This window comes from Poecilia reticulata, chromosome 12 (genome assembly GCF_904066995.2).
Source record: "Poecilia reticulata chromosome 12, P_reticulata-male-v2, whole genome shotgun sequence".
NCBI classification, from domain to species: Eukaryota; Metazoa; Chordata; class Actinopteri; order Cyprinodontiformes; family Poeciliidae; genus Poecilia; species Poecilia reticulata.
In genome coordinates this window covers 22,596,714-22,667,567 of record NC_088841.1, presented here as the reverse complement: position 1 = coordinate 22,667,567, position 70,854 = coordinate 22,596,714, and the positions used below count along the sequence as shown (strand labels likewise).

General features: G+C 39.7%; 3 protein-coding genes and 2 long non-coding RNA genes across 8 annotated transcripts; 4 read left to right on the top strand and 1 right to left on the bottom strand.

The window, feature by feature from the left end:
- The first annotated feature begins 19,645 nt into the window (after nt 1–19,645).
- Nucleotides 19,646–20,639, top strand: LOC103473969 (uncharacterized). The gene is made up of 2 exons (XR_535094.3): nt 19,646–20,035; nt 20,437–20,639. It is a non-coding gene; the product is annotated as an uncharacterized LOC103473969 (long non-coding RNA).
- A 7,716-nt stretch (nt 20,640–28,355) lies between these two features.
- Nucleotides 28,356–41,772, top strand: LOC103473970 (stomatin-like). Of its 2 annotated transcripts, XM_008424666.3 has the most exons (8): nt 28,356–28,528; nt 31,650–31,682; nt 31,929–32,038; nt 34,658–34,730; nt 35,419–35,501; nt 36,219–36,422; nt 37,876–38,010; nt 38,724–41,772. In XM_008424666.3, the coding sequence occupies exons 1-8, from the start codon at nt 28,474–28,476 to the stop codon at nt 38,910–38,912; spliced, it is 882 nt and encodes a 293-aa protein (XP_008422888.1). In that variant the 5' UTR covers nt 28,356–28,473; the 3' UTR covers nt 38,913–41,772. The 2 variants fall into 2 exon arrangements, with proteins under 2 accessions (XP_008422888.1, XP_008422889.1); XM_008424667.3 differs by lacking the exon at nt 31,650–31,682 and having other exon boundaries at nt 28,357–28,528.
- Nucleotides 41,773–41,869: 97 nt separating this feature from the next.
- On the top strand, nt 41,870–51,211 carry LOC103474002 (stomatin-like). 2 transcript variants are annotated; one of them, XM_017307919.2, is made up of 7 exons: nt 41,870–42,233; nt 43,557–43,666; nt 44,333–44,405; nt 45,271–45,353; nt 45,565–45,768; nt 46,617–46,751; nt 49,467–51,210. In XM_017307919.2, the coding sequence occupies exons 1-7, from the start codon at nt 42,140–42,142 to the stop codon at nt 49,653–49,655; spliced, it is 888 nt and encodes a 295-aa protein (XP_017163408.1). In that variant the 5' UTR covers nt 41,870–42,139; the 3' UTR covers nt 49,656–51,210. The 2 variants fall into 2 exon arrangements, with proteins under 2 accessions (XP_017163408.1, XP_081469265.1); XM_081613139.1 differs by lacking the exon at nt 46,617–46,751 and having other exon boundaries at nt 49,467–51,211.
- Nucleotides 51,212–51,378: 167 nt separating this feature from the next.
- gsna (gelsolin a) lies at nt 51,379–69,655 on the bottom strand. Of its 2 annotated transcripts, XM_081613136.1 has the most exons (17): nt 69,459–69,655; nt 64,085–64,285; nt 61,956–62,110; nt 61,626–61,787; nt 61,351–61,500; nt 61,184–61,273; nt 60,246–60,378; nt 59,868–60,172; nt 58,927–59,060; nt 58,575–58,665; nt 58,396–58,422; nt 55,335–55,505; nt 53,473–53,650; nt 52,914–53,035; nt 52,712–52,789; nt 52,566–52,626; nt 51,379–51,938 (listed from the first exon to the last, which is right to left on the bottom strand). In XM_081613136.1, the coding sequence occupies exons 2-17, from the start codon at nt 64,278–64,280 to the stop codon at nt 51,769–51,771; spliced, it is 2,223 nt and encodes a 740-aa protein (XP_081469262.1). In that variant the 5' UTR covers nt 64,281–64,285; nt 69,459–69,655; the 3' UTR covers nt 51,379–51,768. The 2 variants fall into 2 exon arrangements, with proteins under 2 accessions (XP_081469262.1, XP_081469263.1); XM_081613137.1 differs by lacking the exon at nt 58,396–58,422 and having other exon boundaries at nt 69,459–69,653.
- LOC145553980 (uncharacterized) lies at nt 64,285–70,370 on the top strand. The gene is made up of 2 exons (XR_014090040.1): nt 64,285–64,381; nt 66,655–70,370. It is a non-coding gene; the product is annotated as an uncharacterized LOC145553980 (long non-coding RNA).
- Nucleotides 70,371–70,854: the final 484 nt, after the last annotated feature.

Below are 70,854 nucleotides of genomic sequence, written 5' to 3'. Positions count from 1 at the left end.
TACGTTCAGATCTGACGGATATTAATATGCAAAACAGGGAGGATGCTGAACAAAATGCTGATAATTAAGCGAAGATGTTCGGGTTGAATCGCGCTTAAGAGCGTGCACGTGGGACCCAGCACATGGTAGGCCATATGTCTCTGCGCAGTTAGCTCTATCCTTTGGGGTGAAGGGGGGGTTGGGGCCTGTTTCCACTCAGGCGCAGTACAAATGAAGCCTGGGAGACTTGAACTGTAGTCTCGCCATGTTTTATAGAGTCATCAGAGAGGAAAACTGCAGTTCTTGCTCCGTTTTGTCAAACTTGTAAGTTCAGACGCACAGGTCACAGGCGATCTCCTCATTCTGGCCTCACCGGTGTCACTTTCATGATAAGCCGCGGTGTTTCCACAAAGCTGGAATACCAGGTCCCTTTCCCACCTGCTCCTCTGCCTCCTCTTCCCTCGGCTGATCTCTCCTTCCATCCCAGAGGGGAGTGAGGGAAGCGGGAGGATTTTCCGGGATGCGGGGCGACAGGCTCTCTGCGCCATCCACTTACACAAACGGCAGGATCAGCGCTCCACACAAGAATAATTAGAAGATAATGGGTAGTAATGCGGCCGATCTGTCCGATTATCTCCTGGCACCGACCGGCACAGCGCCATCTGGTGCCAGATCTCAGGGCAGCGGCTGCTCTGCCACATGAAAGAAGGTGGGCTTAGACTTTAATCTCGCACCCCGTTCTGTTATTGACTGTCTGTGTTCACAACTGAGCGAGTGTGTGTCAGTCTGGCCCTGCGAGATGGTTGATACACATCACAGGGAGGGAAAAAATGTGAGATTGCATTTATATTACATGTGCGGGTGACAGCCGGTGTTGCCGAGCGTCTTGGTGATCGACAGTGAAGCAGAGTGTTGCCGAGAGGGTGGTGTGAGTTTCTGCACAGCTCCTTTTGCACGGACAAGTGTCTGTCACGCCGGGGGGCTCCATCTTTCAGCTTAACTCCATCCTCACCAGCCTCTCTCCCACAACTCTGCGCCAATTCATATGACAGTGGATTGTGTGGCCAGTGTGGCCCGAGGTTTAGCGCTTAAAGCGCTTGTGTGCTTTGTGTTTACAGACGCTTTAAGTTCCCAGCAGAATTCAAAGCCCCTACCACCCGCACCTTTTGCACAAACGCGCGGCCTAATTTCGTAATGCCCCCCGTTTTATCTGTGATGCTGAGCACAGGCACGCAGCCCTATCAAATTATCCCATCACGTATTCAGCAGACGCCTGAGCCTGAGCGTAGGAGAAGTTGTGGAGCAAAAAGCTTTGAGTTGTTCAGCAGTATTTGTGTCTGATGTAGATCTACAAGCCTCAAGTGACTAGAGCTAAAGCAGACAAAATCTCATCAGTGTTTGTGGCTGTAATAATTGATTGTTCACCAGAAAGTCTTCATCGCACAAACTCCAAGCAGTTCATTCCAGCTTGAATGGATCATCAGATGTTTGAATTTCGTCAGTTTTACATTATTTCTTACTTTCTTTGAGTCTAGTAAGCTCTGTAGAACACCAAAATGGATTAGACAATAGCTTTTACACCAGTCCTAGAAAGGTTGATTATATTTTTACTATACAGTAGAACCAAGTGTTTACATACACAAAACATTTTTTCTTAATATCGTTAAATCAAACTTAGTCTTTTTTACGTCACTTACTTTCCGTTTGGTGAATTTACAAATAATCAGTCCATGTTGCATATCTTTGTCGGATCACAGGGGCTCGGTTGCAAGAATATAAGGAGGAAAAATTGTTTTAGTCAATTTAAAAAGATAAACTTTCTTTAAATCTATAAGTTTATGTTAAAGGTGGCCTATTATGCTTCATTGTACAGGTTAGGATTTGTCTATGGTCTATACAGAGCATATTGATTACATTTTTTCACAATGTCATTGTTGGATATCAGATTTCAGTCTGTTTTTGAGCTGCTGTTTTAGGGCCTCTTATCACTTTAAATCCAAATAAATTGCTACTTACCCAAGTGCCTTCAAATCAATGTTTACACACGCACGTGAAAATGCCTGCAAACAAATGCTGAATTATCTTTGAAAAGCAAAAGTGGAGCCTCCTGCACAGCCAACAAGAATGCAGCAAGTGGTTTCTGGATGGTAAGTCAACAAAACATTTGTCTTTTCCAGCAGCCTTTGTACAGCGGTTTAAACCAGCTGATCAAACATGCTGGAGCTGCGCTCAGCTGGGGTTCCTAGGTAAGGGACTGGGCTTCAGTGGTGTTGCTAGGCAACAGGCAGTCCCTTCTGATTTGCACTGTTACATTCTGAAGGTTTTTTGAAATGGCTCTCTTACCAAAAACTTCTTACCCAAAAAATGATTAAATGTTTTATTTTTATTTTTTCTCCAAAAGCAACATAAATCACAGATTACAGTTTGTAAATTTCATGAACCAAAAAAATAATAATACAATTGTTTAAATACTGAATCTTAACACTAATGAGCTGGTAAATATAAAGACATAAAGCATGATGCAAAAGTTTTGGACAGTACTGAAATATATTTAGCTTCATTAAACTTACTGCCAGGAGCAATATTTGTCTTTAATGTAACATTGAACCTCCCAGCTAAACCCAGCCAGTAACTTATTTCTTTGATCCAGAGTTATATTGATGCTTGTTCCTGGGTGGGAGCCTTAGATTTATGCATCCAAACACCAAAGCTGGTCAGACAGACACTTGTTCCCTCCTCTATCTTCTCTGTGTAACAATGGGCTGAAACTTCTTCAACAGAGAGCGATATGGAGCTGGACATTTGTTCTGTCTGCTAGCTGAACGCCTTGGATCCGGAAAGCAGCGGACTGTCATTCCAGTCAGATAAGACGTGGGAAAGTTCTGCGCTGTACTCCCCTAGGGAACGGGACGCCACAATCTGCCAGTCCAGAACTGGACAAGAACAGATGTACTGGAGAGAACATGAAATGTCAAACTTATGTTTTTATCTCTTTTCTTCATAGAAATCGCACAAAGTCTGGTTAACTTTTAGACCTTAATACAATAAAAAACAAAACTGATGAAGATCCCTGCATACATTATAAATTAAATAGATTTTGTAACTTTCATAAATAAAATGTTATTTACATATTTGTTGAAACTGTCACTGTGTCATGACAGTATAACGAGACAGTTAATCTGTAAAAAAAAAAAATCGAGCTCCTCTGCCTTCTCCCAGAGAGCTCACTAGTAAGCTCCCAGTGCTCACTAGACACAACCAATCAGAGCCAGAAGAGGGGTTTGGGGTCAAACTTGTGTTTAAAACCATAAAACAAAATTAACTTTGTTGTTTTGGGATTGTACTGCTAATGCTAATATAGCAATGACATAGTAAATCATACCCAGATTCTAGTTTGCATGCTAAAACAACTCAAACGTATCTTACATTAGCTTACATTGTGGCACTTAGTCATGGTAATGTTGATTATTTTTTAATAGTGGCTAACTATTCTTCAGCGATAACACTAACTTTCTGTAATGGCTAACTATGCTTCAGCTCTAACGCTAACTTCTTGTAGTGGTTAGCTATGTTTCAGCACTAATGCTGACTTCCTGTAGTAGCTAACTGTTTCTAATTATGCTTCAGCATTAATATCAATGTGCTGTAGTGTAGGCTAACTGTGTTTCAATACCATTTGTTACAGTGCTTCATTTTATTACCATCTTCATTCTGCTTGTGTAAATTTCATGTTGAGTTAAGGTAATAGGTCCTGAACCCATCACAAGTTTGTGTGGGGATTGGATCGTGGGTTACATTTGATCCAAAGTACACATAATTAACCTTATTTATATAAATAGATTGTCTCTATGAACAGATAGTCATACTTTGTGCCTACATATTTGTTTTTGTTTGTACAGTCAGGACTGTTTATTACTCCAACTACACCTAGCTTGCCCTTTATCCATCTTCCCCCAGCTTTCCTCACCCTCCCATTGTACCCCTAATTTGCTCTCCATACACAACCTTTGCTGTTTATTGAGATGCTAACTCTCTTTATGAGCACCTAATCCCAGGGCAGGGCTGGTAATTTATGAAGCATTTACATGAAGAAGCCTTGCTAATTGGAAGCATGTGTCTGCGTAAGCCCCGCACATGAGTAGGATATCTCCCCTTTGTAAAGTAACATGATCGCCTAAAGTGAAAAATTTCTCCATGACTCTGCAGTCAGGGAGGAAGTCTCTTTTTTTTTGTTTCTTTGCAGCCTATTGGCTCCATCAGCAGAAAAATGAGCCATCAGAGAGGCTGTCTCTCAAGTCTTGACCCCCACTCTGCCATGTCCAGGCTGAGGTCAGAGGCCCAGTAGGCAGGTCCTTACCAACCGTCCAGGAGAGCGGAAACCTTTTTCATGTCGGTTAACACCTCCGTCCTCCATTTACCACAATCCTACCATCCATTGCAATGTTTTTTTCACTCCAAACTACCTCAAAACACCCCCAATCCTCATTTACATCAGGTCGTTTGTTACGACTTTATGATTATATATGGGGCTTTGTCTGGTTGTGCATGTACCTTCGCCACTCCCAGCTGGTCCCCATTAATAACCGGGCCCCGGTTTAGACAGAGCGGGAGAGACGGAGGAGCTTGTTAGCGTCAGAGCCGAAGCGCTGGGGCTCAGCATGTGAGAGTGGAGAGGGCCGACAGGACAGGAGGGAGACGTACAGTACACACACAAAAATCACATCCAACATGCCGATGTGGACACCTGGAGGATGCTTTAGCTGTCCAACTGCAAACTTAAAGTACACGATATGATGTTGGGTATTTGTCCCCAAAACTCCACGAAGCCATTACGGTGTGTTGCTGTGGAGGTCGATGTGTAAATGTGCCAGTCTGCCTGTGTTTGGGGCATGTCTGTGTGCAGGCATAATGAGGCTGACTGGACGGAGACGGGCTCCATTGTGGGTCCCAAACGGCGGCAGAAGCCCCCTGAAAATCTGCGTCCCCTGATCTACACAGCAGGAGTCGGTGGGGAATAAAGGCGTGGAAATGGGATTTATTTAGCACGCCTCATCAAAAGGGAATTAGCAGGGTTTGGGGAGGGAAGACGGGGGCTCTGTTTAGAGCTAGGATGAATGGCAGGATCATCTCTGTAATCCCACCACCCCCTTCCTCTCCTTATGCCCCCAAGAAGAAGAAGAAGAGAATCACCCACGTTAGCTCTTAGAGTGCCTTCTGTGGCGGAAACCTCAAAGAGAGAGAATCACCTGGATCCTTCCCTTCCCGGAAACATGGCCGCGGAGTTGTCAGACTCGATCGCGGCGCAGGCTGACGGTGGGGATCTGGCACGCAAACATGCAACAAACAACGCGCGAGCGTGTAAACTAAAGCAAACAAAGCCTTCTCTCCGCTCCTCCAAAGGCGGGATCCCTCCCACCTGCCACCCTGCGCCGCTGATGAAACATACAGTAACAGAGAGCAGCCATTAAACGCAGCAGCGACTGGCGCGGTTCGGAGAGCGGAAGGTGGAGGTGTGAGGGGCTTGTTTTGGCTGTCAGTCACCCAAACACACACAGCCTTGTTCATTACCATCCCTGCTTGTGTTTCGTACCTGTCCTCCGCTCCAAACATGGCGGCGTGAGCGGGGTTCTGTTACCTGAGAAAAAGATGACAGGCTAAATGATGCAAATCTCTGTCAATGAGGCGATAAACCCAAGTTTTGCTCCAATCTCATCAACAGTCCTCCTGGTATTTCTATAATCACATTTGGACTGGAGGGGTGGGGGTTGTGGGTAATTGGCAGGGAGCTCTATCCCCAGGAGTTGGGCAAAACAAGGTGTAACTATCCATCCTTTAAAATGTCACACAAACCATACAACAAGGTGTTTATTGCTTCTCATTGGCTAATTTATCCCATCTAAACCAAGCCACAGAGGCTTAAATGAGGCTAAAGCCAACACATTTAGACAAATGAAGTTTTAATTGTGCTAAAATATGCAGCAGTATTAATCTACATTTTCTGCTCCCCTGGGTTCACCTTGCTCCCTATTTCCCTCCTCCTCTTCGCCTCAGCAGAAGGGCTGATATAATAGGCTTGGCCGGAATAAGCAATGCAGCCGTGCCCACATATATATATATCTATCTCATCGCCTGGGTAATTCCAGCTCCAGTTTATGTGTTCCTGCAGGCTGCGTCGGGCCTCAGCAGACCCATAGCTCCTTTATGTAACACCCAGAGGAATCTGCCCCCTGCACAGGTACAGGCCTCGGAGAAACAAACACCATCAGTAACCTGTCTGCTGCTCACCCCTCCTCCTGCTCCTCCAATCCATCCATCGTCTCTTTTCTCTTCTCTTTCCATCTCCGCTCCCTGCAACCTAATCATCGCCGGCCCCCATTCTCATGATTTATCGTGCCGCGCGCTGCTGAGAACCAATAGATCAGGCTTGCGGCAGGGGGCCCGAGGAGGCAGGAAGGCAGGGAGAGGATGGGGAAGGAAAAACCCACCTATGATGAAGTGCTCCGTGACGCAGAAGAAAAGCAACGGCAACATCGCCGCTCCCTGCCGGTGTCTTGACATCCTCCTGAGCACATTCCTGTTTCTTCTTTTACTCCATCTTTCTCCAGCGTCCTCCTCTTCTGAATTCTTTATGAATAGCCTCTTAACTTGGTGAGGGACTAAACATCAACATAATTATAATTTCTACAATTAGCTTCGATTGGCTGAAAGTGGAGCAGGGTGTGTTGTATGTATGCTTGTAATATAACTGCAGGTGTGCTGTGTGAAACCCTCTCTAAGGGTGCATTCACTCCAGTCCTGTTTAGTCCGGTTCAATTGAACTATAGTTTGTTTACCTAGAAAGTCTGGTTTGTTTGGGAAGGTGTGAATGTGCAATTAAACTCTGATAAAAACCAAAAAAGTGAACTCTCCTTGGCCTACAAACCTCTGTTTCGATTTGACTGAAGTGAACTCTGGTGCGGTTTGAATGCGTATATGAACGCCAAGCGGACCGGAGACTGCTCCAAAAACAGGAAGCGGATTATAGAGCAGGGCATTCTGGGTAAATACAACCAAAACAAACACGAGAGTCTGGTGCTAGCAGGAGAAACAGCTCATGGTCTTTTGCCAAAGACAAAAGTGAAATCCTACAACTGCTAAAATCTCCATTTTTGTTTACATTTTTTGAAGAATGAAATTGCGCCCAGTGTCGTCTTTGGAGATTTTTGTCTCATTTCCTTCGGTGGTTCTTGGTGCAGCGCCATCACAAGCAAAGGGGGAACAGGTTTTTCAAGGGGTTTGGATGGTTTGACTCAGTGCAGTGTGAAAGGAATCTGCACAAGCTGAAAGTGTTGGAAAGACCCCAATTAAACCAAGTCTACTGGACTCCCAGGTGTGAAAACACCCTTAGATTCATTCTTCCTGCTTTCCAGAAGTCAATTCTTCGATCTAAACATGTCCTTTGACACCACAGAGTAAACAGTAAGGTGCTTGTCTCAGTTTTGGTGGACAATCATGTCTTGGTAGATTGGCATTTGGTAGATATTATTCAAAACCAGTTGGTTAGTTTTGATTTGTTTTAAGGACAACAGATTTGTATTTGAAAAATTGTTCAAATTTGTCTTTGTCTACCAGATAAATCACAATAAAAGACATTGTTGTTTGAGGCTTTAATGTGACGAAATGTGAAAAAAAGCTTTTCATGGCAATAGCTGTATTTTTATTTAATCTGCTGCTGTTTATTGTTGTAAATGATCAACTAACAAGAAAATCCTGACTTTTAGGGTAGCACAGGTACCCTCAACCACTTGACCTCCCGGCCACCTGGTCTGTGCGTCACACAGCGGACACATGGCGTCCGTCCTCAGAGACTACACTTCATTACAAACATAGATTGGATTATGTCTTCCAAAACAGACCGACCGTGTCCAATCACTCAGCCGCTCCTTTAAATAAAGAATATTCACCTTATGTCTGGACGGGTGGAAGGTTGACGCTCACTCAGTCGGAGACCGGGCCTCCTGGGGACCGGTACATGGAGCTGGAACAGAGGGGCATGAAAAGAAAGAGAGCGCGGGGGGGGCGAGAAAGAAAAAGAAATGTCTTTTAAATGACATCCCCATTGTGAGCCAAAGCAGGACGATAGCACTTTGCAAAACTGCTAACAATGAGCGCAGGAGAAAATCCCGTATCCTACGGGGGCCCGGCAGCATGCCCGCCATTACCATAGTCATTTAAATACAGTAATCTCATTTTCTGCCTCAGCCGAGGGGGCATGCTAAATTTCCCAGTGTGAAAGGGGGAGGAGGGGGGAGCAGTGCACATCGTTGACGACCGGTGGGATTAGTGACTTTACCCAAATTAGGGGAGTGTGTGCGTGAGTTTGTAGCCTTACAGCAGCAGCACAGGCAGAAAATCTACATTTCTCCCTACATTTAGTCTTCTGTACAATACTAAATCTTAACTTTGACAACTTTCTGCTAGTAATAAAAAGAAATTGTGACTTGAAAGAATTGCAGGATTCACCATTTACAGTATTATTGCCACATTTCAAACCACAAAATGCATCCAAATTACTTCACTCAGTTTAGTTAAGTTCAGTTCATAAAGCCACCTGGAGAAACCCAGCCGACTGCATCCGGACGGTGATCCAGCAGATAACTGAATATCTCAGCTAAATCTTTCACATGAAAAAATCAAAAAATGCTTCAAAACATTTTTCAACATGGCCACCATGGTTAACATGGAAAATTATTTTTTGCAATAAAATCAGCAATTAACTGAATGTGTTTGGTGTCCAAACATAGCCTGCATATTTTGAACTTTATACATTTTCTTGCTCTTGTTTCCTTTTTCTGGTGGACATTTTCCAAAATGGCCGCCCCGGTCGTAACGGAGAATATGTGTTTGCACTAAAATCGGCAGTAGTTATTGCCAGTGTTGGGCACCACTAACCAAAAAGTTACGTTTTACTAACTGCTAATTTACTAAATAAGGATGCTAGCTATGTTTCTGCTGAACACATAAAAATTTGCAGAAGCTAATGCTAACCATTAAGACAACTGTCTCTCTTCATCTCCTTCCAGTTGACTGGTGTGAGAAAACGCCAGTTGTCAACTGGTGTTGACAACTGGTGTTGACAACTTTGCAAACAGCAAAGTCCACAGTTTCTGATTTTTCTACATATTATGACTTAAAAGCTGTACGAACAGGATAACCAAAGTCAGAAACATCCAATGTTTATGTCAGTATTTGGTTTAAAAGGCTCTAACATGGCGACCATCTTGAAAAATGGTGGTCATCCTGAAAGTCAAGTGGCTAATGGGAAATATGAAAAACACAAATTTTTAATCCTGTTTCCACACTTTGAAGATTTTTACAGTAATGTGCTGCACTAATAATCAAGCATGTGGCGACAGTGGAGAAGAACAACCCTGTTCTAACAAGAAAAAACCTCCAGCAGAACCAGAGTCTGTGCAACTTTGAAGATACAGAAAACTCTGAGTACACAGAGTTAATTGGCAATATTTTCCAGAACATAACTGGATCTAAAAATTAAAATATTTTCACCGTTAGTTTTACTAACTAAACAAATGATTTCAACTGGAATGGGTTTCTTAACTGTTCTGGACTCTTTCCTTCAGTCCATAGTGGCTTTAAATGCATGTTTTGGGTCGTTCATGTGTTGCAGGGTCCAGTTCTGCTTCGGTTTCCTGCTTTTACTTTTTTACAGACGGCTCAGCTTTTCACCGGTGTTGTATATTGATTATTTCTGAAAAAAGAGAGACCCCAGAGCAGACATAAAATATTGACGGTTCAGTTTAGCTTGGACCTGGACACAGTCCAGAACCACCGAATTAATAAGCAACGGTCGGCTGGAAACTGAACTCTGGATGTTCTTAGTGTAAAAAGAGGAACATATATAAAGCTTTTTTTTACCACACTGCCCTGCAAACTGGAAAAACAACGTTCTTCACTGGTAACAGCCAAACAGTTGGATCTGAATATTTAAATAAAATAGAAATATTATTTTGCGTTTGACGTCAGAAACTGTCCAAGATGTTTAGATTTCCTCTCTGCATTTCAAACAAGTAGAGCATCTTTGCCTGTTTTCTACTCCTTAAGATCAATAACCATATTAACACCGTTATGATGTAAGCTAATTAAATATTACCCTAAATACGGGGCGAAATGTTGGTAAACTCTTTGAAACAACAGAATTGGATAAATAATTTAACAATTTAACATAAAACTGAAAACTGGGTCTATACTGGGTTTTACTGGAGGAAAATAATCCAAAACGTGAAAAAATCAGCAAAGAAGAGGAGAAATGGACACACAATCAAAAACCAGTAGAAAGACACAGAGCCGGCCCAAGAAATATGTGGGTTATGAAGCTGTGCAGGATCCTCACACCACCAAGGGGCCCTCAGGAGCACAAGCTTATTTTATATTTATACTAGATGTATTAAATGTCATTAATAATAAAAACTAAATGTTATTTCACATGAAAAACAATTTCTATATTATTTTTTATAGTTTTTACATAAATAATTCATTAATTTCCTGCTGCCACTACAAGGAAATGTAAGAAATTAAAGCTTGTTGACTTAAAGTTTAGTATTTATCAGCGGATGTTGCTTTCAAATAATTAAAATAATATGGCATATTTAAATACCTCTGTATTTCCAAATACAAATTAATTAAAACATATTTGCTTGTTTGCTACTTTTGTAAAGTTAAAATTAATAATCATAATAAGCTAATTAGAAATTACACTTAAAACAAGGGGAAAAAAGGAAAAACAAAAGGGAAAAAAGGAAGGAAAAGGGGGAAAAAAAGAACAAAATATTTATTTAATGGTATTAAATTAACTTTAATAATGGAAAATTTGATGCTGTTGCATATGGAAAAACATTTTTTATTTTTATGGTTCTTACAAAAATAATTGGTTAATGTGCTCCTCATGTTGGCTACTGGGGAAATGTAAGATATCAAACTTCTTAGCTTTTTTACTACAAATTTACTATTTATCAGCTGATGTTACTTTCAAACAGTTAAAATAATATGGCGCATTTAAAAACCTCGGCATTTCAAAATACAAATATGTGTCTTCACTCCTGTGAGGCTAAAATCAATAGCCATAATAATGCCAGCATGATGTAAGTTAATAAAAATGACGTTAGCGATAGCAGGTTAGGAATGTTAAAGTATCTACTGACATGTTGGTATGAGGGGGCCTCAAATAAAAATCAGCTCAGGGCCCCGAAAAGGCTTGGGCCGGCCCTGCAGAGACGGTACATTTTGCTGTTTTTCAGGTGTTTGTGCATGAACACCTGCCTTTATTGCAGGTTCTGAGGTAAATTTGGTCGCTACGAGAGTGGGAGGGGGGTGGCGGCAGCTATGGGGGTATCATACCAGATCGAACAACAAAAAAGGGAGCGAGGGAGAAAAAGCCGTTTCCACACAAGCTGTTTTCATTCTTCTCTGCTTCCGGTCCAGTGGAACAGTTGATGAAGTTTAAATGAAGCAGAATTAGGAGATCAAGCGGACACGGAGCCGGTGTTGATGGCATCTGCGTGCCCCTCCCCAGGAGGATCGAACCGCGGACAGCTGACCTGGATGAAATCGAGAGAAACAGCAGCACGAGGGGAAGCGGGGAAGGGGAGGCGACGCTGGGCGAGATAAGGGGATGAAGTATCCCCTAAATGTGATAATCTCCAATCACCTCTAACATCGGTTCTGTCAAGGCCCGGGTTAATGAGCTCAGAGCCGATCAGGCGTTGCGCCACCCCCTGATTCCGCATTTCTCAGCCTTGCAGTTGCTCTCATCATCATTGTTGTTCTTTTGATTTAATCCCTCTCACTTCAGCTGATTTGAGCAAAGCGGGATGGAGGGGAGAGGAGGGGAAAGCCTATTACCCAGGCTCCTCTGCTCTCAACTATCTAAATGCTAACGACGTGAGGGGGCGAGCGGGAGAGGGGGAGAGAAAGTGACGCGGCGAGGAAGACGTAGAGGGGAAATGGAGAGGAGAACGTGTTGGCAAGAAGGGGGGCTAATCTCCAGGAGCAGTTTGGTAATTCTGAAAGCAGGTTACAGAGGAGGAGAAAGTGTGCTGACCTTCCATCCCTCGGGTCACAGCGGCTGAGCTCTGCTCCTTACTTTCACTTCAGTGCTTCAGACACCCAGAGCCACATCTTCTGCCGTCTACCGACAGCGTTAATTTGTTTTACCAGCTGATTTTATTGACAAAAACCACAGAGGGGAGTAGATGTTATGGATCCGGTTCAGTTTGACTGGTTGGAAAAGAAAAGGGCTAAAAGCTTGAACTCTTTAATGTTGATTTTGCACCCACAGAATCTCCAGGATCAGCTGGTTAAGATTTGCCCAGCAGAGGATAGTGAGGGAAACTGAACATTGTTCTACTAGACCCGAGTTTTACAGTATATCAATATTATTTTATTTGCACGGAGCATAAAGTGATGCTGTACTTCCTCTCCCCCACCTGTTTCTACTGCTTCAAAACAGAAAATGAGCAATTCACATAAATTAAAGTACAGTTTATTTATGTAGCACCAATTAATAATAATGTAATCTCAGGGCACGTTACAAAACAAGTTCATTTTAATTAAATCTTCCAATTAATCTTTAATCAGCACCTTAACCTTAGCAGCTAACTACGATTCAGCACTGATGCTAACTTCCTGTTTTGGCTAACCATGCTTCAGCACTAATGCTAACTTCAGAGTGGCTAACCATGCTTCAGCACTAATGCTAACTTCAGAGTGGCTAACCATGCTTCAGCACTTTTGCAAAGTCCCTGCTATGGCTAAAAAAAAAAAAAACGCTATGGCTAACTATGTCTTAGTGCAAATGCTAACTTCTTGTTTTGGCTAACTATGTGTCAGCAGCAATGCTAACTTCCTGCAGTGACCATGTCTAATATTTAGTGCGAAACTGTGGGGTTTTTTCGACATTAGCGGAATATTGACAAAGTTTTGTGGACATTTGTAACGCTAATGCAGCTACTGTTGGGCTAACTGGCCTCATATTGTCCTAAGATGTGGTTGAAGATGAGCATGTACAGGTGATGGATGGATAAATGCTCTTAATCTTAATGGTTTTGTTGTTTTACTCGAGGTAATATTACCCTGAGAATCCCCAGCTGTATACCATTTTCTTTTTTGAAAAACTTGACTGGATTTCATTTGATTTGAAATCTACAAGCTCTAATTGATCTGCACGCTCCCACAGAAAGATCCCATGTTTCCCCCTCTTGTTTAATTTCACTTTCTTTTTGTGAACTTTGCAATTACTCCGCGATAGGTGGCGAGGCACCAATTATTTGCCTTACAAGTTTACACGGCAGCTCTTCTAATTTACGCGGCTGCAACACAAGGGAGCGCCGCGCCGCGCCACCGTTTCAACTGTAACAATCACATGGAGTTGTTTTCCACTCGCCTCGGCGCTGGGATGCTTGAGAACAATGAGGGGGGAGTTTGCTCTGGCTGCCGGAGCGCTGTCGCTGATTCTGTGCATAACAACTCTACCCCTGGTTCAAAAAAAAAAAGGAAAGGAAAATCCCATTTGATTTCATATTGGCCAATGAAACAGTGGAGGGTGAGAGGCGAGTGAACAATCAATCTTTGTAATGTGATCCACGGATTGAGCACGGTGAGTAAATGTTTGCACAGGCATCCAGTCAAACGAATCCTGCAGAAAAAGGAATCCATCCAGGGTAGGCCTCTCTCTTTATCCCTCTCCTGCCCGACAGCAGCGGGGTTTCAACCACATTATATTCCAGCGCTCTGTGCATTTTTCATATAGGCTCGCCTTTTATGTTTTATGTACGCCAGCTCAGGGGAGAACAGCTGTGTGGGCGCTGCTGCATCCTCTAAGTTTAGAGGTAGAAGGAGAGGGGTTTTTTTTTTTACGGGAGAAGTGGAGCGGAATGCCAACATGGCAGGGAGTGCGGATACCTGCGAACAAACGGGGAGAAGCTGCAGACCGAGGCCCTGCTTCAGCTATTACATTACCATAATACACGGAAACAACACCTCGCACGCTGTTGCTGCTGTAATTTGAAAACAGATCGACAGGATTTACAAGTTCTCGGCTTATCGGCGCCGTGACCTCCCTGACCCCCCGCGTCTTCCCCTCCGTTAAATTTTCAGAGTGAAATCCCCATTTTTGGAGGCTTATTGGCGGGATAATCCCGTATTACGGGTACAACGCGAATTGATTTTCTGTCAAGTTGCATTTGAGTTTGTTGAAATGGACCAAAATCAAAACGGGAGCGAGAAGAAGTCAGCAAAGTACGGAGCGGGTTTTATAATTGACCCCACTTGCTGCGCCATGTCTGTAATCCCTGCAGAGATTGAACCAGATTAAATTAGTTTTGTGGCGTCTCCACGAAATTTACAATCAGGATGTAACTGTGTGTTAATCCTGCTTCAGTTTTTCTGTTGACTGTCAGAAAAGTGACGGTCGCAGCTTTCTGTGCAAACACAACAAGTTTATGAATTATTTTTATTTCACAAAATCATTTTATTGAACAATAAGCAAGTTATTTATTTTTAAAACTCCAAAATTCCACTTTGTATTAAACTATAAACTTTACAGTTGTTTTTGAATAAAATAATAAATGTACAATATTTTTTCAAGAATAAATTCTAGATAACTTACCCATTTAATCATTTTTATTAATAAATAAAAAACAACCTTTGAGCAGGCATTAGATATACATTTTTCTGTGTTACACATATTTAATTTACTAATTTGTAATATTCTAAAATCAAAAGTTGTTTTTAGTAGCTGTAAGCGGAAAATCAACATAATTAACAGAATAAAACGTTATGTAATTAATCTTTCACTCAGGTTACAGAAATAAATTAACTTTTTCATAATATTAAAATTTATACTACTGCACATGCTCTCAGATTAATAAATTATAAACACATTTATAGAATAAAATTATTTGAGTGTATAATCTAAATATTGAAATTTCAATAAATTGCACTAAATGACTAAATATCAAATGTTCTCATCAATAAAATGTGAAAATCGTGGCTCCTAAAGCTCTGAACATCCTTTTTAAAGTGTTTATACATTTGACATGTTTATTTTGTAAGAAAAGAGAAACAAAAAAGTGTTTTAAAGTAAAACAATTTTTTAAAAAAAGTTGGAATAAAGTAGTTGCATGAGTTTGTTTATTAAAGTCTATTTTTAGTTTCAGCATCCGGTCTGGCTGTAAAGATTTTCCTCCATGTGAGGAACAAACTTCCCTCCGTGTGACGCAGGATGTTTTACCTTCTCTTAATCTCCACGCTTGTCAAACCCAGCAGACCTGAGTTCACAGAGCAGATGGTGAACATGGCTGCTGCTGTACGGGGGGACACACTGCCACCCAGTGTCCCGAGCCCCAAAGCGGGAACACTTCAGGTCCAATCATGTCTGTCCACCAAAACAATGTAGGGGAGAAGAATAACGTTCAAAGACGTAGGGGGTAAAACACTATCGGTGTGTTTTTAATGGATTATTTTGTTTCTTTAAAACTTTTAGGATCATAATCTGGGGAGCCGGCAGCAATAAAACCCAACAACAGCAGCAGGTTTATGGATATGGAGTGTAAACTCTGCTCTGAGTTTCCAACATCACAACTTTGTTGAGCGTGTTCAGACTATTCTACACTGCAAAAAAGCACAATTTTACCAAGTGTTTCTGTCCATGTTCTGGTGCAAATATCTTAGTTCACTTGACAAGACAAAACAAACTAAAGAAAAAACTTTTCAGCAAGAAATTGAGCTTGTTGTTAGCCAGTAATTCCTTAATATGGATTTAAAAAAATATTAGTTTCACCAGCAGATTATTTAACGTAGAATGCACTGTAAAACACAAAATCTTACACAGTATTTTACTCTTGTTTCTACTGCAAATATCTTATTACACTTGAAATAAGACAAAACAAACTAAAAAAATACTTTTCAGCAAGAAATTGAGGCTTGTTTTGAGAAAACAAATCCTTAATATTGATGAAGAAGTTCTAGTTCCACTGGCAAATTGTTCCACCTATAATATGGGATAAATGTCATATTATAAGTGAAATAATCTACCAATGGAACTAGAACTGGGTTGCTAGGCAACGGGCTGGGCTTGGTTGGGGTTGCTAGGTAACGGCGCAGCGGAACATACTACCAACTTTTTCATCAATATTAAGGAATTATTAACATAAAACAAGTCATTTTTCAGCATCTTTCTTGCTCGAAAATCACTTGTAAGTTAGTTTGGCCTTATTTCAAGTTTACTAAACTATTTGCTCTAGAAACTAGACAAAAAAATATTTGGTAAGATTTAGTTTTTTGGAGTGTGTGGGTAAAATATCTTGTTATAAATAAAATAATCTGCCGGTGGAGCTAAGCTTTTTCATCAATATTAAATTGTGGACTTTAATCAAGCTCTTATATCTTGCTGAATGGTTATAAGTTACAAGAAAAGTAAGAGTTTGTTGTTTTTAAGTGTAGTGACTCTTTTTCTCAAAAACAATAAATCTTATCAACTTTATATGGTTTTCTGAAGGTGTCGCCTTGATCCTGTTTACCATCGTCCAGTCAGGAATTAGGTCAACGTTTACTTCAAAACATGGTTTTACACGGCAGTAGGATTTAGTTGGAGTCTTTGGGAAAACATTTACGCAAGGAAGCTCTACAGATTGGTTACTTTCTTTAATTTTAGACCAAAGTAACGATTCCTGTGATCTTCATGTTGGACCCAGATAAAGCAGCAGTCAAAATGACTGCCTGCTAACCACTAAACTGACCTGAGTAGGCTCTCTGTGAAGACGTGTGCAGAAGCTCCAGCTGTTAATTGATTCTTTTGTTCGCCCGGATCCCCATCGCCATGAGGCCGAACCTCCATTATCGGGCTAGAAAAGGGCGGATGAAGCAGGCGGAGCATGAAGACAGATAGTTAGGGATGAGGAAAGATAACGAGGAGGACAAACCACCCTGCAGGATTAGCAAAGAGGGTGGATAATAGGGAGCAAGTGCGACAGCAGACACAGTCGCCCCCATCAAGCAGGAGTGAAAAGATTGAAAATGAGCAAATCATATGCTGTAACTTATCCCTCCCAGCTCACCAGAGACCAAAACGGGCTTTGATTTGAGACGCGGGGCGGCCGAACCTCCAGGTAGCTGCAGGGAGACGGGTGTATCGCTTCACACTCTGGAGGATTTGCTCCTGCACCCAACTGGCTGCAGTGGTCACCAGTGCCGTCCACTGGTTCCCAGCATGGTGCTCCGTCAGTGTGCTGTGACTAATCCAGCAGAGGTCCCACATTTTTTCTCACCCTAATTAAAAGAGGATTAGACGGGAAGCAGCTCCAGCCATTTCTGCTCCTTTGATTTCTTACGCATGTTTAATGGACTTTTCTGGATTTCCCAAATGATACTGTTGTTAGGCCTGTCGCAGTGAGCAATAAATCAATTAATCGCATGATAAATAAAAACGAGCTCAATGGTTCCCATTTGCATGATTTATTTTTTCTTTCTACCAAAACCTGGATGACAAACGTCTTCAGTCTGGTGATTTGGTCTCAAACAGCCATTTTTTTGAAGGACAGTTTTGTTAACAGAGAATTCATGATTCATTTTATTAGTTCTTTTGTTAATTTTGGATATTTAAAATGTCTTTCAGTTCCAGTGTTCAATATTCACTAAAATTTAAAGTTTCTTGGTATTTAAGAATGTGTTCTTGCATTATTTTACTTGAAAATGGTCTCAAATCAACAATATTAGCATTTATCGCTATAACTTCAGGGACAATTCATCGTTCAGCAAAGTTTGTTATTAATTAATCTCATTTATCAATCTGATGGGAATCATTTTAGGGTGTTAAACTCATTTTTATTTTTAAATATACTGATAAAACTACCCATTAACCTGTTAAAATATAAACTGTTTTGCATCCAATGAGTAATTCTTGAAGTTGAATAATATTTAACATTGTTTTTACATTGTAATTTGGCAGTATATAGAACATTTCAGCAACAAGGCAGTTCAAAATGCTTTAAATCATAAAAACATCACAGAGATTCATCATCAAAAACATCATAAAATAATCACTATCTATTTATTTGCTCTTGTAGAGTCTAGAGGGCCACATAAGAACTTGTGGCGGGCCGGATTTGGCCCCCGGCCCTCAAGTTTGACAAAGGAAACTAAAACTAAAAAGACCACAAGTTTAATTTTTAAGTGCAATGACTTTTTATTCTCCACAGAAAATTTGCCAAAAAAAATCACCATATCTTACTGTAAATATAATTATTATGCAAAACTATTAAAATAGCTGGTGATGCTCGATGAAGTAGAAATAAATTGATACAAAATGAAGCAACAAAATGAAGCAGCTGGACTTTAATTTATGTCTGAAAGCATTTGTGGTTTTATTCATAAATATTGACCTATTTTTGCTGCATTTTTTTGATAATTCTAGCTGATCGTCACCTGAAAGTTTTTCAACCCGACATGATTGAATGCAAAAGAAAAAAAAAAACATACGAAACACCTCCTTAATTTTGAAAAAACATCTTTACAAAGACAAACAAAGAATGTGAAATAAAGTATGACATTTGTATTGGCTTGTACAATAAATACATTGGTACTAAAACAAACAGAAAGCAGATATTACAATAAATTAAAAACATTTAATGATCTACAACATTCATATGTGTTTACAGATTTTTTATGTTTACTTTTGGACATAGTGGATAAATATAATTTTATTTCTTTATCAAAACGGTGAAAATTATTAAAATTTACATTTGTGAATATGAAATTCGCCAAATATAAAAATTTGATTAATTACCAGTTTTCTACTTGCGTCCATAGTCTTTCAATTAAAGCCAATAATATGTTAATATCTTAGTGAAAATTTACTAAAATTACAAATTAAAACTTTGTGCGGTGTTTACTCTGTGATCTACACAAGGGGGCGCCCTTTCCCCTTTGACTTAACATTGAGCTGCAACATCCCTGTTTAAACTCAACCGCATAAGACTCTAACATTTTTTCTTTTTGTGAACTTTCTTTTTCTTTTATTTTTTAACAGAAAAATAATATCTTTGCCAAAAAGTATTAGATGCAAAAGTAGATTTTGCACTTTTATCTTAATTTTAGGGTAACTAGAACCACATTGACCTCCTCTTACTCAAAAGTAAATTTTGCAGCCAAATAAAAAAAAATCAACTCAAAAATTTAGAAACTGTAAACTTGTCTTATACTAGATGCATATGAAAAAAAATTAGATTTGTTTTTTAAAAAATCTGATTTTTTTTGTTTGTTTATTGAGAAGACAAACTAAAGAAAAGACACAAAAGTTCTTTTCAAAAATGATGAAAATTTGTAGCCCCAAATGCTTTTAACTTGATAACTTTTGCCCTCATGGACACAACTAGACTGAAGGAAACGTCTTTTAATATTTAGTTTTTAAAATAAAGAAATATAGAATGACACATTTTCCTCTAAAATGTCTTTTGTTAAAAGTGATTTTTAAAAAAGCCAAATGACCAAAAGAAGTAGAAGAAATATTAATGGTTATGTTGGTGTTTATTAATGTACTTATTCTATGAAAAACTGCTAAAACACAGCATTTTTAATTGTATTTGTATTTAAAAACATAATTTAATTCATTACGATTCTTAATCAAATCTAATAAGGACCATTTTGGAAGATCCAAAGAGGCCTTGTTGGCTTTTCTGGTCAGAAACTGGTTGAAAAGTGAAACTGTCATGGCCTCCTCCGTTATTTGTCGTCCTTTATGCTAACATGCTAGCCTGGTTCCGTGGGTTGCTATGACAGCTCTGCGGCTCCAGCAGCAGAGAGAGGGAGAGAAAGCACACACAGCAGTCTGTGTTTAGACAGTTTGGGATAGTTTGCTGTTCTGCAGTTGGTTAGGAGGGAAACTGGGATTCGCTCAGCTGTAGATTAAAGTCTTGTTTGTGTCCACATCAGCTGAGCAGGGAGGAACTGGAGCCGTTTCTACACAGATATGTCCGATTTATCAATGGAATGACGCAACTCAAAGGTATTTTAAAGTGTTTTAGTCAATTTGATTCCAATTTTAAATGATTTTGTTTCATTAAAGTTCCAGTATGTAACTTTTACAATTGTCAGGTTTTTTTTTTTTTTTTTACATATTTATTAAAACAATCACAGTTGTGATGGTATGGTATGTAAAACAGTAAATTTTCACCAAATTTGAAATCTCTGAAATTTTCTAGAAAGAACAGAAATGTCAAAATGCAAAAATCAAAAATGTGCAAGAGCAAAAAATCCCAGATTTTTACATTAAGATATCAGATTAAAATATCTCAGATAATTTTATTAAAAATAAATAAATATGCACGAAAATTTCTGAGTTTCAAAAGTTGAAAATTTTGTGAGATTTTGCTGAGATTAATCTTAGTTTTTTATTTTATTTTAAAGGCCATGAAAACTCTAGAAAATATGGAATAGATCTGCAGTCCGATGCCGCTTTACCAAGAACCGACCACAAGATGGAGCAGAACGGAGGAAGCTGAGGGAAACCCGTCCACCCACCACTTCCTGCTGCTGAGAGACTCAGACAAAACAGAGGCATAAATAACTCAACTGACCCACAATAAATACCAGAAGCTCTTTTACAAATATTTGGTGCAATTCCATCAATACCAGCAACATTTTCCAAAAGAATCTTCTGTGAACATCAGTTTTCAAGCATTGCTATTGAGTATTAACTGGATTTAGGTCTGGACTTTGACTAGGCCAGAGGTTTTTATTGCTTTTTCCCCCCAATGCCAATGTCTTAGATGTATATCTGTACCAACACACATAATGTGGAGGATTGCTTTAGCTCAACACATTCATCAATAACAAACTATAATTGTACACTAGAAAAACACAAATACAAAGTATTTTTGGTCTGACTTATAGTGCAAATATCTTAATACACTTTAAATAAGACAAATTAACCTACAAGTAACTTCTCAGCAAAATATTTGGGCTTGAAAAAGTTCTAGTTCCACTGGTGGAATATTCCACTGCGCCGTTACCTAGCAACCCTAGCCACGCCCAGCCTGTTACCTAGTAACAAAGTACTAGTTCCATGGGCAGATTATTTCACTTATAACAAGACATTTTTCTCATGTTAGAAGTGAAACAATCTGCCTATGGAACTAGGACTTTAGAAAAAAAATCAATATTAAGAAATTATTTATTTAAAACAAGTTCTTATAAGTTACTTATAAGCTGGTTTTATATTATTTTATGTGTACTAATATATTTCCGCTAGAATGTAGATAAAAATACTTGGTAAGATTTTGTGTTTTTGCAGTGTAGAATGGTCTGAATAGTCGCAACAAAGTTGTGATGTTGGAAATTCAGAGCAAAGTTTTGTCTGTAAACCTGCTGCTGTTAAGTTCATTAGTTTGGGTTTTATTGGTGCAGGGTCCACAGATTCAAAAAGTTTTATTAAACAATATAATTAATTAAAAACACACACAATGTTGTTTTTTAACTCACCATGTCTTCAGACATTATTCTTCTCATTGTTTTATTACTGTAACATTCACATGCGTATGTACAAAAACAGGTCGAATCCTGATCAATTTCATTAGGAAACCTGCTTTTTTTAAATAATGAAATTAAGAAAACAGCCAATCTGAAAAGTGAGACGTAAACAGGAAGTGTCTGAACCACTTTCTCCTGCTGTGGATATTTATATTTTAGCACTGGTGTGTTTTATTCTCTAGCAGCTGGATAAAATAACATCAGTGGACAAACATTATTGGACTTGAAATGTTCCCACTTTGGATCGTGGAATATGTTTTGTTGTTCCTTTAATCTAAAGCAATACAATTAAAAGAAGAAAACAAAATGCTGTTGTAAGATAAAAAAAAACATGAATATTTTTGTTAATTGATGTAAGAGCAAAAGGTTATTAGTTTCAAACAGATTCCTGATTATTTTTCTGTTAAAGGATGAATACATTTCTGTTTATGTGACAGCCGCTCCCCTCCAGAACTTCCTGTTCATCCCTTATTGCGCTGCAGAAGCTGCTCCGGACCAGATCCGACTCTCTTCCGACTGACTTACAAGAAATGAAATTATTGAGATCTGTGAAAACGGTAGCGAGGAAACGTCGTTATCTCCGCTCGCTGCTCCGAACACATGGCTGGGATCTGACCTGACGCAGAATGCAGCCAGCCACTGTTTAGCTGCTACTGTATTAATGTTTGCTAAATGATTTTACACCTAGTACACGTCTGTTTCGATCAGCCTCGCCGTGTCGAATGCACTGATTCAACCAGAGTGGCTTGAAGAGAGCTAATGAAAGCTTCAAAGATGCACAGCTTTGCCTGGCTGTCGGCGCAGCTGCAGCTCCACGCAGACAGTTTGACTTGGATTCCTGCCAGGATTTCATTCATCCCGGTGTTTCCAAACATTTGCCAATAGGCTTCCTCATTATTGTGTTTGCAGTGGCTTTAGTCTTTGTTGAAACTATTTGCATGCTTGTATTTCCACAGGGTTGCACCGACAGCTTCATTAATGTGGGTTACCATGGAGATTTTTCAATCAAACCCAGTTTTTACAACAGGATTTATGGTTTTAATTTTTTAGATGTTTTTACAATAATTTTTTTTACCTTCTGTATTCGTAGATGGAGGGCGTAGTGGGTTCATTAGGAAAATGCAGGCATATCTTTGGCCAGCAACTCTCCAGCTATTTCTGGAGTGTCCAAATGTTCCCAGGCTTTCAGAGACATATAGTCCCTTCAACAAGAGTTGGGTCTGAGCCGGGGTCTGCTCCCAGTGGAATGGCCTCAGACTTAAAGGGAACCTGTAGTCAAATGTAGTCAAAAAATACATTGGTTTTTTTTCCACTTTTTTATACTTTCTTTTGGATCTAAAAACAGTTAAAGAGCTTCGAAAACCTCCAGGGCATTTTTTGGCAGTAAGTTAATGTTTTTTGGTGTCTGGAAAACAAGCCACTTCAAACACCTCCCGATTGTTAACGGGGCAGTATTGTGTGTTTTCCAGCCACATAGTGCCATTTTATTGCACAGTCAAGCAACCATATTACCTTCAGTTGTATAAATGCTAATTTGACTTGGTAATTTGATATTGGGCCTCTGTCCCTTTAAGAAGCTCCTGCTCTTTCTGAAACGCCACCTCCAGGAAGTCATCACAGCATGGCTGCTCCATTAACTCTCTAATGGAGAGACACTAGTTTTTACTAGCTGAGAAGTAGCTTTTATAATAAGCTCAGCTGTTCCACCAAGTGTTTGCTAATCGCTGCTGGCTAGTCTGAAGGAGCTGAGTGGGGGTGCTGCCTCTGTGAGGGGGAAGCTTAGAAGCTGCAGCTCTGAGGAGGAGCTTCATCTTTCTTTGCACATCCTCCAAATCTACAAATTATGGATCTGGTCAACCGATCTCTCAATGCAATTGATCACATTTTCGACGAGAAGCCTGGGCACAGGAGAGCCCTCTTGTCCTGCGGGGAAACACCCGGCAGTATTCACCCTGGATTTATTCATAACAGGATTTCTGCTGTTTGGAGCTTGTGGATTCCTGGATTATCGACAAAATTGTGACGGACTTGGCCGAACTAGCAAACACTCGGACTGTTGGTGTGGACAGAGAGGCAAGTTGGATGTGAGTCTTGCTGAGACTCGCAACCCAGCTGAGAACTCTAAAATTCACTAATAGAATGGAATCAATCTTGGAGAATTTGCTAGTTTTGGTTCAGTGGAAAGACCAAACTAATCTGGATAATTGGGAACTGAGATGTATCGGAGAGACATTAGGAAAGGTTGAAATTTATAGTCTTCCCGACCCAAGACATTCTGTGTTTGAATTGGCTTCCCCCGTGTGGCCTTGGAAGGGCTGCATATTTCCAATCTCCTTGAAGATATGTAAACATAACGCTCCTTCCCTCCTCACCCCCTCCTGTTATCCATGGAGCTGTGGAGCTGAGCGCTCCCAAGGACATAATGCCTTGATAATAACACCTTTATCAGACTTCTGCCAGGAGGCTGAGCAACGTGGTTTCATGGCCTTTTGACGTCACCGCCTTCACTCATGTCTCTGTTTTGCCCTTTGTTTTGTCTGAATGTTGCCATTTGCCCCTAATGTGTCCTTTCCTCTTTTTAGTTTTATTTTGTTAGAAATGGTGGACTACTCCTTATTTAACCCAGAAAAGGATTATTTTAGTTTATTAGTAATATTAGAAATTGTGGAGTACGCACTATTTAGATCAATATTATACAGCCCAGAAATGGAATCAGAATTAGAATAATTACGAACGTGGAATCCAGAAATACTTAACAGGAACAATACTTTTACATTACTACTTTCTAGAAACTGGAACTACTCACTTTACCCCAGAAAAGGATTTAGATCAGTCACTCTTTAACTTCTTTTTCTTCTTTTTCTTTCCTTTGATTTGTTATTTTGTTTGTGTTTCCTTTTAATTCATGTAAAGCACTTTGAATTGCCTTGTTGCTGAAAATGTGCTATATAAATACAATTACCTTACCACACCACCCACAAAATGACTGTTGTGCAACCAACAACAGTTGGTTGTGCATGAGGCTCTATTTCTGCTTTTCAAACATGCATAGTTGTGGGGCGGGCCAGCAGCAGCAGCTTATTTGGATTTAAAGTGAAAATTTTAAACTTTTTTTCCTTTAATATAAACAAACACATTTCTTCATGCCCACCACAAAATGAGCGTATTCACATTTCAGATGTTGTAGTTTCAGCTCAAAGCCAATTTAGAGACATAAGGAAGTCTTTACAGAGTGAAGAGATAACTTGAAGCCTTAATAAAGATGTTTTTAGCCATTATGTGCTATAAATGCAGCTGGTGATTAATGTAATTCCACACTGCAGCTGAAAGGAGTCATTACCGCACGGGAGTAACTCCTAGAGAGGCAAACACAAAACCTTTCCAAGTATTTACATCATTTCTAATGTAAATAAGTTAGCACACTTGAAATAAGACAAAACTAAACTACAAGGAACTTTTTAGCAAGATTAAGGAGTTTGTTTTAAGTCAATAATTCCTTAATATTGATCAAAATGACTGGTTCTATTGGCAGATTATTTCACTTATAACATGGGAGAAATGTATTTTATAAGCTAAATAATCTGCCAATGGAGCTGGTACTTTTTCACCAAAATTAAAGAATTATTAACCCTGAAAATGCTCATATTTTCAATTTGTCTTATTTTAAGTGAATAATTTTCTAAGAAAGAGATTAAAAAATATTTTTTGCTTCCAATATTTTTACAAATAAACCTCTGAACGTTGGTCTATTTTTGCATAATTTTCTTATCCTTGCAGGTCGATTCATCAGAAAACTTTAGTAGATTTCAGCGTGGGGAGCCTGAAATATTATTTAACCACTCAGTGAAGCTAATAAAAGATCAAATTTTAATTCTCAGTTGATCAGATGATTTATTTATGGGAAAAACTAAATGTGAGAAAGTAACTCACCCAGTTCTGATCCAGTTGAACTCTGTGAATTCCACAACTTTTATTCCAGCATACATGCACTGTTCAAATTTGCTACATTTCCTTATATTTACTACATGTGTAATATATGTTTCTTTATATTCAATCTTACATGGGAATACAGAAACAGCGTGACTGTGTCTTATTAATGCTCAAGTTTCACTGAATCTCAAAAAAAGATGTTTAGTCTCAGTTTCAAGTTCTCTATCTGAACTAGAAATGAGGTTTTAGTGTCTCGCTCTCCTCTTTATGTTTGTTGTGTTTTTAAAATATTGTTTATTTGTTTCTCAGCCTCCATCAGCTCTCATCCAGACTCACTAACACAACCTGGCTCATAATGTTCTCAGCCTGAATCTGCCAGATGTCGAAGTCGGCTGTAAAAGAGGAAAACTTCTGTTAATCATGTGGCTCAGTGCAGAGCACAGCTTTCAGCTTAATTATTTATTTATTCATTAAACTTTTACCTCCAGCTTACGCTCAACTGTAAGGGATTAAACATTTATAATGCAGTTTCAACCAGTGGATGTGTAAGCAACTGGAAGATGGCTGCTTTCCAGGATATATTAACCCTCACACTATGAACGCTTGTTGTCGTCTGTCCAAATTTAGCCACAACTATCATAGACTCTATCATAGAGTCTGAAGTCAACCAGATTTTTTGGTACAATATTTTGCTTCCTAATAATAAACCATAATGTTCAAGATGTCTGTTTGAAAACATAAACGATCTGGTTTGAGTCTGTTTCCTGTTGAAGGATATTCAGTTCCAGACAGAAGTTAACAAACATCATGGGGATGAATTTCAAATCATTTTAGACCAAATTTTTATGGATACGCTGATTTATCTGTGCCGATTTCCTTAATTTTTCAAGATCTACTCATTTTTACATGTGGAGCCGATCTTATCCACCGATCTGATCTACCACTGCAAAGTCTAGAAATGTCCTCTGTTCAGTCATGAAGAGGATTTTCTGACAGACCGGCCCACCAGGTCATGCCTTTATGTTTGCCGTTAACAATCGTCACCCAACCATTGCCAGTTCTGCAACTTTCTTGCTATATTGAGCAACATTTCAAACAAAAACAAATTGGTATCTGCTAAAATCGGAATCAGAATAGATTTTTAAAAGATCGGCGATCGGACAGAAAACTGCAGTCGGTTCACCCGTACCAACTTTAGTGATTTATTTGAACTCTTCTTTTCCTGTGGTGGAGCAGACACCACAGGAAAAGTGGTGTGAAACAGTTTGAAAACGGGAATAAGGTGCACAAATTTTTATTTAATGTTTGAAATGGTCAAAATGAAACGCAGCAGAAGCTAAACGTTAACCTCGTTTCCAAAGCAAGTTTGAAAAGCATTTGGTATCGCGGTGTTTTGTCCTGTCAGAGACACAGTGTGAGATATAATTTTGTTCCCCTCCATTTGTTTTTTTCACCTCCCAAGATGGCTGCAGCATCAGTCACCTGTCTACATGTTTTATGTTTGTTTTTTGTTCTTTGGACAAAAAACTGAAATGTCAATTTTCCCCGTGGAGGACTGAGGTTGTTCTTTTTCTTTCTTTTTCCTTGTTCTTGTTTCTTCTTCCTCTTTCTTCTAGTTGAATACATGCGGGTTGATGATGGGGAAATAACCAGGAAATGTAGAAAATTACAAATTCAAACATGTTGAAACTGGTGCCGCTTTGCATTGACACTCTTAAGTGACTGTGGGTTTAAATGGCTGCCGTTACTAATGCGATCAATATTGATTACTAGAAACAACACAAACTGACCCCACCCGTCATTACAGCTAATCCCATTTACTTTTAATTATAGTCTGCTATATATAAATTAATAATATACAATTTGTAGCAAAATTAGTTTCAAATGTTTTCTTATATTAGAATAGGCTGTTGCACAAGCAACTTTCCTTGCACAAACTTCTAGAAAACTGCAAAACTGCTGAAACATTGAGTTCCTTTAAATCAGGGATATGACCCATTTGTTAAAAGCTGCCTTTGATAAATAACAACTGAAGCATCATGAAGTGTACAGTCTGTTTTTCGAGCTACAATTGTTTTCCTTACTTTGCCACTAATGTTATTTTTCTTCTAATTGTTTAAAACAATTTTAATTTCCATTTTGCTGATAATACACAAATAAATGTGTAGCACAACCAGTTTAAACTTGTTGCTAACAATGGATGGGCTCTTCCTCTGTGACCATGTCAGGCTCGCTGCCAGTCTCTGGTATAATTAGTTAAATTACAGAGCTGGTATATTCAGAAATCAGCTGCTGTGTTTGAAGGACTTTATTTGCTCTCTCTGCACCTCTGGAATGTGGAGAAGCTCTAAAAATAAACATGGTGTGTTTTTACAAACTGACTAAAAATAACAGTCCTGTGTACAGGAGGTTGATTAACAGCTTTCAGACTCTCCTCACAACTGTACAACTGTACATGAATAACTAAATACTTGAGTTTCTTTCTACAACTGCCTATTTTAATAGTTGAAACACCAAATATACCCTAATATGCATTAATACCAGCTTGATAATGGCACAACTTTGCTGTACCAGCAAAGATACACTTAAAAAAAAGGATTTGGGTGAAATTTTCTCTGAGGCCAGCCCATCCAAACAGATGCAGATGAAGCAAAATCGTCTTAAATGGAGGCCATCTTTCATTAACCCCTTTCATTTGTCAATAAATATACAACAATCCAGTCAGTTTCACTCATTAAGTTGCTAAATAAAACAAAAGTTTATATTTATTAAGCACATAAGTGTGCTTTATAGCCATGAGCTTTAGTTTTTTAGTTACCTGTCTTGTAAACGCCACTGCCCATGAAACGTGCGTGCTTACGTCATTACGCCTGCAAGACTAATTCCAGGGCGAAGTGAGTGTTTACGTTGAAGCTGCTTCTCCCAGCGCGCGCCTCTCATTGAACCGTTAATCCCAGCGTTTCTCCTCCGTCGCTCTGAATTGTTATGGACAGCGAAGGTGCTTCGATGACAGAGTCCAAAAGAAGAGAGCGCCAGTCCGGTGAGGCTCGGTCCGTTTTCCCGACCTGCTGTATATGGATCCGTTTTAGCGGTTTTCAGGATGTAGCCTCAGCTGTGTGCCGTGCTATGTACGCCACTATGTTATCTTCTATCTCAAATAATAACATTTTCATTTTCATTTTTAGAGCCCCCCTTTTACATGATGTTAAAAATGTTGATACTTTAACGATTTAAGCAGTGGATTTAATTGATAGCTCAATGCTAAATAACGGAAAGCTCTCGGTAGCAGCCGTAACCTTCCTGTCGTTTTCCCAAATGGAAAAGCTAAGTTGTTTTGTACAAAGAACTAAATGTGCAATATAATAAGAATGACATACGATTGTTTGGACATATTAAAAGTGCATTGTGTGAAGGAAATAAGTGTGATTGTATATTGTTAATTTATATGTAGCAGACTATAATTAAAAGTAAATGGGATTAGCTGTAATGACGGGTGGGGTCAGTTTGTGTTGTTTCTAGTAATCAATATTGATCGCATTAGTAACGGCAGCCATTTAAACCCACAGTCACTTAAGAGTGCCAATGCAAAGCGGCACCAGTTTCAACATGTTTGAATTTGTAATTTTCTACGTTTCCTGGTTATTTCCCCATCATCAACCCGCATGTGAAAGGTCGTTTCGTACCTGCTTGGACAGCAGATGTTAGCGTTTATATGGAATAACAGCTGTATAAATATATTTTTATTGTCCCTCAGTGGGGATTAATTCAGGTGTAGCAGCAGCAAAGTGACAGGTAATCTATGCATGTAGGTTCACACAAAGACAAAACTATAAAATATAACAAAATAATAATATATTGTACAGAAAATGACATCAAATTATTGTGCAACTGAGTAGAATATATTTGTAAAAAGTATATGCATGTGTATTTTTGTATTAAAGAACTATTTACAAAAAAAAGGGGAAAGGAGGGATGTAAACGCCCATTAACTGACGGTGATGGCTGCCGGAGGAAGGGGCGCTGCTCTGACGGGGGCGCCAGAAACAATGGCGCACTCTTTAGAACAATGGTGGAAAAAATACTTTTCTGCTTTTTCTGCATTTAACAGCCATCTGTGCATGTATTAGTATTATGATCAATAATAGAGGCACAGCACTGATTAGGGTAGACGTCCCTCCTGGGTAGAAGAGAAAACTCTCATGGAAAATGTCAGAGGGAGAAGGATAAAGATGTTTTAGGGATTAGAAAGGGTTATGCAAACAGGTTGACAGACAGAAGGCAAATTATATCATTGCATGAAGAAGAGGCGTGTAAATATTCAGGTTAGCTTAAGCGTCTAGTAAAATGACAGGTCACTGTTGTGCTGTGTGCAATATGACAAATTATGGCAACAACAGTAAAGAAACTTGTTTGTAGTCATTTGGTTTAGACTACATGGAGAATGAATTATAAATTAGATAAATTATCAAATTCAGGGTTTCCCCCAGTGTATTATAAGCCTGGTGGGTCACCAGGCTTTACTTGTGCCCCACCAGGCTTGGCATTACTTAAGTCTTTTTAAAATGTTTTCATTTTTTTAAGACTTTATGGTTGGTGTTCAAGTGTTAATCTTTCAATAAAACATATTTATCAAGTGATATTTTCAAATTTCCTGTGAACTTTAAACATTTAAAAGAAACACACACACAATGGCCGCTGGATGAATGACTGCCTCAGTGCCCAACCACCAGGCTTAGAAAGTTTTCTGGGGGAAACCCATGGATCTTGGTAGTGATGAACTTGTGTTTTAAATATCTTCACTGAATATAACGCTAGATCGGTGTAGATGTATAGTAAATCTGATCAGACTCACTGTTATTCAAAAACAGATATTTATGTGTTTTATATGTGGGTGACTGCTGTATGTTTTAAACCTACTTACCATAAAGTTCATGTCGTTCAGCTGTGAGGATGGAGAAAAAGAAGAGAGGAAGAGAAGAATCAGGACAGACAGGAGGAGGCAGCAGGTTGGTCTAAAATTAGGCGTTAGTGTAGGAACAGCAAGTGAATAATTTATAAAAATATTAGTTATTGTTAAAAGGTCCATTAGCACAGTCTGAAATTAGTTTAAATCTATAAAATAATTATTGTTTGACCATATGACTTAGCAGAAAATATATAGAGCTACTGTTGCATTTTATTAATTTATCACACAATGATCACCCATAGTAACATGAAATAAATAAAAGTCTTATACATACACTTTAAATCACTTGTGCTGATTGTGGAATAACTTCATATAACGTCACAGGTGAGCCTAAAAATTCAGAAATTTTGTCTTTTGAATAAAAACTGAACACATCATAAAATTCTCAAAGAAATCCCCTAAAAACATGATTAGTGTTGAGCGAAACTAGACAGAAAACAAAACCAGCACGTGGTTAACGTCTGAGTTTTATTATCCACAACATGACCTGAAAGGCCACTCAGAAAGGAAGAAGTCATTACACTGAAGCAACAGAAAGAGTTAGCAAATTCACTCAGAGACAAAAAACCCTCATATTTTTAGACATTTCATGTGATGAAAGTGAAACAAATCTGTGGCCTTTATGACCGTTGCTGTTGTTGCATGTAGAGGGAAATGCCGTCCGACCTGTGGAGGTCGCGGTGGGAGCTTTGGGGGTTTGGTGGGTGTTTTTCTACATGACAAAGTGTTGCACTTCACAGACAGAGCGCTGAGGATGTGTGTGAAAACAAACCTGGTTCTGTTACACCGACTGGGTCAGGAGGAACAGGTCAAACTACCAGCGGTCTGCTGGGAGGAAACCCAAACTGTCCCACTCAAATCCTGCAGTTTAAAAGTTGAGGAGATGGATGTGGATTTCTGAAGTTAACCGTCAATATTTTCAGATGCCGCTTTTGTGGCATATTCAGACTTTCAAACTGCTTTTCCACATTCAGTTAAAAATCAAAGCGCATCAGGATTTCTGTTCTAATGTTTTAATCAAATCAAAGCTGGAAGCAGAGGTGATTCCAGTCGTACTTCATGGTAGATGCTTTAAATAATTAATGTTCGCTTTCAGAAATTGTTGGTTTCTGCACTGGCACCCTTAAGACCTCCTGGGTTTGCTGCTCCTGGCAGGACTGTGTTTTGATTTGTGTTTGGTTTACTTTACCTGTAGGTCCAGGCCGTTACAATTCACACGATGTTGAAGGTACGGATCTGATCCGCCGTCTCGGTGAATGTCGTCGTAATTAACCATGAGTGTCTGGGTTTGGCTCTGGTGCAACAGGAAACCCGACTAACCTGAACAAACTAATGGTGTAGAGGTGTTGGAAGATGCAACATGGATGAAGTGATGACAGAGAATGTTTGATGAAAAGCTGATAAATGAATTACTTTATTTCTGTGCGCGTGCGTGCGTGTGTGTGTGTGTGTGTGTGTGCTGTCTTCCTCCCAGCTCTGGAGGACTCGGACTCAGGCATCGGCCTGTGCGGCTGGCTGCTAGTTGGATTCTCCCTCCTGCTGATGCTGGTCACTCTGCCCATCTCCATATGGATGTGCATTAAGGTCAGCTGCTCATCAGTTCCTGCTTTTAAAGCAAACAGCTGGGTGAAATGGACTTACAGCTTTATCACCACATTATGATAACTGTAAAGGCGACTGCCAGCCCCGGCTCCAGACGAGCTCAACAGGGGGGGCATCGGCTTATTTTGGGGGGGGGCAAAATGGATATATGTAGCAATAATAATATTACTCAAGTAAAAGAAAAAAGTACAGTGCAGTAAAACTACTCTTATAAGTACCTTTTTTTCCAAATCAGTTACTCAAGTGAATGTAACAAGTACTACCCACTTCAGTAGCCTACAGGCTACTTGTTAACAAGCTTAAGGTGCTATACTGGTATTAGCTAGTCATCTTTTAGCTAACATTACCTGCATCCAACAGCTTTACTCAACTCAGTCAGTTAGTTTGGGGAAAAGCTGCAAAGTTCTTTGCGTTTTGCTGATTTGCTGCCATGATTCTAACACACCTGCATAGCTCTGCACAGCAGCAGGTCTCCTTCACTGCCGCACAGGTGTAAACCCAGCGCGAGCGTCGTAGCGTTCATGTTGAGTTTAAAGGCGGCTCGGAAAACCAGGTTACGACGTGTTAACAGCGGATTAAACAGTTTTAACTGCTGAAAACAGAGACAGAGGACACAGATATGGAAGAGCAGAAGATCCTACTGTATCAAATTGACAGAGGAATAACAGAGAGTTGGCCATTCTAAGGTAAAAACAACAAACAGCTTCCAGTCCAGGGGGGCACAGCTGACTCTGTGGGCGGGCAATGCCCCCCAATGTCCCCTAATACCCCCTAACGCCCCGCAATGCCCCCTAACACCCTGCAATGCCCCCCAACAACCCCTAATACCGCCAATGCCCCAAAATGTCCCCCAATGCTCCCTAACGCCCCCCAATGCCTGGCCATGCTGTCAGGCCTGTGTTTAACTGCGTGTCACAGTAATTATTGCTCCTAAAAACACAGCCTTTAACTGCACTTCTTTAGGACACCAGTCATGTAAAGAAGTGTGATTTGTGCCACTGACCTGCATTTAACCATCTTTTATTTTCATATTGTCAGGAAGCAAACAGTGTAGAAAATAAAATAACAGAAAATATGGATAGTTTGGGGGAGTTTTAATTTGAATTTATTGTGACAAGGCTAAATCTAATTCTTATTAAGACAAGAAATGTAATCCGTTAAATGATAAAATCCCTCCGCAGTAATGTAATGGAGGAAGTCATTCTGACTCAGTTCATGGTTTTGTCAAAGTTTCTTGTAATTGGAGCCAACAGTTTTACATTTTCCGTAAAGTTTCATCAGATGAACAACATGGCCGACCACCACCACCTTTCCCCTCCTGCTTCTGAAAAACAGGAAGTTTTAGTGCTGCTGCTCAGTAATTGGTTTACCCTAAACATGCTGCTGTTCTGCGTGGTTTGTGGTTCAGTCGGAGTCGCACAGCAACGTTTCAATCAGGTTAAGGTGTCAATCAGGTTGAGGTCTGAACTTTGATCGAGATGTTTGAACATCTTGATTCACACAATGTTTCCAGGACTGCTCCTCCAGTCGTTCCAAACTCAAAGTGTTCTTCTGATTTCTGAACATCCTGTCATGAACTTTAACGTTTAACACGCTAACTAAGTATTTTTAGTCTCATTTCTAGTGTGAATATCTTAGAACCCTTGAAATAAAACAAAACTAACTTACAAGTAACTTATCAGCAATTTATCGGAGCTTGAGAAAGTTCTAGCTCCATTGGTGGAATAGTCCACTGCACCGCTACCTAGCAACCCCAGCCAAGCCCAGCCCGTCGCCTAGCAACCCCAGCCAAGCCCAGTCTGTCGCCTAGCAACCCAGTCCTAGTTCCGCTGGCAGATTATTTCACTAATAACATGACAAGTAAGATAATCTGCCAAAATAACCTGTTTTAACTTAATACTGGTGAAAATGTTCTGGTTTCATTGTCAGATAAATTTACTTATAACAAGACAATTTCCCCGTTTCTTAAGTGAAACAATCTGGTAACGGAACTAGAACTTTATCAATATCAAGGAACTGCTTACTTAAAACAAGCCTCTATATCTTGCTGATAAGTTACTTTAAAGTTTAATTCATGTGTAATAAGATATTTGCACCAGAAACTAGACAAAAACTACTTGGTAAGTTTTATAGTTTTTGCAGTGCAGCGTCTGAGATGAAGTTCCTTTAAACAGATGAATCTGTTGATTTTCACTCCTGGAGACATTAAAACTTTCCCACCTTCCTGTAATCTTTCTTTCAGCTAAATATTTGGGTTGATGTTGTTTCAAAATGGCCGTCTAACCCTCCTGGACTGATGTGCAGCAGCAGTTGATCTCTGGCACACCGGCTGATGATCAATTAATCAATAGATTTATTCAGGATCTCCTGCTTTGTGGAAAAACAAAGAACTCTGTAGAGACGCTCACTGATGATGATCTGAACTGGAAGCTCCTGGTTGTTTTCTGTCTAAGACACATTATTATTTACACACTGATTAAAAAAGGAGCACCATATGTGAAATGAGCTTCTCCCTTTTTTTACCATAACTGTATTTATTGTGTTTTAATTTATTTTACATGTTAAAGCTACAGAAAGTGCCCTTGTGTTTGCTCTGTTTAGATAGTGAAGGAGTACGAACGAGCCATCATCTTCCGCCTTGGGCGCATCCTGAAAGGAGGAGCCAAGGGACCGGGTACGTCTGGGTTAAACTTTACTTCACATAAACGCCTGTGGTTCTCACATCGATTCATTTCGGTTGATTAAATACTTTAAACCTATTTTTAGCACCAAAGATTTATTAAAACATCCAAAGGGACCATTTGGTTGAGAGCCTGGTAAGTTAGGATAAACAGCTGCATGTTTCTGGTGAATCATATGGACGGATGCATCCAGTCCTTCATTAATGGACGTTTTTTGTTATAATTTTATGTGTTCTTAATGATGCGTTCACACTGAGCGCGTTTTGAGCGTCAGGCGCGGCCTGAGTTGAACCGTTTGGAACGTTTTGAGCATTTGACGCATCAAGAGCTTCCAACGGAAAACTAGAACTGACATGTCTGATGCTCCTCCTTGCAGATGAAACGCTGTGTGTAGAGCAAAACGTCAAGCATCTGCGTTCAAAGTGCGTCGTCGTTTGTTGTGAACGCACCACGATGCCCAGGCGCCTCACACGTGTGCAGCTTGATGTCGTGTTTCAGTCGCGTTCTGATGAAAGCTGCAAACATCCGTCTGTCCCTGTGCAGCGCCGCGGTTCAGCCAGCAGGGTTCCACTTGACGCTCGCTCTGTTCCCAAACATTTACTGACGTTTCCTCATCATTGTGTTTACACTGTAAACCTTCATGATTTGGTAAAACGTATTTACCTTCTTCTAACACCACAGGTTTGTTCTTCATCTTACCATGTACTGACAACTTCATCAACGTCGACATGCGAACCATCACCTTCGACATCCCGCCGCAAGAGGTACGACTCGCTTTTTATACACTCCTGATGCATTTCAATCATTTATTACTGGTGTTTTTATGTGACTATGGCTTAGAAAACTAGTTTTACTTTCTTTATTGTGAATTAAATTGCAACACAAAGCAAACAAAAATTATTTTTAGTGTAAAAATGTTGCTTTGACCGACACAGTATCAGCTGCCCCTTTCTGGCATTGGTGCCCTGAGTGAGGAGGAAAGCACACCGAGGGTCATTTTGAAAGAACTGATTTGTCCAAGAGTATTAATGGAAGGTTTAGTGGAAGGAAGACATGTTGTAGTTAAAGGTGCAGGAGACACAGGGAGAGTTACAGGTTTGATAGTGAACCAGTATATGTCTGGGTGTGGCGGTTCTTCAAGCTCTGACTCAATCTACAGCCCACCAACAGAGCAGCACAGTGGTGATAACTTGCATTCCTTTCCTAATCCACTTTTCCTTCCACTAAACTTTCCGTTAATATGCTTTATCAATATTCCTCTAGCTTTTGTGTAGAGTCACTGCCAGATAAATGTCAGTTCTTCCCCCTGAAACAAAACGTTTCTTTATTAAAAGTAATTTTCATTGGTCTCAGGTTATAATCAGAAATGAGAAACAGAAGTAATTCACGGTTAAATACATGAGAATCTGTTTTTGAGTTGAATTACTGAAATGTTGCAACATTTCAGGTGAATTTATATGAAAACGTTCCCGTTCTGGCAGGTTCTGACCAAAGACTCTGTGACGGTGAGCGTTGACGGCGTGGTGTACTACCGGGTCCAGAATGCCACCCTGGCCGTGGCCAACATCACCAACGCGGACTCTGCCACGCGGCTGCTGGCCCAGACCACCCTGAGGAACGTCCTGGGCACCAAGAACCTGGCGGAGATCTTGTCCGACCGCGAGGAGATCGCTCACAACATGCAGGTAGGACGCTCAATCCCTCCACCATTTATCAAAAATGTTCTAAATGAGGTTTATTGGTTTAGCATTTACACATTTGTAAAACTCCTCATCAATAAGCTGCAGTATAAAAGTGAAACTTTCTCCTCCTCCAGCTCTGAGCATTAGCAGAACGTCGGCCCCTCTCTGTGTGGGCGCGCTCCTCTTTATGCTGCTTGTGGTTTTGCTTGATTGTTTCTTGAGGTTTTGCTCTCAGTTTCCCGAAACCTTTTTGTTCTCATCTGAGATCAGACTGATGGAGAAAACCTGCAGGGAGGTTCAGACCAACCTGCCGGCTGCAGAAATAGGCCGTCACCTACATCCTGTCAAAACCAAACCAGCAAGGTCAACCCAGTTAGCTGTAATCCCAAAGGCAGCTACGTTTCATACTGGACTTGTATTGCATTGTGGACAAGAATCTCATAGCTGCAGATACAAATATGACCTCATGCCATCTTTATTAGCAATACTTTACGTTACATTGAAGTTGAAACTACAGGAAAACTCAAGAGTCTGCAACCTTTGCAGCTCCACAGCTTTCCTGAACTCACTTCTGTATTCTTTCTAATTTAACTTTTGAGTCAACGTTAGCTAGAAAAGCTAACATTAGCTTAAATGCATCATTATTATGTTGTCTTACACTGTAATGATGGCTACCTTTTACTCAGACCATTCAGTTAGCTTGAGCTATTTTAGTCCAAATTAGCTAGAAAGCTACTGTTAGCTTAAATGCTATCATTGGCATGTTGTCTTACACTAGCATCATGGCTAACATTAACTCAGTCCACTCAGTTAGTTAGCTTGAGTTTTAAGTAAAAATTAGCTGAAATGCTAATGTTAGCTTAAGTTCTGTGGAACATCTCCAGAACCGTCCAGCCTGTTGACATCATTCCTGGACCGGTTTTATCAGAACATTTAGGGCAGCGTTACAGTACAACTCAATTTCTCAGAAATATAAAATTAAAGCTACAAAACTGTCAAAAATATGCAAAAAAATGATAAAAGCTTAATACTATTTAGTCTGGTTCCAAACTGCGTCCTCTAACTGGGAGCATTATAGAGGTTTAATGCTTGAAACCTGATCAGTGAATTTATTCTTACTGTGTAAATGAGTCTCAGTATATGTCCTTCTGTTCTGTGAAAGGCCTTTCTTGTTGTTAATATAAACAATTTTTTGTAATTTGATGCTTCCTAGTGTTTAAGTCTCTGGGGGTTTTATGCCTGTTTGGATGTTTTAACCTTTAACATCAGTTTGTATGAAAACTGCATTATAAATTAGGTTTGATTAGCTGTGAGATGGACCAGTCAAAGTTTTCCCAGGAAAGAGCCCAGAGATTTGCTCCCAACATACAACGTAGCAGCAGGTGGCTTCCCTGAAGGGCTCCATCTGCTGGACGATGTTTGAAACTACAGGGTGTGTCCGTCTCTCTGCCTCCAGTCGACTCTGGACGACGCCACAGACGACTGGGGGATCAAGGTGGAGCGCGTGGAGATCAAGGACGTGAAGCTGCCTCTGCAGCTCCAGAGAGCCATGGCGGCCGAGGCGGAGGCGAGCCGCGAGGCCAGAGCCAAGGTGAGGCGGAGCGGAGCGTCGTCAGCCAGGCGCCGTGTTTAATGTCTGATCCAGATCCAGGCCCGCTTCCTCTCAAAGCTGTAATGGATCTTAATCTGTCCTCACAACATGGTTACATCATCAATCCTAATCCTGCCAAACAATAATTAGATCCTTACTGAGGAAAGAACAGCTTGGGATTTAATATAAGATTCAGGAAATTCATTTAATTTTAGTAAAAAATATTCTCTATAAATAATAAACCAGGTGTTATAATCACATCAATGACAGAAAGTATTCAGGTAAGACTTTAAATCTATCCATAAGTGGCTATACCAATTGTCTTTTTATATAATATAGGATAAAATACATTAGAATGAAATGTTAAAGATTGATTAATTACCAGAGATATTTAGTGTTTATTAAAGTTATTTTTATTATTATAATCAATGTAATGAGAGAAACTCTGACCCAAAAGAACAAAGTGACCGTCTCGCTTCATTTACTAAGAATCATCTTCATGATCTCTGATGAGACGCATGACCTGATCCTGCAGTCAGACACGGCGGTGGCAGTATGATGGTCTGAAAACGCTCCAAACTACACTGGTTTTCCCAAAACTGCTCCTGTGGAGTTCACGATAAAACCGGGACTTTTGGTATCTGTTGTTCAGAAATCTCTGGTGTTTTAGTTCCTGTGAGATGAAGGCCCTCCTCCTCCTCTTCCTCCTGCAGGTGATCGCGGCTGAGGGCGAGATGAATGCGTCGCGGGCCCTGAAGGAGGCGTCGCTGGTGATCTCTGAGTCCCCATCGGCTCTGCAGCTGCGGTACCTGCAGACCCTCAACACGATCGCCGCCGAGAAGAACTCCACCATCATCTTCCCGCTGCCGCTGGAAATGATGCAGAGCCTGATGAATCGCTGAGGAAGAACGCCGCCCACACACACACACACACACACATGTTTGCGTGGCTATTTTTGTGGGGACTTTCCATTGACTTCCATTCATTTCTACAGCCTAAACTTTACCTTTACCCTTTTCCCAACCCTAATCATCACATACCTAACCCTAATCCTAACCAAAACTCAATTCACACCTTAGTCTTAACTCTGACCCAAAAACAGGGTTTCCCCTTGTGGGGACCAGGCTCCGGTACCCACAAGGAGCAATTAGTCCCCACAAGTATGTGTCAGGAAAATCGTCCCCACAAGGTATTACAAACACGCGCGCACACACACACACACACACACACACACACACACACTCCCAGTCTGTCTTGACATTGTAACACGACTGTTTCTTCGCTGTCAGATCTCTCTTGCCAACATCGACAGTAACTCTGAAGAATCTGAATTAATGTGAGCTACAGCAACATTTAATTTCCCTTTGGGATCAATAAAGTAATTTCCAACGCCGCCGTGACAGCGTTTCACCACACGAGTCACATGACTATTAAATTCAGTACTTTAACTTTAAAAGGTCCAGAGTTCCCAGTAGAGAAAGCGCCACGTTAACTGGTGTTTAAAAAACTAACTGGTGATTCTTTGATTCGTCGCTTTCAGTGCCTTGCAAAACTATTCACACCTCCTCATCCTCATCTGTTCCTCACATCCACAAAACCTCAGTGTTTCATTAGGATTTAATTAAACACACTGTAAAAACACAAAATATTACCAAGTATCTTTGGTTTAGTTTCTACAGTAAATAATTTATTACTTTATTAATTAATTTATTAAATAAATAAATTGTTGTTTAGCTTCATCCATTAACTCTGACCAGCTGTAGAAAATGACCCCGCAGCATGATGCTGCCACCACCGTCTGCTTACAGATTACTCCATAAGCTAACTGACTACTGGAAAACGTAACTAATGGATTTGGGAATGGATTCAATTTATGGGAGATAAATGCCACACTTAACTTTATTATTATCCATTTATCAGTGAAACGTTTCCAGTCTTCAGGCTGGGTTCGGACGCTTGTACATAGATACTAAAAGCTTTCTATCAACCCAGAGTACCTGAAGTATTTATACTCACTTATAGACTAGAAATTCGTAAAAGCCATTAAAACCCAGCGTGTAACAGTTCATAGGTCACTGGTGCCTTTCATTTGATCTAACCTTCAGTTTTCTTACTTTTTACAAAAACAGGGCCTACAAACCTTTCAGCCCGAAGCCTTAACTCACTGCCAACCTCACCTGTTGTTTTTGTCTGCTGGGGGGAATTTATTTATATTTTCAATGTAAACACGTGTTTAACTTTTATATTAACCTGTGACGTACAAAATGCATCCCTGTTTGCTCGACTGTTGGTAGTTTATGCATCCCGTAGGTTTAGCTGTTATTTAACACACAGATCAGCCGTTGCATTATGACCGCCTTCCTAAAGTAGCAGCTCCCATTTTTCACCAGGATGCTTTAGTGGATTGATAAAACATCCATCTGCACTGAAATGGTTTTCCTTTCATTTGGTGTGAATCCTGGGGGAGGTTGGCCACGCCCACCAAATGTTGCCGGATTAGAATCAATCATGACGAGTTTGGTGCCAAACGAATGGCAACGGTGTGACATCTGACTTTGCCTTGCTGCCATGGCAACGCTCTCCAGTGAAAACTATTTGAGCTTTAAAGCCAAGGAGACCAACTTGTTATCTGTCCTCTGACACAAGATCATGTTGATTAGAGAAAGAGGGTTGGAGATTAAGCTTTCCCAGAAAAATGGTGACTTCCTGTTGTGAGGGGGGCGGGGATCGGATGATGCAGCGTTTGACCACATCAGATTATTGGACAACTGAGGCGGATCGTTCTTACTAACTTGGTGTAATGGAGTCTATGTAAAAGTTAAAGCGTGTCGGAATGTTTGGCGAGAAGGCCAGCTTTGAGGTGTGGCCCTGCCCCTCTGACGCTCACAAAACCCAAACTTTTGATAACTTTAATCCCCAAATCCTTCAGGACAAATTGACCAAGATGGAAGCCAATACCTCCAAATCCCTAGGAGGACTTTGATAAAGTTTAACATTTATGGAAAGTCAGAAATGACACTTTGATCCAAAATGGCCGACTTCCTGTTTGGTATAGGACATACCTTTTGGGTGGTTCTACCTATAAAGCAAGTCTCATCTCTCTATAATTTACCAGTTGGCCAATCTAAGGTTAGGGGGCGCTGAAGAGTCGTTTGGTCACGCCCATTTTAAACTCCATTAAAGTACTACAATTTCAGTCAGTGACAAATTTAGGTAAAATTTATTATGTTTAGACTTCTAAGTTCTTTTTTTGTGTCGAGAATTGTAATAAGAAAAATCTGAATTACAATGGCACTTTCAAAAATTTGAGTGTGGAGCCTTTTTCACTTCCAACCGTCAGTGGTCATAATGTTCTGCCTGATCAGTGTGTGCTGTTGTAGCACTGTGGAAAGTATGTTACATTTTACTGCTGCATGTTGTTACTGTTGACAACTGGAGGACTGTTTCTTTTTTACTGAGTCAAGAAGAAGAAAAGCCTTCAACCTGAGCTCTTCTGCCCCCTGCTGGTCAAAGCCGCACTGTTCTCTGTCGTAGTATACTTTAATTTTATATTTTCATTCTTGCTTATCAGTTTTTACATGTCTACTGTTGGAAAAAACAACATAAATTTAAAGCATTTGCCAAAACGCCTTTACACAACACCAGATTTGAGGTTGTGTTCAAGGTTTATGCTTGCATTTTATTTTTTTACCTTCATGTTTGCTATGATTTTAAATATGAAACATATACATGACTACTTTAAATAAAGATGTAATCAACAGACACGTTTGTGATTGGTTTGTTTCAGATCAAAGAAGACAGAAACATGATTTAGTTTATTTGCAACATAAGCAGCTGTTTTTTAAAGGAGGTTGATTCTGGGGATAATAATAAAATAACAGAGGGCAAAGGTACAAACAACATTATCAGAAAGTTTTGTTGTTTACTTACTCCCAACTGTGGAAGATCATGAATCACGATATGTTTTTTCATTTTTTTAAATATTTTGAAAACTTATTTGTGAAGGCGTGGCGGTGCACCGCGATCTGAACTGAAACATCTCTGGTGAAGTCGGTGTTTCCGTTGAAGCTGCTTCTCCAGGCGCACACATTGAACCTTTTATGCCAGGATTTCTGCCGCTTTCTGGGTTATGGACAACCGAAGTGTTTCGTTGAACGCCTCTGAAAAAGGAGAGCCCCCCTTAGAAATAGAAGAGCCCAAAGAAGAACCCCAGGCCGCTGAACGTAGGTCCATTTTCTGAGCTTCTGTATTTCCGTCCCATTAACGGAGTTTCAGCGGTTTCCAGGAAGTAGCCTGAGCCGCACCGTGCGCTGTACACTACTACGTTTTCTTACTTCTCAAACATAAACTATTTATTTTAAAATTTTACCGTCATTATGATGTTAAAAATTGTGAAATTTGGTCAAATTAAAGCAGTGGTTTCACTTGTTAGCTCGATGCTAAATAACGGAAAGCTAACGGTAGCAGCCGTTAGCAACCTTCCTGTCATTTTCCCAAATAGAAAAGCGAAGTTGTTGTTTTTTGTTATACAAATTAAGTGTTTTATAGCAGTAAACATTTAAAGTGACCAAAGATGATACTCTGAGTGAATATTTTCTTATTGATTGATTTATTGATCTTCGGAATGCTCTCTGTGCATAAAGTAGAAACGGTTATCTGTCAAAATGAAGGATGGCCGCCAGATTTAAAAAAAAAAAAAAAGCCAACAAAGCAGAAAATATTCTGTTACAATATGTAGATATGTTAATATAAAGAAAAAGTAAATGGTATTATGATTAATGGCGGTTGCTGTTTCTAGTAATCAATTTTGATGGTATTGGTGACTAAAATTAAAACTCTCCTTTATTGTCCCACAGTGGGGATTAATTCAGGTCTAACAGCAGTAAATCGATTTATGTAGTTACAAAAAGAAAACATGTAAATATACAACAAAATTAAGAATAACATACTGTACAGTCAATGTAAAATTGGTTTCTCTATCTCTATGATTAGCTATGTAATTTATAGAAAAAAATACTACCAACTAATAAATAAACGGATGCAGTTAGATACATAGGAACAACATTCCTACTGGCGCAAATGTGGGTTTGCATTATGAAAGCCATATGGGCGCTAGGCTAAAGGGGGCGCCAGAAACAATGGTGGAAAAAATGTATTTGTAGTTATATTTAACAGCTCTCTGTGCATGTGTAAATGTCATGATCAATAACAGACTCATGGCACTGATTAGGCCAGATGCCTCTCTGCTCCTTCACCTCAGAGAAGAAGACTTGGTGAAAGAAAATGAAAGAGGGAGAAGGATAAACTAAAGATATTATAGAGATAATTAAAAAAAGGAAAGTGATTGAAAAAGAGTTGGTAAGTTATGTCTGTGCATGAAAGGAGACTTGTAAATATTCTGGTTAATAGGGAAATGAGAGGTCACTGTTTTTCTGCCACTGTTGCTGTATTTACAACAAATCAGATTATTGTAAGAAAATGAAGGAAGAACAGTTTGGTCTAATATTAGGTGGAAGTGTAAGAAACACTGTTGTTTATTCTCCTAGCTCTGGACCACACAGACTCTGGCATTGGCGTGTTCGGCTCGCTGCTGGTTTTACTTTCTCTCCTGCTGGTGCTGGTCACGTTCCCCCTCTCCATCTGGATGTGCTATAAGGTCAGCTGGTTATCAAATCTAAGTTAGACCTGGTTTTAAAGCAAACACAAACTAATTTAATTAAATTTTTTGTGTTGGCATATATTTGACTAGTCCTATAGACTCAGTTTGATTGGGAGCCAAAATTGAAACTTTTGTTACAATTTCAGCTGGTGCGTTTCGCTTTCACACTACATTGAGTCAAATGAATCAAACCATTAGAAAACCTGTTCCCCTAATTGCCTGTGGTGGCGCTGCACCAAGCAAACAACACAAAAACCTATGAGGTAGACACAGAGCGCAACATCCTTTTTCACAGAATGTAAACAGAAATGTAGGATTTCTCTTTTGTGTTTAGTAAAAGCCCACGAGTCATTTCTCTATTTCTCCCACTAGCGCTAGACTCACACATTTGTTTTGTTTTTACCCAGAATTCCCTAAACTTCCTATTCACTTCCTGCTTATGGAGCGGTCTCCGGTCTGCTTGCATCTTATGCTTTCAAACTGCGCCAGAGTTCACTTGCTTTTCACAATGGGCCTCTCTCTTATTTTTTTTTCAGAGCTGTTCGTTAAACATGTTGGAACTCTATAAGTGTCTCTCGTTTTTACCGTGTCTACATTTATTTTGTTTTTATTTATTTTACATGTTAAAAATACAGAACGTACCCTTGTGTTTCCTCTGTTCAGATAGTGAAGGAGTACGAACGAGCCATTATCTTCCGCCTTGGGCGCATCCTGAAAGGAGGAGCCAAGGGACCGGGTACGTCTGGGTTTAAACGGGTCCGGTTTTCACATTGCTTCATTTTCTTTAACTTATTTTTAGCACCAAAGATAAAAATATATTTATGCTATATATACCAGAAGGGACTGTTTGGTTGAGAGCTTGGAAGATAAATTGGATGTGATGACAACAGGAGCTGGTCAATAAAGTTGAAGGAGTACATAACAGGGCATCCTTAAAAAGTATTAAAAAGTCTAAAATACTTTTTAAAACATGTAAATTGGCCTCACGTAAGCTAATGTATTTAGTTCTGCGGAAAGAGTTTGAATCGCATGCAGACGTCTTCATTTGTTCTGCAACTTGAGATGGTTGAGGCTATCGCTAACTAGCTGCTAATGTGAATTTGCTCGCTAGCTAGGTAGCTTTTTATTTGTCTGTCATGGTGGACGACGGTCATTTCTGCCACCGTCTCACTTCTGTTGCCAACCCTTTAGAGCCAGTAGGATCCCTATAGCTATAGGTTTTTGGTCTTACATTTAATTCAAGCTAGCATTAAAGGTCTTAAAAGTGACCTTTTAAAACCAAAAGCTTTGAAGTTCTTGTGAAGAAACAAGAACATGGAGAAAGCATTCACTTGTGTTCGTTGATTGGTATTTTCTTCAGAAACTTTTTTTATTTAGCAATTTTCCAAACTCTTAAGAAATTGCCTCACAACCCAGACAGATGAAGAGCAACCGTTGTTTCTCTAAGTCCATTGCTGATGTTGCCAGTCACGGAGACCGAAGCATGCAAACATCCATCCCTGTGCACAGCTGCAGTTTCATCAGCAGAGTTTGACTTGACCGCGTTTCTCATTATTGTGTTTACACTGGTAAATCTAATTTATGTTCTTGTGACACCACAGGGTTGTTCTTCATCGTACCGTGCACTGACGTCTTTATCAATGTGGACATGCGAACTATCATCTTCGACATCCCGCCACAAGAGGTGCGACTCGCTTTTTATACATTTATGATGTAGTTCAAGCATTTATTTTAGTGATTATGGATTAAAGTTAATAAAAAACAAAATTCAATGTTTAAGAAAGTTAAAACAGCACAAAGCAAATAAAAACTGATTTTAGTGTAAAAATGTTGTGATAACTAACCTTCAGATGAATTTGTTGAGCTCCAACATGAAAACATTCCCGTTCTGTCAGGTTCTGACCAAAGACTCGGTGACGGTGTGCGTTGACGGCGTGGTGTACTACCGGGTCCAGAACGCCACCCTGGCCGTGGCCAACATCACCAACGCGGACGCCGCCACGCGGCTGCTGGCCCAGACCACCCTGAGGAACGCCCTGGGCACCAAGAACCTGGCGGAGATCCTGTCCGACCGCGAGGAGATCGCTCACAACATGCAGGTAGGACGCTCAATCCCTCCACCATTCATCAAAACTGAAGGTTTGTTGATTTAGCTCAGCTACGATTCTCTTTCTTTGTGCTTAACCTCCATCTCAAAGTATTGTCCTCTAAAATAATCTACACTATGGAAATGAAGCTCTGTTTCAATGTGATGTCACACTTCCATGAACTTTGTAACTGACAGCCATCTTGGTAGGCAGTTGCTATGACAACAATGAAAAAGCCACAAGTTTAGAACTCATTCTTGCCTTGTTCCTATACACCTTATAAACAATATTATTACAACAATATTATTACAGTACATTACAACTGCTTGAGTACCCAACTCTGTGTAATACTATGATAAATATCAGTGGTATTTACTGTAGTACTTGCGGCTAGATAGCAAAATTAGCTTAGCTAATGTTGCTTTTATCTGCTAGCTAACACCCTGCCTGTCACCAGAAACTTGATGTTCACAAGAAGAGTTATCAATTCTGGCAATAGCCATTTTGGTCATGTATCTTTCTTCCGTACAGTGGTTCAGAGTGTCCACATATTTTCTTTATCTTGGTCTCGAACCCGTGGGTTCGCTATGGCCCGTGCTGCCATTGCCTACCAAGATGACGCAGACAACTTCTGCTTCAGACTTGTGGGAACAATGAATTAATTAACTCAATTTTTAAACAGGGAAAAGCAGCATTTACACACTACACATTTAACTGGCCATTTTTAAAATTACATTTAGAAAACGGAGCAAAAAGAGCAACATAATTGGCACCAAGAAAAATCTGAAAGTACAATTCTTTAAAGAAGATTAGCTACACAGTGACGAGTCGAGCCAGGAAGTTAGTTGTGATTGTTGTAGGCCACTCTGGACGAAGCCACGAACGACTGGGGGATCAAGGTGGAGCGCGTGGAGATCAAGGACGTGAAGCTGCCTCTGCAGCTCCAGAGAGCCATGGCGGCCGAGGCGGAGGCGAGCCGCGAGGCCAGAGCCAAGGTGAGGCGGAGCGGAGCGTCGTCAGCCAGGATGACTGATTTATCACCATGAATGATTAACGATACGATGAAGGCCCATGATCCCTTCATGTGGCATTTAATAATGTCGTGCTGAGAACCTCAACATAAAGGCTTAATTTAGGCTACGTTCACATTCCAGCCTGAAGTGACCCAAATCCTTTTTTTTTTCCTTGCTGGGGTCGTTCACACTTCCAAATATGTTCCACTTGTATGTGAACGACCTGAAAGTGTCCCGCATGCGCAGTAGAGGGCGCAATTTCGCATCGCGTAACGAGCGTGCTCAGTGTTTTGCCATGAAAAACCAAGTGCTTAGTGCTACATGCTCATGTACAGTAGGTGGCGGTATGCTCCCGGAAGCTGCTTCCGATCTGCCATAATAAAATAAAAAGAAGACGACGACGACGACATGCTCGGTGTTTACGTGAGTAAACGTGGATGCTAACGGTGGAGCTTATCTGCAGATTTTAAAGTTGTTGTCTGACCGGAGTCGGTATATTAACAACTTAATCCTCATTGCCGTCTGCCATGTTTATTGTTTTTGTCCCGGACTCAGAATAGTGACGTTTGTCGAGTATCGATGACGTTCAGATACTGCAGAGACCACTAAAGGGGCAGATGCTCAACAACAAAAAAAGGGCACATCTAACCATATTTTAGGACAGAATAACAAAGCCACTCAGATTTCAGAGTTTAATAAACAATGATAAATTACAAAAATGTGACATATACAATCAAAGCTAACGAACATCTCCATACAGAGCATAACACTATGCCTATGTTAGATATTTTATTAGTAATTTCTTTCTGCAGGTCTATTTTGTTATAGGAAAGTATTGCAACATTCAAACCCGCAATTTAGCAAGATATGTAAATCAGAGCTGGACCAGACATATTTTGTCTTTACAGAATTACACTATTAAAAATATAAACAAGGGCACAATGCAACCTTTTAGTGACTGTAATCTATATAAAAAGAGCTGCCTGTTTGCTGCAGTGGAGATGAAGACGGTCCATTCAGGAAAGCAGAGCTGCATCAAACTTTAATGTGGAACTGCAGAAAAATTAAGAAAAAAAAAGCAAAAATTGAATTGTTAATGCATGTCACAATGAGAAAAGCCTACTGAGTTTTCACAACACAACAAAAGATTCCTGATGTGCGCAAATAAATGTTTGCTTGGTAATTTAAAAGTCTTTTAAACAAAACTTTTTTTAAAGGAATCATTACAATTCCGAAGGTTTTGATTACAATTTTATTTTACTTAACTGAGGTTAGTTTTTTTTTTCTCCATTGAATAATTGGGAAACCAATTTAACTTCCTACTCTGCGAACCAGACCCTAAACTTAAAGTCTGGGTTGAGTTTTTTCCCCTTTATTAATGTCACTTTTATTACATTCATTATATCTATGATGGTAATTCAGGGTGAGTTATTTTTAATTCTAAATTAATTAAATTTGTCGGACTTTTATTTCAGTGTTATTCTCCTTCAAGATACATTTACCTAACGCCAAAATAAATGCAATGTACATTATGCAGCAAAGGAAATTAGAAGATCGGACATATATCCATTATGGAGATGATAGGTTTTGGACGGGCGATGTGCCCCTGTTGCATTTGCAATACTAAAGAATGACTGATATCATTAACAATACAGGGGAGAAGCTTTTTAGTTATCTAGCTTTGCTAGCTAATAGCAGAACAAAAGCAGCCTAATTTCTGTATGATAAAAATACTGAATCAATAGATCAGTTTCTCCTCACCTGGCTGTCTCCTCCTCAACAGACACTGGCAGACGCAGAGGCCTGTCAGTGTCTGTTGTGTTTCATTACCTCTCTGCTTAAACCGCGACTCCGAGCTGAAGCAGAAACGATACTTCAACGTTTTCCGTCATCTGACAAGTAGCAAGTCTACTCCACTTTATTCACCAAAAATATTCTGTAATCTGGAACGTTCGCTACGTTGAGCTCCGCAGTTAGCCGCCTGATCTCACTGCGCGAGAGGCAACTGCGTCATGCGTCACGGGTAAAAGGTCAAAGGTAACAAGATGACCGGAGGGCTTATTATCTTATACAAAAAAGAAACAAAAGAGCAAAGAATTTTAGCACATGTTTTTATGTGTCAGAAGAGGGCTTAGGAAATGATAATACCCCCCCCCCCCAAAAAAAAAGACCAAAAGGGCACTTGGGGGCAAGGAGCTAAAGGGGCAGGTGCTCAAGCACCCCCAGCCCCCCCTCTGCACGTGCCTGCGTTCAGGCATACCCGGTAGAGCGGGGAGGAGCAGAGAGTTGGTTATCTAATACGGGCAATTTACAGGAAAATACTGAAACAGGAGCACAGCAGGAAAGAGGGATAAAATATGGTAGTTTCCCGACCAAAACGGGAGACCTGACAGGTTCAGGCCGAATGAATGCAAGCTGACCGAATAGACTCGGGTCACATTTAAAACGGTCAGATATGTATCGGATTTAAGAACACGTATCCAAATATCCTGGGCCGCATTTGGAAAACAAAACAAAACAAAAAAAAAGAACAACGATCTGTGATATTCAGACTGACATGAAAATATTAGATACAGGCCGCATTCGGCTGCAGTGTGGACGTAGCTTTAGTGTTTTATCTCTGGAAAATCTGGTAGTAGTTGTCTGAATCTTAGGTTTTAGGTGGAGATGAAGGCTCTTCTCCTCTTCCTCCTGCAGGTGATCGCGGCTGAGGGTGAGATGAATGCGTCGCGGGCCCTGAAGGAGGCGTCCCTGGTGATCTCTGAGTCCCCATCGGCTCTGCAGCTGCGCTACCTGCAGACCCTCAACACCATCGCCGCTGAGAAGAACTCCACCATCATCTTCCCGCTGCCAATGGACATTTTGCAAAGCTTGAGGAAATACTGAGGAAGAACGCCACACACACACACACACACACACACACTCACAGACAGGTCAGGTCAGGTCGGCCTTCTGCCTCTGAAAGCAGCTGTTTGGATTTTAAAACTCCTTAAATTGTTTTAACTGTTCGATCCAGGAAACCTCAACCCAAATCTTCTGCTTTTAAATCAAAGGTAAACACACATCCACACCTAATCTATCCTGATATTATAACACTGACAGCATTTCACCACATGAGCCACACACTGCAAAAACACAAAATATTTACCACTATTTTAGTCTAGTTTCTACTGCAAACATCGTTGTATACTTGAAGTAAGACAAAAACCAACTCATAAGTAGCATTTCAGCAAGAGATAGGAGTTTGTTTTAAGTAAATAATTCCTTAATGTTGATCAAAAAAATTCGTTCCACTGATATTAGTGAAACAATCTGCTTGAAAAATTACAAGTTAGTTTGTTTTGGTTTTTGCTGGAAAGTTACTTGTTAGTTTTGTCTTATTTCTAATGTCTGAAGTTATTTGCAGTAGAAACTAGAACTGGTAAGATTTTGTGTTTTTACAGTGTAGGGAGATTTTATTTACATTTTTAACAAACCGAATACTTTTTATTAATCTATTAAATATAACATACAATATGTTAGCTGAACTGTGAGTAGCATGTTGTGATCAGGCATTACATTATGACCACTTCACTAAAGATCGGGATCAAAAGTAGCGACTTCGTCGCATCACCTGGATTCTTCATTGAATCGATGACACGTCTTTCTAACTAATATGTTTTTCCTTTCACTCACTGTTCATCCTGCTGCTGGTTCTGGATCCATGTTTTTAATCAGATCCATTTCTTCCTGACTCATAGGATGTTAACTTTCTCCCTGGTTGATCCAACTTTCCTGCTCCAGCTTAGAAATTAACTGTTTATATTTTAAATTAAGAAACAAATCTAGTGAATCCTGTAGTTAAGTATCCAAAATGTCATTAATAAATGCTTGAAAAATTAAAAACATTTTCTGGAAAAGTGTAAAATCTGAAAAAGAAACCCTGAATTCCAACATTCTGTTTCTTTTCCCTCCCACCAATCAGTGGTCATAATGTTTTGGCTGATCAGTTTGTGCTGCTGCAGCAGTTTAGTAGTTTTCTGTAGAAAGAGCGGAATCACATCTTTATCACAGGAGGAAGAAAAACCTCCAACTGCACCCCACGGCTCTGTGGTCAGAGCAAATTTACAACAAAAAAATTGAATTTTTTAAATTTGAGAAAATTTCTGCCAAAAATCCTGAAAATATTTGAGACAAAACAAGGAAATTTCTGAATAAAAGATTCAGAAATCATTTTTACAGGAAATTTGCCAGATTTTTGACTTTCAGAAATGACCCGAGTTTCAAAAGTTGATAGTTTTTTAGTTTTGAAACTCGGAAATTTCTACTGTTTTTTTTTTTTCTCAAACATTTTTGAGGTTAATCTAAGAATTGTTATCTACAATTTCCATAATATGTTGTTGTAATTTTTACATGTTTTACTTTTGAAAAACATAAATTTAAAGCTTTTGTTAAAAACTCCTTACACACCAGAGCTCAGGCTGTGTTCAAAGTTTATGCATCTAATTTTTTTACCAGCTTGTTTTCTGTGATTTTTAAATTCAATATTGAATATTTATGAGGACTTTAAATAAAGACTCGACCCACAGACATGTTTGTGAGCTGGTTTGTGAATGAAAGACGACAGAAATGTGTTGAATTTGGTTTATTTGAAATAAAAGCAGCTGCATTACTTTTTAAATTAGTCTGCTTTCTGGCGATAATTAAAAAATAAATACAGAAATGAAAGAAATCAGCTAACGGGTCCTGTACCTTTAAAACGATAAACTAAATGAGATTAAGGCATCGCTTGTTTTCCTTCTGAGCTGCGGATTCAATATAAAATTAGGACAGTCTTCGATAAAAGTGCAAAACAAAATGTCTCCTGCTTGTTCTAATACAAACGAAGGCACTGATGTGGCACTAATGGCAGAAAAACTAGCTAAAAAACTAAAGTGAGCTGGAAGCTAAGAAACAAAGCCATTCCTGGCGTTCGTTGCATGATGCTTGAAGAGGAAGAGTGACGATGGTGGTGATTCGCTCACAGAGCCAGTTCTGCCATGGCCCGCTCCAGCGGGTCGCTGGTCCAGTAGTCGTGGTCCCAGCCCAGGAACCAGCCGGTGAACGTGGGCGGCTCGAAGCCCTGCTTGATCTTGACGATGGGGGTCCGGGCGTCTCTGTTGGCCGGGTCGGTCTCGATGTAGCGCAGCGCTGAGGGAGCAGGAAGCCATCTTTACTGTTTTCATCAGGGTCGTAACTGAATGTTCTTAAAGGGCCAGTTCAGCCAGAATATACTGATAAAACCAATTAAACTGGTAAAATATCAGCATTCAGTAAGTGTTTCTTTAAATTAAATAATATTAAACATCCTTTCAATCAAAATGACAGATTTTGTGGTGCTAATTTAGGAATAAATGTGGCTTTTTAATAATCTCCATATCGATCACGGACTATAGCCTGAGGCTGAGGCAGCTGTCACTTTTGTTTTGGCCAATTTTGAGAAAAAAAATTGCAGTAAATATCAGAAAAATTTTGATTTTGTGGGAATTTTGCAGATTAGTGAAAAACTGGAGGGACTTATTGATGTAATTTGGAGAGGGCCACATAAAAAGCTGCAGCGGGCCAGATTTGGCCCCTTTTTAAAACCAATATTAAGAAATTATTGACTTAAACAAGTTCACGTTTCTTGCTGAAAAGGTACTTGAAAGCTAGTTTTTTCTTATTTCAAGAGTGATCTGCACTAGAAACTGGACTAAATAGTTGGTAAGATTTCGTGTTTTTACAGTGAACTCTTTAGTTTCTGTCTGTAAGGTGTGAATATTTTCTGTTTATTCTCACCAGACGCCATGGCTTCAGTTTTTTCTTCCTCCTGAGCTTCATTCCCGATCCAAACAAACAGCTGAAGTGAAAAAGTTTTGGTTCAGGTTATATTGTCGTCCTTAATAGCACAGAACTGATAGCAGACAGGAAGTTGTGATGTTTACCTGCTCCCAGGTGTCGAGGATCATGACGTCATCAGTGGCGAGGTCATCCTGGGTCATCTCCCCGGGAACCTCCTCGATCTGTGAGGGGGAACGGTTGTTATGTAAACATTTTGGGTTAACCGAAGCTAGAATCTCGTCTTAATTTGTTCTCTTTCTCTGGACATTGTCAGGAATTTTAAAATTTTGTTTTGGAAAAACGTACGATGAAGTTCCCGGTTTTATTGGAGCAGGCGAAGAGTCGCGGCGGGTGAGCGTCCATCTTGTCCTTGAGTCTGGTGGAGGTGCGGTACTCCGCCTTCCCGCCCAGCGCGGCCCAGAACTGATCTGGAGAAATAACACGCCGTCACTTTAAGAACCCTTTGTCTTCCAGTAAACCACATTTACTGTAGCTAATGACCGCCTTACACTGCAAAAACACAAAAGCTTAACAAGTATTTTGGTAAGACAAAACTTCCTCCTGTGACTTACCAGTAACTTTTCAGCATGAAACAGGAGCTTGATTTAAGTGAATAATTCCTTCCTATTGATGAAAAAGTTCTAGTTGCAGTGGTAGAATATGTCACCTATAAAATAGGAATTATTCGTGGTATAAGTGAAATAATCTGTCTATATTTAATCAGTATTAGGGAATTATTTACTTAAAACAAGCCCCTTTATCTTGCTACTTCTAAGTTAGTTTTGTCTTATTTCACTAAGATATTTTCACTAGAGACTAGACGATGATTTCTTGGTAAGGTTTTGTGTTTTTACAGTGTGCTCACCAGTTTCTCCTCCCTCTGAAAGCTCGTCGGACGCCGACACTCCCAGGATGCCGCACAGCTGCTGAGCTCCCTGCTTCTCCGTGTCGCTGGCGCCCACTCCCACCCACAGGGAGGCGCCGTCGGGGCTCACAAGAACGAAAGCGTCATTGGAGTTCAGGTTGGAGGCCACGGCGTCGAGCTGCAGGAACACAGAGAGGCTGAAGGCTAAAGGGCTGAAAAAACACAATCTATTTTTGTTTTAGTTTCTAATGCTAAACTAACAGGTAGCTTTTCAGGAAAATATAGGTGCTTGTTTTAAAGGTGACCTATTATGATTCCTTGAACAGGAAGGACACGTCTACCAGAAAAATGTTCATTACAATTTTTTACACATATAATTCTTAGATAATCAGAGTTTAGTCGAATTAGTTCTGCTTATTTTGAGCTGTTTTCGGGCATCTTGTCACTTTAAATCCAAATAATTTGCTGCTATTCTCAACGTTTACACTCACACGTAAAAATGACTGCAAACAAATGTGTAGTTACACAATTGTGTAATTGAAAAGCAGAAGTGGAGCCTCCTGCGCGACAACAAGAATGCAGGTTCCTGTATGGTAAGTCAACAGCAAAACACTTGTCTTTTCCAGCAGCCATTGTGGTTAAAACTAGTTGACCAAACTTGTTGGAGCTCAGCTTGGGTTGCTGGGTGACGGGTGGAACTCTGCTGGGGTTGCTAGGTGGCAGCTGAGTTCCCTCGGTTGTGTTTTTAACAATCAGGAAGTTTTTGAAACTGCTAATTTTCCAGACGCCAAAAAACATGAAACAACCAGCAGAGTGATTGTTTTTAAAGGTTTAGACCGATTTTAGAAGCAGTAACAACCCAAAGGGTTTATTAAAAATGTGCAAAATGTGAATTTTGCATAATAGGTCCGCTTTAAGTCAGTAAATCCTTAATATTAATGAATAAGTACTAGATATAATTTAAATAATCTGACTGTGGAATTAGAACTTTTTATTAATATTAAGGAACTATTGGCTTAAATCAAGCTCCTATTGCTGAAAAGTTACTTGTAAGTTAGTTTTCTTATTTAAAGTGTAATAAGATACATCAGTGGAACATGAGTCAGACGCATATCTGAGATTATATCACCACAAACTGTTTGTCATTGTTTGCTTACATATATATTTGCGCTCACATCAGTTTCACTGCAGAATTAGATAGATGGAACTAAAACATTGCCACAGAAATGCTCTTTTTAGAGCAAAGCAATGAAAAGTGAGAGAGTTAAAACACCCAGATACTCCCACAGCGGTTCCTTAATATTGATTTAAAAGTTTTAATTTGACTGGAACATTATTTAAATTATAACAAGACATTTTTGCCATATGAAAAGTGAAATAATCTGCCAGTGAAACTGAGTTTTTAATCACTATTAACATGTTAATTAACTTTTTAACAACATTAATGTTGTTAAAAAGTTACTTGTAAGTTAGTTTTTCCTTATTTCAATTAGATATTTGCAGTAGAAACTGGACTAAAAATACTTCGGTTTTTTTTTGCAGCACATCAATTCGTAGTCAAACAAGAGCAAATGGTGTTCGGGGACTATTTTCAGCAGCGGATTAATACAGATCTAGAAGGTTTATGATGCCAGCAGGACGGCGCCTGAAAATAAACTACAGTGTGTCTGTTAATAACCGAGCAGACCTCTCACTGCGGCGCTGCATGGCGTTTAATCTGCTCTGAGGCGCAGAGGAATCAGCTCTGCTCCGGCTAAGCAGGCGACACTTGTTAAGGCTGGCGCCGGGCCTCTTCACGGGATAAATAGACTCCAAATAGATAAACGAGAAGCAGGCAGAACAACGTGACGATCACCACTCACCTCCACGGCTCTGGTGTGCCCCGCAGAGTTGGAGCGCACCTGGAAGAGCCGGGTCTCTGCTGGAGCCGACTGGCCCCCGTCCCTGGACGTCCCGCCCCTGAAGACCACCATGGGCTGGCCGCCGAACAGGCTCATGAGGTGGGCCGGCTCCTTGCCCTGGACCACCCTCACCTGGCGCACAGACAGCAGCGTTAGACGGGACACTCAGAGCTGTGAGTTATCCACATCAGATGCGCCACAGCGACTCATCAAATGCTGATCAAGATTAACGTCATCAAAACGATCAATTAATACAATCATGTTATAGTCTACACAATCACTACTGAGTGCAAACATATGACTGGAAATGTGAGTTGTCATTAAAACTCTACAAGCAGGTTGAGACTCAATCACTGTTAATCCATGTGCAAACATTTTGATGGAAAGTTTAGAGGAAGGAAAAACTGATTAAATTAATTCAACTGCTTATTGGCACCCTCTAAATGTAGGGTAAGCCATGATAGACCATCTTTAACCAAGCTGGCTGTTCACTAATATACAGACATATTGATGGAAAGTTTAGTGGAAGGAAAAACATCTACAACTTCTGGCTGGACAGACTCCAAATACCCTCTGCACACAAGGTAAGTCGCAGCATACTGCTGCAGAACAAGCTGGCTGTTCACAGTATGAAATATTATGTGTGGAAAGTTTAGTGGAAGGAAAAAGTATATGTAGGCAAGCTACAACTATGGCTTACCCACTCTGAGTTGTTGTTAAAATGCTCAACAAGCAGGCTAAAACTCAAGGATCATCACTAAAGAAGCTGGCTGGTAACCATAGTGCAAGTATATAAATGTAAAGTTGAGTGGAAGGAAAACGAGTTTTTAAAAAATGTACAACTCCTGACTGGACAGCCATTGACAACGTTCACATGGAGGGTAAGCCACAAAAACCAAATTTCTAGTAAAGCAAACTATCCAAACATTCATCTCAAGTTTTAAAAAAGAACTTCTTCCTTCCACTAAACTTTTCATGACTATGTATCATGTGAACAGCCAGCTTATTTAGTGACTTAGCCTTCTTGTAGAGTGTTCTATTGACAACTCACAGTTGAATCTTGCCTACAAACATATTTCTACCACACTTTTTCCTTCCACTCAACTTTCAATCAACATGCTTTCACAGTGAGCTGACAGCTAATTTAGGAATTGTTTATTGTGACTTCCTCTATCAATCTGCAAGCCATGATGTCACATTTTTATGTTAAAATTCCCTTTTAGATTTTTTAGGTCCCATTTAATTTTTTTTTTAACTATGAGCAGAAAATCATCGAAATTAAAAGAATTCAATGTTTTAAATACGTTCTGTAATAAATTGTTCTGTGCTGCAGTTTTTATAATGAACACCAGATGGCAGCAGAGAGTTAAACTGTCATCTTTATTTTTAGCTGTGACGCGGCGCCGTCAGTCAAGAATCCAGATCATGCTAATCCCGAACGTGCGAGAGCAGAGCCAGGAGAGAGAAATATTTACAGACGAGCTTCGGATCAGATCAGCAGACGTGATGAACGTTTGAAACATGACGTTTGACACGTTCATCACGTCTGCAGCGCAGTTTGACCAAATATCCGTAAAGCTTTGCAACGGCTGGTGATGTCACTTCCTGTTGGATAAATCACCGTAGTCCGCAGGGAACGGAGCGAACAGGTAGGAGAGGAAAGCAGGAAACGGTCTAGTTCATGTACAAGTCTAGAATATTTATTATTTATGTGGTTTAAAAAGAAAGTACACCCTGCATAAGAACAGCTGATTGATTGATTGAGAAAGTAAATACACCCTTCATCAGGAATAACTCAGTCATTTTCCTCTTCTTCCAGTGTTGCTTTACTGTTTTTGGGACCTGGTACAACTCCCACAACAGTGATCTAATCAGACTGAGGTCCAGCCTTTGACTAGGACATTGGAACTCTGGTTTTTTTCTTGTTTAATCTGTGCGGTTTTTAGATAAACTTCAGCTTCCAGACTGATGGCCTCACATTGGACTGCACAGAAGAGTTCAAGGTCGACCCAGTGACCCCAACGTGCCCACATCACCACACCGCCACCACTGTGCCTACATGATGAGCTGTGAGTAATTTTCTCCATTCAGGGTTTGTTCTTTACAGACAAATATCTCTACTTTCATGGCTAAGACAGCAAATGTTTTAGTTACTTTTTCCCATATTAAGGAAGCAGCAGGGGTGTACTTAGTTTTAAACAGATTTCTCTTGTGATTTTATAAATATTAAAGTCGTATTAAAGTGAATGACTGAAAATGTGCAAAATTAGTTTGTCTTGCTCACTTCAGGTTCAGTTTTAAAACAAATTTAGATCTCGATAGAACAGAAGGAGGGTGTACTTTCTTTTCAAAATGACTGTGGGCTGGGTGCACAAACTTAAATTTTGCAATAAGTTTTATTTAAATTAAAACAATTTGAGCATTGCAATAGAGGAAAGGGGTTAGTTTGGAGATGATGATGTGGCAGAAGGACATTTTTCTACAACGGCATAAAAAGGCAATTGTAGCTAGAAAGGGGAGTAAATTACTGCCAAAAAACTCAGAAATATATAGATTAATCTCAGGAATGAATCTCAGAAAATTGTCTATGTCTAAATGTTCCAAAAGTTAAATTTTTTTATTTTTGAAATTTATGAATCTTTCCTTACATTTTTTGACTTTTGGAGCTTAGAAATTTCCTTTTTTTTTCTAGAACATTTCTGAAATTTATGACAAAATTTCTGAATTTTTTTTCTTGTAACTTTATTTTACTTTTGGAGCTCAGAAATTCCCTTGTTTTTTCTAGAAAATTTCTGAGATTAATATCAAAATTTCAGAACTTTTTGGCAGAAATTTACTCATCCTTTTTATTTCTTTCATCTACAATGGCCCCAGTACGCCATCGCTGTCTGATTCTGCATGAATGGATTGTTTTCTTGCAGCAACATAAACACCAATGTTTTCCATGCGAAGTGAGGTCAGAAGTAAATTCATACAATTAGTTCAACATCAGCGGATGAGAAGCAGGCGGGGAGGGAAATACCTGCGTGGTTATAGGAGCACCAACAACCTGAGGAGGCGGGGCAGAAACCAACGAGCAAAGAGCAGCGGAAGAAAAATAAAAACAGAACGGGGAATGAAAGGATGGAAAGGTCAGGAGGAAACGGAGCCGAGAGTTGTGCTGAGGAAAGAGGAAGTCGCCATGACAACAACGAGTCGCACCTGGACAGGACCGCCGCCGAGCTCGTCGTCCAGCTGGGAGCCGAGGATCGCACAGGCGCCGATTTCATCCTGACTGGAGTCCGACCCCTGCCTGGAAAACAAAACCAAACATTTTGGAAATAGAAAAGTTATGAGGAAGTTTTCAGTCAGACGGTGAAAAGTCACAAAACGTCAGAGGGCTGTATTAATTTAAAGTTTTGTGGAAGGAAAACATATGGTACAAACAGGGATAAACACAACCTTAAGGTTTAAAATCAAAGCCCATTTGGGCGACCACTGTTAGGTTTAATAAACCACGCTGAAGCAGACGCGTTAGACGAAGGAAAGGAGCTGAAGTGCGGCGTCCTCTCACCACATGTAGATGATGTGTCCCTGCCGTCCTCCATGGCGGTAGTTGTACAGGATGATGTAGCTGTCTCCTCCGAAGAACTGTCCATATGCGGACGGATCCACCGCCACCTTGTCGGATCCCTCAATACGCCAGATCTGACAGGGTGACGAATAAATAAATCAGAATTTGTCTTAAATGTCTTAAATATTTCCACCTGAAATATTTTGCTAAACTCACAATAATAAGATCAATAGATCTAATACTGCAGGTTAATGAGTGTTATGTGTTACTGTAAGGCTTTTACATCTGCCACTAATTGAGACGGTTACTTTTAACTCATGAAGTTAGTAGAGAGAATTATGCAGCCCCCTAGTGGACATGGGGGGGATTTTATTTTCTTTTGCGTTAAATTTCAAAAGTACGACAAGCAAAAATAAATAAAATTCTGAGAATAAAGTCATAATATCAAGGCTTTTTCTTGTATTACTTTGATTTTATTCTCATATTATTTTGACTTTATTCTTGAAATTTAATTACTTTATTCTCAAATTATTTCATCCTTATTGCTGTATTTTAACTTTATTCTCATAATTTTACGACTTTATTCTCTCACAGGTTAAGAATATTCTGGTAATATTACTTTATTCTGACATTATTTCAACTTTATTCTTATATGGTTACTCAAAATATTATGACGTTCTTGTAATTTTGACTTTATTCTCATATTATTTTAACTTTAGTCTTGTACGACTTTATTTTCAAACAAGTTTATTGTCATAAAAATAAATAATGTTGTAATATTCGGACTTTATCCTTTTGGTTTATTTTTATTTTTTGTAGTATGGCTCTAATACTCCATCGTACTTTTGCGATTTAACGCAGAAGAAAAGAAGTCCCCCCGATGTCCAGTAGGGGGCTCCGTAGCTAACTGAGAGCTGCTGTGTTGACCAATCCCGTCTCACCTGCTTCTCTCCGCTGCCGTCGTCCACCATGCCGTGCTGCGCCGCCATGGCCGACGACTCGTGCAGGCTGGCGGCGTCGAACTCCACCTTCTCGATCTTGGCGATGCTGTTGGCGATGTAGGCGACGCCCAGACCCTCCGTCTGGTCTTTGTCGCGCCAGTTCTTGAAGAACTGCTTGAAGAGCGGCGTCTCGCCCGACTCCGGCAGGATCTGGACCTCCGTGTGTTTGGGGTAGCCCATCTTCTTGATGAACTCGTCGGCTGCCTTCAGCGCCGCCTTTCGTTCATCCATGTTGGCGTCTTTGCCTGGAGAAAGAATCACTTGAGTTCAGCTTCCACTGCTGGGAGAAGTACTTCCTGTGACGAAGTTTACACCGACCTTTCCAGACGAAGATCTTGCCGTCGGAGCCGTGGTCCAGGATGAAGCAGTCGCCGGACTCCAGGGCGCTCTGAGCGAACGGGTTCTCCGCCGCCACCAGAGTAACGGTCATGCCGCCGCTGGCATTGGAAACCTGGAACATGTGAAACGGGAAGAGTCATGTCCCAGTACCAACCAGTACGACGTAAAAAACCAACCAGAATGAGGACGGATCTGTCCGGAAGTCTACACCAACTCGGACTGAGGAGAAACTGGAGAGTTGGGATTGGACTGGCTGGGATTACAGCTTCCTGTTGCAGTAAACTGAACTCTAGCGCTGAAGCTAAGATTAAGTGGACAACATTATTTTAATGTTGATGTCAATAACGCTAACTTCCTGTAGCGGCTCGTTCTGCTACAGCATTAATGCTAACTTCCAGTAGCAGCAAGCTTTGCTGCTCTGGTTGTGAATCATTTGGGCTAACTGCTAACTTCCTGTTGTGGCTATAGCTTTGCTTAAGCAGCTTTAACAAACTTTTCCTCTGACATGACCAATATTCACTGCGTTTTTCAGGTGACCAATCTTTAGAATCAAATCGACTGGTTTTGAGCTGATGTTTACAACGTGTAAAAGTGACTGACACAGCTGAACTTAACAATTTGGATGGTTGAGCAAATGGTGTGCGATGTTTGTAAAGCAGTTAATAGGCCACCTATAAATCCAGACAATGGGTTTTATTACGTTTACACACATAAACTATAGAAAGTCAAACAAGTGTAAAACCTTCAGAAAGGAGACGTTTGGTTTTGGGTTATTGTTCTCCTCTATGCAGATGACACTCAGTCGTTTGTAACGTTGACGCTATTCGCTAATCCTGAGATCCATTTCAAATGTAATCAGACAAAGTCTAGGTTTGATTCGATCCTCTTATCATCTGCTCACACATTCACACTCTAACCTTGTACAGTTTCGCCCGCTTCCTGTTTGAAGCATCAGCTTTGACGTCATCCGAAGCCCCAGGAGGCAGATCTGGTTTGGGCCCCAGAACCTGTGAGCAGAGGCAGCGGTTTCAGTAAACGACTCTGTTTGTTTGGTCGTTTGCTTCAGTGGGTTTTCCAGTCGGACCTCCGTCATCTTCTCCCTCTCCGCTCCCTCGTCGCAGACGTACACCCGGGCCCTGCCGCTGCGCTCGTTGTCACGGATACCCTTGGCGACCTGCGTAGCCTTGAGCTTCTCGAAGCGGTTGCTCTGGGAGCCACACCACTGGTAGATCTCCTGTGGGATGAGAGGAAGAGCCCAGAGATAAACCAATTAAATTAGCAGAAGCAGCTGGTTTATTTGTTTCTGGTCAGATGATATTTTGTTCCATAGCTAATGAGGATCTTCTCTGTCTGACTCACAGCCCCCAGGTCCAAGATGAAGCAGTCGCCCTGGTTGAAGCTGTCCCAGCTGACTGGCACCTCCGTCGCCCGGACGACACGCCGACCTTTGACCTGGAGCACCCGCTGCACCGTCACCTCATTGGTCACGACGTGTTTGAACCCAGAAGCCACGCCTCCTTTCTGGAAGGTACATTTATATTTATTCATTTAAAACAGGAAACATGAAGAAAAGAGTAACTGAGACAGAGAAACATGTTATAGTTTTCATCTGGAGATATTGTGCATGCACACACCGCTGGAGGGATCAGAACAATCCCGTTAGCTAAATGAAACCTGGAGACGTCCTACCATGTACTTGATTCCAGATTTGAAGTAGCCCAGAAACGTTTTGGACTCGTGTCCCTGCACCTCGCGGTACTGGATGGGTTTCCCCCCGAGGAAGTCGTCCATTTGGACGGTAAAGATGGCCGCCGCGCCGCTCTCATCCTGGCTGCAGAAATCGCCTACATTGGAAAAATAAATACACTTTATCAATATTGTTTGTTCTTAGTCCAAAAGATACAAAGACTTCAAATTTAGCGGTGAAACCTTGAAGACACAAAGCATTTTTTCAGATAAGAAGAAGCCATTTTGTAGTTTTGCAAACCGTGTATTTAAATCTTTGCAGATCTTTTAAATTTCTCCTGGTACATATGTTTTTTGACAAATTATGAAAAAAGCTACTAATAAAATGCTAAAATCTTTCATTTCATATATTTGCACCATATTTCCAGTTGTTTTGGATCTGATTCCAATTTGAACCAAATTTCCGTCCCTGTAGGAACCAGAATAACAACTTCTTGTGGTAAATCTGTTTTTTTTTCTTCTTGTTTTTTGGAAATGTATAACCAAGTACAATTTAAAAACAATTCAGAAAAACACCAAGTTGTTTATTGTCATTTAAAAGTAACTGAATTAAAGGCAAGCATTAGAAATGTCTGCATTGATTTGGTGAGGAGTGCTCAGTTGTAGTTTTTAAAAACAAAAAAATCAAACAGCATTATGAATTTAAAACAAAAATCAATGATAATCTTTTTTATTCCTTTTCTAAGCATTTAGGTACTTTTAAAGCATATAAGCACTTTTAAAACAGATTTATTTCAAGATAAGGAAATTCTTGTAGGTCACAAACTCTAAAACAAAAAGTTATTTTCTTGAAAAGCAGACTTTGCTTGAACAAAAGAATTACATTTTTAACATGTTTACTGCAGCTTATTAGCAGCAAATAACTTTGTTCCTGGAGTCAGACTACAATGATCCAGAGAAAATGCACAAATATTTAAACAGAATTGTTGCTGAGTTTGAATAAAACATCATAAATCGATAAAGCCACCCAGACACAGCTCTCTTAATCATCTACCAACAGTTGGTTCCAATAAGGAATCAATAAAGATAAGCTTACTTCAAATAATGAAATCGTCAGATTAAGATAATATAGTAAAAACAAAATGGCTTCAACCAACATCTGTTATGCAAATTCATGAACTATTCTGCTTCTGGAATAAACAAACCAATACATTTGTTTTTTGTTTTACTGCTAGCATGTTTCTAGGTAGAAAAGGGAACTGGAAGTTTTTACTATTTTACAGTATAATTCTGCTTTTCATGTGTCACTAATTCCTGCACTGTAAAAACACAAAATCTTAAGTATTTTTGTGCAGTTTTTAGTCAAATATCTTAATACATTAGAAATAAGAGGAAACTAACTTAAAAGTAACTTTTCAGTAAGACATAAAAGCTTGTTTTGCATAAATAATGTTTTAATATTGATTTAAAAAAAAAAATTAATATTAAAAAATTTAATTTGTTTAATATAAAAAATGTGCTAAATTTTCATATTATAAATTTTTTTCATAGAAATTTTTTTTCCAGTATTAAAAAAAAATAGTTTGGCAGATTATTTCACTTATAAAATGTGAATAGTTTCTTGTTTTAAATGAAATAATATCTCTTTATTTAATCAAGATTAATGAATTTTTTTGTAAATAATCTCCTGTATGTTGCTGAAAAGTTAATTATAAGTTGTAGTTTTGTTTTATTTTGAGATATTTGGTCAAGAAACTGAATAAAAACGTTTGGTAGGATTTTGTGTTTTTACAGTGTGCTAATAAAAAAGGCGCAGCTGGTGATTCAGTGATTTTACATTTTATCCGTCGTCGTGTTTACTGACGTTTTTGCGAGCAGGAGAGCCGTTCTGCGCAGAAACTGTTGGATATTAAAATGTTTTCAGGAGTTTCAGAGAAACATGCAAAGCAGCGAAACAGTTTATTGAGAATCCAGAGGAACAAAGTCAGAGCCACCACCATCATCATCATCATCACCATCATCATCATCACGCTTTGCAAGTCAAACAGAGTCGCAGCTGCAATGGGAAAACTGACAACGTCTCGATTTTTAAATATAAATACAGAGATATTTATGTTTTCTCTAATCCTCACCCAGCCAGAAGTGGAGGTCGTACTGCAGGTTCCCGGATCGCTGCTTGATGGTGTTGAGGACCAGGTAGGCGTCGCCGGTGTAGAACCCGCCGTACAGGTTCTCTGGAACCGGCACCAGGTCGAAGTTCTCCACCCTCCACACCTGCAGACCCGGGTTCTGTCCGGCCCGCTGGAACTCGGCGTGCTGCGCTGCCATCCTGCCTGCAGAGGGAAACGCCGCGGATGAGCCACAGGCTGCGGCCGCCGCGCCCTTTAAGCGCCGTCGCCACGGTTACGCAGATAAAGATCAGGCCTCTGGTTAGTTATTAACAAGCGTGAGGATGATTCACTGCCAAGAGGAAATCCTTGTGTGGAAACGCTGCATGTGCAGAAAGCTGAAGCAGGAAGAGAGAAACGTAATTTACTGCTGAACACTGTAAAAACACAAAACCCTACCAAGTAATTTAGTCTAATTTTTATGGCACATAATAAGACAAAACTAACAAGTAACTTTTCAGCAGAGCTTGTTTTAAGTTAATAATATTGATGAAAAAGTTCTAGCGCCATTTTTATACTATTTTACGTATAGCATGACTTTTTTACAGGTTAAGTTAAATAATCTGCAGCAGGACTAAGACTTTTTCGTCAATAGAAAGTAATTACCAGCTTAAAACAAGCCTCTATATCTTGCAAAAAATTACTTGTAAGTTAGTTTTTGTCTTATTTAAAGTGTTTCTAAGATATTTGCCATAAAAACTAAACTAAATTACTTGCTAAGGTTTTGTGTTTTTACAGTGTTCTTTGTATTAATTGCCACTTTCAGCCAAAACGTTTCACACCAACCGTCACAATTTGTCTCTTTACAACCACAAAACCACAACAAGGTCACAGATACGGCTGCTTAACAACTTCTGAAATCTGAAAAGTGTGGCTCGCATTTCTAATGAAGAACCAACTGTCACCGCAGTGCCAGAGATGAGTCTTACTGGAGAGAGCCTCACTCTTCAAGTCTCGCGCCGTATTTTGATGCCTGTCATCCGCTAACAGGTTTTCTTCCACCAGCTCTGGCTGAGTGTCAGACAAGCAGAAACATGTCCGCCCTGAACATCTGCGCTCATAAATAGCAAACACTTCATCCTTATCCAGAAGACGCTCCGCGCCCCAGGGACAGATTAGGTTTATCTGAACCAGGTTGTACGGAAGACCATTAGGGACAGTACAAGAAGAAAAATTCTGTCAGTTAAATCTGTGATTTTTCTCTCAGAAATGTGACTGTTTTCTCAGACTGGTCAAATTCCTGTCTTTTCACAGAATTGTAACTTTCTTTCCTCATAATTAAGACTTTGTTCTACGAACTTTGATTTTTTTTTCCTTCAGAATTTGGACTTTAATCTCAGATTTTTTATTTATTTTTGAAAATTTTGACTTTTTCTGAGATTTTTTTAAAACTTTCTTTTGAGAATTCAAATGTTTTCTCAGACTTCTAACTTTAATCTCAGAATTGTAACATTTTTCTCAGAATTTTTATTTTTTTTTCTCTCCTTCCTTATGGTTGCAACCTCAAGTTGAACATTTTGTTTTTAGTTACATTTCAAGAAGCAGTTTGAACAGTAAACGCAACAGATACTGAAAACGATTAATCTGTAGCAAACCAGAACTTGACATCTTTAAAATGTAATTCCCAGCTGTTTTAAACTCAGTTTTTTTTTTAATTTAAGACCTAGCGGAGTTCGTTTTTCCACCGGAATGCAGTTTGAGCCCACAGACATGGCAGGAATCTGATCCCGACCCGACAAAGGGATAAGAGAGAACCGAGACCAGCTTCCCTTTTTGTTTCTTATGTAACAGTGAAGCTCAGAGCTGGGAGGATAAACACTGAAAACTAAAACACATCCTGTTGTTCACAATCAAACTTAGATTTTATTGTATATTATCAGAAACTAAAACAAACTAAATTAAGAAAACGCTCATTTAATGCTTAGCGAGGCGACGGTTTGTCAAACCAGATCACAGGTCTGCAGTGGCTCTTAATAAAAACATGTATAATAACAAATGCAGCTTTTTAGCCACTTTTTAATTGTTTCCCTGCAATATTTGCCTTGAATTTCCACAAGAAATGCCACTAAAAGTTTTCATATGTTTCACAGCAACATTTGCAGAGTTAAATCAGCAAGCGATGGCATAGTTACAACTATTTCAAGTGTTAAAATTACTCCAGCTCTTGTTGAAATAACTGAAAGAGTTAAATTAATATCAGTTCAGTTCGGAAAAGAACCAAATAAACTCGGCACAGTGAAGATTTAACTGCAAAATCTGTGCAAATATCTTAGTGCACTTAAAATGAGACAAAGCTAACTTACAAGTAACTTTTAAGCAAGTTTGTTTTAAGTAAATAATTTCTTAATATTGATGCAAAAGCACTAGTTCCACTGGTAGAATATTTCACTTATAATATGCGAATGCCAGTACTTTTTAACTTTACAAAAGCTCCTATTTCCAGCTGAAAGGTTACTTTTTAGTAATTATCTTTTATTTGATAATATATTTGGAAACTAGATAAAAATACTTTGTGCCATGTTGTGTTTTTGCAGTGTGTTCGCCTGGCGACTCATGAAGATGTTTTTGGGGTAAAAACAGGCTGTTGTCAAACAGAACGGGTCATATGATTGCCGCTCAGCGCCTCTGCAGACTGAACGTGTCCCGGTCCGACCCAGCAGCCCTTCCTGTGCGGACAAGCAGCCGTGCCGCCTCACATACCTCGTCCCCTCCCCCACTGTCCACCAGCCCGTCTCTCTGTTGTCTGACTGGAAACTCAAACTGCGAAGAAACTGGGATTTCATTTGAAGAGAAGCTGCATTTGTATTGTGCTTTGTGATCCGTCTGCTGCTGAAGAAGAACCCAAAGATATAGTTAAGTGGATTTTAAGGCCTTGTCAGCCTGTCTGGGGTTTCCATCCCCCACCCTGGTAAAAATAAGAGCCTTCCTCCGTCAGAGAGGAGGGGGTTTCTCATGACTCATTTTCTCCTTGAATGCCATTCTTCCTCATTCTTTTGTGGATCTCTGATACACCAGATAAAGATCTGTGCATACCAACATCCTCGCTGCTTCCCTCTGGGTTAGGGACAGCCTCCATGTTATGAAGGGATATGGCAGAAATTTTACCAACAACTGACAGCACCACAAAATAAACTTAACCAGGCATTTAAAAAAATTACTAAAACGTTTATTTTTCCCCCCTTAAAAGGCAGCTAGCAGTAGTGAGGGGTGTGGCGTTTTTCCATAAATGAAAATGAGTTTCCCCTGAAGCTGCCGTAGCCGTTAGCTTCAGGGGAAACTATGCTAGCGCTAGTTAACTAGCTAGCTTAGCTAAGACAGTTTTGTACGGTTTATGAGTATTAATTAGCAGTTAAAAGCGACCTTAAAGGGATCTCAAATATTTGTGGAGAGAATGAGAGAAATATCCCTAATGGAAGAGTTAACAAAAAACCAAAACAAGCAAAGAACCAATAAGCTAGCAGGCGCTAATTCTACCAATCCAACCTCCTTTACACCGTTTGCTAATTAGCATTGATAAGTCGCTACTGCAGGCTGATATTGTGTGACTGAATGAAATCATTCATCAGGAAGTTTTTAATTTATCCTATATTGTGGTTTATTTACATGTCTGTATTATCAGGCCTGCTTCAGCTGTTTGAGGACAGGATGCCAAATAAGGGCATCTGGGCTCAACAGCTGAAAGGAAATGTCCCGCATGTCAACAGTAGGAGACACACCCCAGAGTCCAACCCGACACAAAACATGCACTGTGACAGAAAACTGATGATTAGTTCAGGAAAATCTCATATCTGACTTTCAGCTCCTCTTCCTGAGTAGTTCGGTTTTACTGTCAGACACTTTGAGGATGTTGAGGTAAAACTTCCTCAAAACAGTTTGTCTCCATAGAAACCAAATATCAAATATGACTCATGACAGGACCAAGAGTCATTCTACCGTCTTTTTTTTAACTTTTAGTTGCTGTAATGAAGCATTAATGCAAAAACTGTGCATTTTATTTGTTATTAGTTTCTTTTGAAGTCTAAAATATTTAATATTAGTTGAACGTTTTGGGGATTTATAGTTGCCTTTAAAGCAATTGTGTCATAATTGTACTACAGATGCTTAAAGGACATTTATGAAGTACACTAATTATTAATAATTTTGCATTTTTAGTTGCTTTGGTTAACTTGTAACGGTCATAATAAACATTACTCGTCAATTTGTAAGGACAAACCTTGTGTTGTTAGCAAACTAAAGAGAATCTGAGCCTCAAACGTTCAGTAACTTTTAGGTAAACTAGTAAACTAATTGTTATGTTTAGCTGAGAAAATGAGGTCAATAGGCTGAAAAGTGTAATTGATATAAACATTGTAATAACCTTTGCTAACCATGTTATTGTTTGCAATGATGCAATATGAATATAAATTAGCTTGAATTAGTCAACTCTTATCTTCGAGGGAAAACACATTTTGCAATAGGTTTACTAATTAATAAGTAAACATTTTGAGTTCTATAACTCACTAGGTGAACTTTAGAGTTCATAAGTGAGCTCTATAGTAAGGTCTATTAGCTTACTATGAATATAAAAACTAGTGTACCTTTAAATAAATTAGACTGCAAATTATGAGTTTTGTAGATCTGCAGCTTTGTAAGCAGTATGCCAAGTAGTATTATGACTTATTTCAGCTGCCAAAGCTGCATTTGCTTTAGAATATATCAGATTTGCTCTATAAAAAAATCTGTGAACAGGCAATTGTAATAAATTGGAGTCACATTTCACAGAAAACATCTTTTTTCAACTGCAGCTCTGTAAATACAGAAAATCGAATTAGACTTAATTAGTATGACCAGTGATGCAAAAAGTGGGTGGGTACTGAATAGGGGCGCCACCCAAGAGGGGGCGCCAAATTTCTATTTGGGATTTTTTCTTTCTTTCTTTTTGTATTTAACAACTGTTTGTACTTTGAACATATCTAGCTGTACCCATGCAGTAGTGAATACTGAATAAATACAAAATTGCTTGCCATATTTCCCTCATCATGTAAGAACTGAACTGCGTGTCAGTGAGTGAGTGTGCAACCACAGACTTCCAAACTGCAGTTTCAGTCCCATATATGGCGCCTGCTGCGTTGCACAAAGGCAAATAAAAACACTTTTAGTCCGTTTTTAAATCTCCTCTGCAAAAAAATAAAGTCCGATTAAACAAACGCGATCTTTATTCACCGCGCTTCCTACTGACATCAGGCCGTTATTCCAATCGAGGCCATAAACAGGCTGCCGTAAAACCCAGATTATAATTCCGTAATCTGCCCTCCTGTGATTTAAACAGCGAAGAGATGGTTAGAAACGCGGAGGTCACCTGAATGTGGGGTTGATGGACGGACGGATGGGTGGATGAGCGGGTGCTGCCTGGGTGTGAGCGAGCCGATGGGGAGCGCTTCCGAGCTGCAGCCGGGGCGGAGAGGCGTCGAGTCGGCGTGGCAGAGAGCGCTGAGCCGCTGTTTATGCTGCCGGGACGGGACACACCCCGAACAGTCCCCTCCCTGACCCGGCCCGCTGCTGCGGCGTCCGAACACCCAGCGCTGCGCAAAACGAACTGAAAATCACGTATTTTATTCATTTTTACCCTGCTACCCCTAAATAAATACCTTTTAGCAGAGTTGGGTAGTAACTCGTTGCATTTACTGAATTACATTTACTTAAGTAACTTTTTGGAGTGCTGTATTTTTTACTTGAGTAATTGTATGATTTTACGAAATATTGTTGCTCTTATTTGAGGAAAAATTCCTGGATTTTCTACCCACTGAATGAAAAACAAGCTTGTTTTAACCAAACATTCACCATAAACAGACACTAATTATTTTAGTTTATTAGTAATATCAGAAATTGTGGAGTACGCACTATTTAGATCAACATTATACAGGCCAGAAATGGAATCAGAATTAGAATAACTATGAACTTGGAATCCAGAAATACTTAACAGGAACAGTCACTGCTTAGTTTATATCACTTTAACCCAGAAAAGGAATTAGATCAGCCGCTATAGCTTATTTTATCAGAAACTGTACTCACTATTTAGAAATGGAATTAGATACTTAGCAACCCTGAACAGGAGCACTTAGTTTACATACTTTAGAACAACATTAGATTGGTTTTCTTTCCTTTGGTTTGTTAATTTTGTTTGTATTTCCTTTTAATTTGTGTAAAACACTTTGAATTGCCTTGTTGCTGAAAATGTGCTATATAAATAAAATTACCTTAACTTACCTTACACACCTGCAGTTTCTGGAACTGATTTGGAAACATTTTCTTTTGCCTGATTTGGGTTTTTTTTTTGTTACTTATATGAATTGTTGTCATTTTCATCTTTAAAATAACGTTTCCACTTGACGTTATATTTTGGTCCATCTCATGAAGTAATTTTTCAATAATAAATGATTGATCATTTGATCAGTTACTCAGTACTTCAGTAGACGTTTTACTAAATACTTTTGAGTAATTTCTTGGCAGCTACTTTTTACTTTTACTTGAATAAAAGTATGTTGAAGTAGTGCTACAATTTAAGTGAAAGGAAGTGCAAAGTTACATTTTTGCTCCGTAACACATTATTCTTATGGTGAAATTTGGTGGTGGCAGCATCTTCCTGTGGGAAAACCTTTATTCTTCAGGGGCAGAGAAGGTCAGAGGGGATTGGAAGATGGATGGACAGTAAATGTAAAGCAAAAGCTACAATGTCATGTTTCATTTCATAGTGC

Excerpts from the sequence above, each read along its gene's own strand:
- LOC103473970 (XM_008424666.3), top strand. The coding sequence starts at position 28,474 with ATGGACAGCGAAGGTGCTTCGATGACAGAGTCCAAAAGAAGAGAGCGC. Across the intron at positions 31,683-31,928 it reads CAATTCACACGATGTTGAAG|CTCTGGAGGACTCGGACTCA; the intron begins GTACGGATCTGA and ends TCTTCCTCCCAG. Across the intron at positions 34,731-35,418 it reads AGGAGGAGCCAAGGGACCGG|GTTTGTTCTTCATCTTACCA; the intron begins GTACGTCTGGGT and ends CTAACACCACAG.
- LOC103474002 (XM_017307919.2), top strand. The coding sequence starts at position 42,140 with ATGGACAACCGAAGTGTTTCGTTGAACGCCTCTGAAAAAGGAGAGCCC. Across the intron at positions 42,234-43,556 it reads AGAACCCCAGGCCGCTGAAC|CTCTGGACCACACAGACTCT; the intron begins GTAGGTCCATTT and ends TTATTCTCCTAG. Across the intron at positions 44,406-45,270 it reads AGGAGGAGCCAAGGGACCGG|GGTTGTTCTTCATCGTACCG; the intron begins GTACGTCTGGGT and ends GTGACACCACAG.
- gsna (XM_081613136.1), bottom strand. The coding sequence starts at position 64,280 with ATGGCAGCGCAGCACGCCGAGTTCCAGCGGGCCGGACAGAACCCGGGT. Across the intron at positions 61,274-61,350 it reads AGAGGGAGAAGATGACGGAG|GTTCTGGGGCCCAAACCAGA; the intron begins GTCCGACTGGAA and ends CTCTGCTCACAG. Across the intron at positions 58,423-58,574 it reads TCGGCGGCGGTCCTGTCCAG|GTTGTTGGTGCTCCTATAAC; the intron begins GTGCGACTCGTT and ends CCGCCTCCTCAG.